We start from the raw sequence: 72089 nt of genomic DNA, 5'->3' as shown, positions 1-72089 counted from the left end.
ACTGGGAAGTTGAGAGGAAATGGGGGAAGTTTTGAGAGACACTGGGAGTATTTACATTTAAAAAAAAAAACTCACTTCTACCACATGTTTATAATAAATTTCTCCTTTTTGTCTAAGCTGGTATGAGTTGGCTCCTAATAGAGAGACTGGTAAAATTGAGGCAAGTACTTTGGCCTCTTAACTTGACAATCTACTAATGAGCCGATGGCACACGCTTGTAATCCCAGTACTTGGAAGACTGAAATAGAAGAATCACAGGTTGGCAGCCAGCCTCCACAACTTAGTGAGGCCCTGCTTCAAAATTACCAATAAGCCGGGCGTGGTGGTACACTTTTGTAATCCTCGCGCTTGGGAGGCTGAAACAGAAGGATCACGCAAGTTCAAAGCCAGCCTCAGCTACTTAGTGAGGCTCTCAGCAACTTAGTGAGACCCTGTTTCCAATTAAATATAAAATGGGTCTGGGAATATAGCCCGGAGGTAGAAAGCCCCTGGGTTCCACCCCCAGTGCCACCAAAAAAAAAAAAAAAAAAAAAAATTTGAGGGCAAAGCCAGGCATGGTGGATCACGCTTGTAATCCCAGCATTCAGGAGGCTGAGACAGGAGGATCCCGGTTCTTGGCCAGCCTCAGCTACTTAGTGAGGCCCTCCGCAACTTAGTGAGACCCTGTTTCAAAATAAAGAATAAAAAATAGGGCAGGGGGTGTATCTCAGAGGTCGAATGTCCCTGGGTTCCATCCCCAGACCCCCCCCCCCCAAATATTCCCAGTTTCTCTCAAAACTTCATTCCCCATTTCTTCTCACCCCACTCTTAAGGTTTTAGGTTTCCATGGTAGACAATGAAGATAAGGAGAAGAAATAACGAGAAATGAAAGACAGGAAAAAAGTGAGAACAATAAGACATAAATCCATTCATGCTGGAATGTTATTGAACACTAGGGCTGAGGGTGTAGCTCACGGGTGGAACACTTGCCTACCCACGGGGAGGCCCTGGATTCCATCCTAGGACTCTAAAAGAAGCAAATAAAAATAATAAAACATTGTAACCTTATTCTCATTTGTGGGGTATCTTGGCAGAAAACATAATAGGCAAGTAGAAATTATATAACTGTTGCTACTACAAAAATTCATGCCGCCTTTGAAGATAAAGTATGAAATATATAATATTTTCACTGTGCCCCGCCTCTGATTTGTATAGCAAGGGAAACCTTTTGCAATTAACTGTGACTTCTGCTGAAAGCTCTTTGCTCAAAGAGGGCCATCAGTCTTATCTTCAAGTTGTTAACCCGAAAGAGAGAAAAGCTAATATTGCTAATCAGAAACAGCTCCAGTTCCACGGCTCAGGCCCGAAAAATGTGGGCTGGAATGTGGACACGGGCGGGCTCATGAGGCAGTACTTCAAGTCATGTTTTCCACATGTGTCTCAGCGAATCTTTATTTGTGTTATGATGAATACAAATCGCAAAGGACTCGGTTGAAAACCCGACGAGTGTGTGGTATCCTAGGGAGAATAGCATGGGGGGGGGGGTGAGGGACGTGGGAAACCGCCACTCTCCATTCTAGTCCAGCGTCGTTTGTAGCAGGGTGCCTGAATCTTAATATCTCTCATCTATTTCCCCAAAGAACCTCAATTTCTTTCTGCAGAGACTCAGGCCTTCCTGCTTTCTCCTGCCATCTTTAGATCTCGGATTCAGAAGGAGGTGGACATAATATTCCCAGGGCATTATGGGTCAGGGTGAGCATATTTCCTTTTCAATTTCTTTTCTTTCTTTCTTTGTTTCTTTGTTTCTTTCTTTCTTTCTTTGTTTCTTTCTTTCTTTTTTTTTCTTTCTTTTTTTTTTTTTTTTGGTGGTACTGGGGTTCCTGGAAACCCTTCTACCTCCAGGCTACGCTCCCAGACCTATTTTTATACTTTTTTTTTATATGGAAACAGGGTCTCTTAAGCCAGCGCCGCTAGCTTCGAACCTGTGCGATCCTCCTGTCTTCGCCTCCCTGGCGCGGGGATTACAAGAGTGTGCCACCATGCCTGGCTCCTTTTCAATTTCAGTTAGAACTGATGGCGGTGTCAGTGTGGAACAGACAGATCAGGGTTCAAAACTTGGCTCTGGCATGTCCTGGCTTTGTGACCTTCAGTGAGTTAATTAATTCTTCTGACCCTAAATTGTCTCTAGTGTCAAATAGGGAGACCAGCACCTTTACAGGAATATTATTAAATGAAGTAATGTGGTAAAATGTCTAGTGCACATAGTAGGTCTCCAAAACATAGTACTTCTCTTCCCTGGGTCCTCTTTCACTCAAGTTTGTACCTCCAATTAGAGCCTGTGGTTTTACTAAGCCTTCTGAGATTTTTTTCTCGAGAAAAATACCTTCCTTTGGCTCTTGGGGAGAAGGGCAGATGCTGGTGTCTTACCAGTTTTTGCACTTGTGTCTCCCCAGGGGGCTGACACTCTACATTCTGGGGAGATTTCAGGGAAAAGTGTCAAGCTCAGAACATCTCTGACTCTCAAGTCCTTGAATATGACGTTATAGACAGATGGGCAGCCACGTTGATGTGCATCCCGCTTCTCATATAAGGAACTCATAAAATACCCACCATCAGATCATGGCTTACTACAGGGGATGGCACAATGATCAGAAGGTCATCTTTTTTTTTTTTTGGTGGTGGTACTGAGATTCCTGGAAGCCCTCCTACCTCCGGGCTACACTCCCAGACCTATTTTATATTTTTGAAACAGGGTCTCTTAAGCCAGCACGGCTGGCTTCCAACCAGCACGATCCTCCTGTCTCCGTCTCCCCAGTGCGCCGGCGAATTACAAGCATGCGCCACCACGCCCGGCAGAAGGTCATCTTTTAAATATCTCAGTAATTTAGACTTGTGTGTCAAGATGATTAGACTATACCAGCACACATTTTTAATAAAAAAGAGAAATTGGGTAAATGCAAATTGTGCATTGTCCAAAAAACACTTTAGATCATCCTTATATACAAGAAAAATTACTTTATTTAGTACTGGGAATTGATCCCAGGGACCCTCTATCACTGAGCTACATCCTCAACCCTTCCTATATTTTTGTTTTTAATTTTAGTTTTCGGTACTGAGAATTGAACCCAGAGGCATTCTACCTCTGAGATACACCCTCCTCGCAGGCCTTTTTAATTTACCTTTTTTAGTTTGAAGAAGAGTTTCACTAAATTGCTGAGGTCATCCTCAGACCTATGGTTCTCATGTCTCGGCCACCTGAATTGTTGGAATTACAGGCATGTGCCACTGAACCTGACTCTGAAAATTACTTTCTTGATGGATATATCTTATAACATCAGCTAAGATATAAGCTAAAAGTTCTTCTTCTTCTTTTTTTTTAACGGTATTGGCGATGGAACCCAGGGGCATTCTACCTCTGAGCTACACCCCTAGCCCTATTTTTTATTCTTTATTTTGAAACAGGATCTCACTGAGTTGCAAAGGGCCTCACTAAGTAGCTGAGGCTATCCTCAAATAGAGATCCTCCTGTTTCAGCCTCCCAAATGCTGGGGTTACAAGCATGTACCACCATGCCCAGCTTGTCCTATATATTTTAAAATCATATTATCTTCTCTTTCTCACATTAATAATGACATTGGAAAGGAAGTTATTTTTCTAAAAAATTTCCTTTCTTCCTTTCTCTCTCCTTCCCTTCCTTCTTCTTTCCTTTCTTCCTTCCCTCCCTCCTTCCTGCATGTTTGTCTGTCTGTCTTTTTGGGGTACTGGTAATCAAACCCAGGGCCTTTTTAACTTTTTACCTCTGAGCTACTTCTCCAACCCTATTGTAACTCTATTGTATTTCTTATTTTGAGACAGGGTCTCACTAGTTGCAGAGGGCCTCACTAAGTTGCTGAGGCTGGCTATAAACCTGAGATCCTCCTGTCTCAGCCTCCCAAATACTGGGATTACAAGTATGTGCCACCATGTCTGGCCTTCCTTCTTGATAGGTCGGGTCCCTCCCTTCCTCCAAGGGACCCTGCAGTGGGGGTAGGAAGCCAGAGAGGAGATGTCCTGAGACTCCAGACATCACAAGACAGACTTCAGGTGCCACAAGACTATGGATGTTGTGAGAGAATCAGCAATCCCACTCTGCTAGCCCCACTCAAAGACCCCCGCTATAAATATATACGTACTTCCTCTCTGGCATGTGACTCTGTTGACTGCGTGGCTCTGCTGCTCGGTCATCGATCCCTTCCCCCACGGTTGGCAGACCTCATGTGAAGGTGCTGTTTTGATTAAAGAGGCCTTTAATAATTTGGTTGGTGTTGTCTCCTTCACGACCCCCCAACTCAATTTTAACGTTATCCTTCCTTCTTTTCTCTTTTTTCTCTTTCTCTTTCTCTTTCTCTTTCTCTTTCTCTCTCTCTTTCTTTTTTGTGGTAGTAGGGATTCCCAGGGAATTCTATCTCTGAGCTACACCCCAGCCTTATTTTGTTTATTTATTTATTTTTATTTTGAAACAGAGTCTCACTAGGTTGCCAAGGGTCTCACTCAAGTTGCTGACACTGTCCTCGAACTTGCAATCCTCCTGTTTTCGTCGCTCAAATATTGTGATTACCACCATGCCTGGCTCTGCCTGGCTCCTTAAAGATACTTCCAATATTGATCTTAAAAACGTTGCATGCACAGCTACTATTATATGGAAATATAATACTTAAACAGGAATAAACATTGGCTTTTTCCTTATTTGCTTATATAGTACCTTATTTATCAATCTCATTTATATTAGGATGAGTAATAACATCCTGTTTCTCGGTTACCGATATATTTGTAATAATACATGTATGCGAACCCCATTGGGAATTTAGAGAAATACATTCTTCTCATTAATTATTTTTAAAATCCCCTTTGGAATCGTTATAAACATCGCATGAGAAAGTTTCTAGCAAAGTAGAATTAAAGCCAGATGTCAGTGTTTTGTTTTGCTGGGGAGTTTTGTACCAATATCATCCAGAGAAGAGGCAGCTGCGACTTTTACACAAATGGTAGAATTGCCAGGCAGATGGGGCGGGCTCGGGTTGTGGCTCCTTCTGAGGCTGTTGGAGAGCTGTGTTCTGAGCTCATATTTGCCTGTCTGGGTGAGATTTGCAAATCAGCTTCTCAGCAAGGAGCCTAGATTTGCACACTCAAATTAGATCAGCACAGATATGAAGGCCACCAAGCTGGTTTCCCTGGCAAATTGTCACCTTCTAGCAGGATTCATCTATCCACCTTGATTATTTATTATAACTCCCAGCTTTGAAAAGTTAACCTTAAGCTTTATAATATATTTCTCCTATTTCTTCATGATTTTCAAGGCATTAGTCACAGTCTAGAGAAAATTGAGTTCTTACTGTATTTTCTTATATGTAGAAAATACATAATCAAACTCTAGGGGAAACATTTTATTTTATTTTATTTTATTTTATTTTATTTTATTTTATTTTATTTTATTTTGTGGTACTGGGGATGGAACCCATGGGTTTACTACCTCCAGAAGGCTATATTCCCAGACCTATTTTATATTTTGTTTAGAAAGGGTCTTACAAAGTTGCTGAGAGCCTCACTAATTAGCTGAGGCTGGCTTCAAACCTGCTTGATCATCCTGTCTCAACCTCCCAAATACTCAGATTACTGGGATTCTTGGCTAGGAAACATTTTTATTTTATTTTATTTTATTTTATTTTATTGTGGTACTGGGGATGTAACCCAGGGGCATTCTACCTCTGAGTGACAACCCCAGCCTTATTTTTTATTCTTTATTTTGAAACAGGGTCTCACTGAGTTTCAAAGGGCCTTAATAAGTAGCCGAGGCTGGCTTTGAACCTGTGCAATCCTCCTATCTCAGCCTCCCAGATGCTGGGATTACAAGTGTGTGCCACCACACCTGGCTTGGGAAACATTTTAAAATAGATTTATTTCCCAAGTAAACATTTTGGTGTCTCTTTAGTTCTGTCTCAAAACTCTTGGGGTATATAGTGAAGTTGTAGTGCTAAATCACAATTATGCAAGAATTCCTCCTTTCTATGCACTATTTTATTCTTTTTTTTTTTTTTTGCAGTACTAGGGATGGAACCCAGGGGCATTGTACCCCAAGCTACACCCCCAGCCCTATTTTTTAATCTTTTTTTTTTTTTTTTTGAAACAGAGTCTCACTGAGTTGCAAAGGGCCTCGCTAAGTAGTTGAGGTGGAGGCTAAGGCTGGCCATGAACTGTGATCCTCCAGTCTCCGCCTCCCAAATGCTGAGATTACAAGCATGGGCCACCACGCCGGGCTCCATGCACTATTTTTAAAAATAAGGTCCAGAGAAGGGGCGTGGTGGCACACACTTGTAATCTCAGCATTTGGGAAGCTGAGACAGGAGGATCGCACAGGTTAGTGAGGCTCAGCAACTTAGTGAGACCCTTTTACTAAATAAAATATAAAATAGGTCTGGGAGTATAGCACGGAGGTAGAAAGCCCCTGGGTTCCACCCCTAATACCACACACAAATACACACACACACACACACACACACACACACATATCTATCTATCTATCTATTATAAAAAATAAAATAAGGTCCAAGCTGGGTGTGGTGGCACACGCTTGTAATCCCAGCATTTGGGAAGCTGAGACTGGAGGATGCTGGTTCACTGACAGACTCATCTACTTAGTAGGCCTTCCACAACTTAGTGAGACCCTGTTTCACAATAAAGAATAAAAAATGGGGCAAGGGGTATAGCTTGGAGGTCGAATGGAACCTGGATTCCATTCCCAGACCTGAAAAAAAAAAATATATATATATACATACATACATACATACATACATACATACATATATGGTCCAAAGACAGGCATGGTGGTGAATGCCTGTAAGTTTTTGTGAGGCTGAGGCAGGAGGTTGGCAGCTTTGAGGTCAGCCTGGGCAATTTAATAAGACCTGGTTTCAAAATAAAAAAATAAAAAGTATTGTTTGTTAGCTCAGTGGTAGAGTGCTTCTGGGTTCAATCCCCCGTACTATAAACAAACAACAAATAAACAAAGAAACAAACATTGCGGCAAGAATCATGATTATTGCCAGGCATACATGTAAGCCATGCACACATGTAATCCCAGTACTTGAGAGGCTGAGACAAAAGGATTGCAGGTTCAAGGCCAGCCTCAACAATTTAGCAAGATCCTGTTTCAAAATAAAAATTAAAATGGCTGAGGGTGTAGCTCAAAGGTAGAACACCCTTGGGTTCTATCCCTAGTAACACACACACACACACACACACACACACACACACACACACACACCCCAATCATGATGATTACTGAGTATAGGCATTCATTGCTGTTCTCATTTCCATAATTTTAAGTACTTTCCCTCAACTCTAAATTTGTGTCCATTCTTATATTGATCAAACGTTTCATTTATCATTACTACCCAGTAGTAACTGTCAAAAGCCCTGGCGATGTGTAGATGACCACGGCTTTATTCCTCTCTTTGTTTCTTGGGTGAACAGTCTTGGAATGACATCCCATGACATGTTCTCAGAAGGAAAGACTTCATGGTCTAATAATTACTTATACACTCTGAAGAGAAACGAGGGTACAGTTACCTTGCAAAAGAGTGCTCAATAACCATTTCAACATTTCCTGCCAAATACCCTAGCTTGTGGTAATTTCCAAACATTGTATAAAATGACACATTCCGCATATGAGGTGTGATTAACACATAAGACAAGTCACACGTGAAAATGGTCCTCACTGCGTTATGGTCACACCTCATACATAATCTCAGGCCATCAGTCATGGGATAGAGTTTTTAAAACCCTCGCCCCGTTGCCCACCTACCTCTAATCCACTTCCCCTCTGGCCACCCCGAGGTGAGAAAAAGTGGGTCGCCATCCAGAGACATCTGGTTTGGAATACGGGGGAGCAATCAAACATCCCTGGGTGGATGTCAGCAGGGGTCTGCCTCTGTGAAAACCACAGTGCTTATGTGGTCTTCAAATTATTTCTGGCTGCTTCGCGCAGGGCAGCTTCAGGCAAAATCACGCAGTGAGTGGGGTCTGGTTTCTGCACGTCCTCTCCGGTGGTTTCCAGAGCTGCCCTGCCCCCGTCTCATCTCAGTTCCTACCAATCCACATGTGGCCCTCAGATGTCCTATCCCATCATTCGGCTCGTTTCAATTCCTAAAAAGTTGTGCTGAGGCCAGGCAAGGAGGTGCAGGGCCTGCAAGCCCAGTTCTTGGGAAGCTGAGATGGGAGGATCTCAGGATTGAGGACCGCCTCCGCCATTTGGCAAGAGCCTCCGCAATTTAGCAATATCCCATTTCAAATAAAAAATAGAAAATAGGTCAGAGGTAGAATGCCCCTGGGATTAATCATCAGTACCCAAATAAAACAATCAAATGCTGAGGCCAAATATGGTGGTACTTACCCCATAATCCTAGCAACTCTAAGGCCAAGGCAGGAGGATCAGAAGTTTGAGGCCAGCCTCTGCTATTTAGCAAGATAGTCTCAAAGCAAAAGAAAGAAAGAAAGAAAGAAAGAAAGAAAGAAAGAAAGAAAGAAAGAAAGAAAGAGGGCTGTGGCTGTAGTTCCTTGGGTTCATGCTCCAGACCACAAATGAGAAAAAACAACAACAATAAAAAAAACACTTATGCTAAGCAGCTCTTATGTGTCAGGTCCAGCACTTGGCACTCAATGTCTCCTCTGGGTTCTGTAGGAAGGTGGCAGTTCAAGACACACGTCCCACAAAGATGGCATGTGAGCTGAGCCCGAAAAGGCTTGCTCAGGATAAGATGGCAGACAAGACATTCTGGCAAAGGGAAGAATATGAACAAGGCAAGGGGGATTTTAGTTTTATTTATTTATTTATTTATTTATTTATTTATTTATTTATTTATTTATTATTTAGCAGTGCTGGGGATGGAACCCAGGGGTGTTCTACCTCCGAGCTACACCCCCAGCCCTATTTTTTTATTCTTTATTTTGAAACAGGTTCTCACTGAGTTGCAAAGGGCCTCACTAAATAGCTGAGGCTGGCCGTGAACCGCAACCCTCCTGTCTCAGCCTCCCGAATGCTGGGATTACAAACGTGCGCCACTATGCCCGGCTGGTAGTTTCTTTTTATTGCTGAGTAGTTTTCCATTCTGCTAAAGATGGACATTTGAATTGTTTCAAGTCTCAATGCTAAGAATAAGGCTGCTACAGGGCTCCGTGGCACATGCCTATAATTCTCAGTGACTCAGGAGGATTGCAAGTTTGAGGTAAGCCTGGGCAACTCAGTGGGATCTGTCTCAAAATTAAAAGAAAAAAAAAATCCTGTAATCCCAGTACTTGGGGAAGCCGAGACGGGCAAATCACAGGTTCGAGGCCTGCCTCAGCAACTTAGCGATATCCTCTGCAACTTAAAGCGACCTTGTTTGAAAATAAAACATAAAGGCCAGGCATGGTGGTGCACATTTGTAATCCCAGTACTAGGGAGGCTGAAACAGGAGGATTGCAGGTTCGCGGCCAGCCTCAGCTATTTAGTGAGGCCCTCTGCAACTTAGTGGGACCCTGTTTCAAAACAAAAAATAAATAGGGATGGGGGTATAGCTCAGAGGTAGCATGCCCCTGGGTTTGATTCCCAGTGCTGCAAATAAAAAGTTGGGGTGTAGCTTAGGATAGAATGCCCCTGGATTCAATCCCCAGTATCCCTGCAAATACAAGGGCCAGGGGAGGGGTTCAGTAGTACAGCACCCCTGGGTTTCATCACCAGTATTGAAGAAAATAGAAAAGAAGGCAGCGACTATGAATTTATAGTAAGTGCTGGGCGTGGTGCCGCACGTTTGTAATCCCCGCGCTTGGGAGGCAGAGACAGGAGGATCGCGCAGGTTCGAAGCCAGCCACGTGCGCTGGCTTAGGAGACCCTGTTTCCAAATAAAAATGTAAAAATAGGTCTGGGAGTGTAGCCCAGAGTAGAAGGAAAAAAAAAAGAAAAGAAAAGAAAAGAAAAAAGAATTTATAGTAAAAGTGTGTGTGTGTGTGTGTGTGTGTGTGTGCATAGTTGTAAAAATCTAGGAACAAAATTACTCATAGATAAGGTAAAATGTATCTGTAGCTTTATAAGAGACTCAGCTTTTCAAAGTAGTTGTAGTATTTCTCTACATCTTTTTAAAAACATTTATTCGTGCATTGTAATCATACATCGTTGAGGTACAGAACAGTACCTCATGTAGAGGCACACACGTACACATCACTCATTTAGCCCTTCCCCAACACATCCTTGTGAATAGTCACTTATTGTCAGTTTTTCTAAAATCAGCCGCTTACAGAGCATCAAATTGAATGCCACTGTGGGTTTTTTTTTTTTTTTTTTTTTGGTGGTACTAGGGTTCCTGGAAGCCCGTCTATCTCCGGACTACACTCCCAGACCTATTTTATTTTTGGAAACAGGGTCTCCTAAGCCAGCACGGCTGGCTTCGAACCTGCGCGATCCTCCTGTCTCCGCCTCCCAAGCGCGGGGATTACAAGCGTGCGCCACCACGCCCGGCCCTGTGGGTTTTTTAATTTGCTTGTTTTTTGGTACTGGGGATTAATCCAGGGACATTCTACCTTTGACCTACATTCCCCCCACATTTCCTTTATTTTTTATATTTTGAAACAGGGTCTTGCTGAGGCTGGCTGTGAACCTGAGATCCTCCTGCCTCAGCCTCCCAAGTGCTGGGATCTCGGGCGTGCACCACCGTCCGGCTCATAGTTGCCCTCTGGAGCAATCTTCTTCCTGCAGTCTTGAGCTCTCATCTGGCATCATTTCCTTTAGCTTGAAGAACTTCTCTTAGTATTTCTTTTATTTCAGGTCACTGCGGGGTTCCGTGGGTTCCCCTGAACTGATTCTACTGCACTTTTCTGACACAGGTTTCACGTGTTTGTGGCCATTTAATGGTAAAATCTCACCTCCAAATTACTTTAGACTTGTGCTTGTAAGTGGTTTCGGAAGGATGCAAAAATCTTTAGAAGGGTTTTTTGCACCCATCACGAACTGCAAATGAACAGCTGTATTATTAAAGCAAATATTTTCTCAGTTTCACAGATTTTGAGTAAATGTTGTTATGGATTCAAATTTATTTCTACTTGAAAACATCAATTGTTGGTTTTTGTTTACACTTTCAAAACAAATTTAAAATCTGAAGTCATTTCCAAAGTAACAGCTATAGTGTTTTCAGAACTGTTAACACAAATGATTATCTTAAAAAATTTTTTTGTGTTAATTTTTTAATTTTTTTTTTTCTTACAGATGCCCTTAGTCTAAGGCCAAACATGTTTTTTGGGGAGGGATTACCAGAAATTGAACCCAGGGACATTCTACCTCTGAGTTATTCTCCTAGACTTTATCTATCTATCATCTATCTATCTATCATCTATCTATCTATCATTTTGTGGTATTGGGGAATGAAACTAGGGACATTTCTACCTCTGAGATACACCTATTTTATTATTATTGTTGTTGTTGTTGTTGTTGTTGTTGTTATTATTTATTTTGAAACTGGGTCCCGTTAAGTTGCAGAGGGCCTCACTAAGTTGCTGAGTTAAAACCTGTGATCCTCTTTCTCAGTCTCCCAAGTACTATGATTACAGGTGTTATTTTTAATTTTGAAGCAGGGTCTCACTGATTTCCTGCATGCTGGCCTTGAATCTGCTATCCTCCTATCTCAGCCTCTCAAGGACTAGAATGACAGGTGTGCACCACTGTGCCTGGGGTAGAGCCAAGAGCTTCTGTATTTCTTCTTCAGTGGACTCTGATTTCACACATTCATATTCATTCATTTATTCTCATATTCTCTCTCTCTCTCTCCATACCCTTCAATGTAGAGAAAATCTATATTATTTTATCATAATTCTGATAAATACAAAAAAAAGGGAAAAAACAACTTCTGAAAAAGTAGCCTGTGGCTTTGAATGTAGTTTATATACAGGGAATTATTTTAAAAGATGACCTATTTCTAATTTATTTATTTATTTATTTATTTATTTATTTATTTATTTATTTTGCAGTACTGGGGATGGAACCCAGGGTATTCTACCTCCAAGCTCCACTCCTAGCCCTATGTTTTTATTCTTTTTTATTTTTGGTGGTACTGGGGTTCCTGAAAGCTCTTCTACCTCCAGGCTACACTCCCAGACCTATTTTATATTTTTATTTGGAAACAGGGTCTCTTAAGCCAGCGAGGCTGGCTTTGAACCTGCACGATCCTCCTGTCTCCGCCTCCCAAGCGCGGGATTACAAGCGTGCGCCACCACGCCCGGCCTATTTTTTTATTCTTTATTTTGAAACAGAGTCTCACTGAGTTGCAAAGGGCCTTACTAAGTAGCTGAGGCTGTCTCAAACTGTGATCCTCCTGTCAAAGCCTCCCAAATGCTGGGATTACAAATGGGTGCCACCATGCCCGGCTCTATTTCTAGTTCTTTAGAAAAATAATTTGGGCCATTCTGTAGGCATAGGTTGTAGACAGCTTTTTAGTTGGGTCACTGTAAAAAAAAAAAAAAAAAAAAAAAAAAAAAAACACAACCTGGATCTAATTATGGTCTTTGAGAAAAAGCGTAAGTACTAGTGGTAAACTGAACTTTGTTAAAGTAATGGTCATGAAAGCCATGATAGCTAATGGTCATAATTAAGCTGTTTTCTCTGTGCTAAGCTCTGTGCTAAGCAGATACCATCCATCTCCCCATTCGCGGATGAAGAAACTGAGGTCTGCGGCTGGGCAAATGGCTACTAACCACTCTGCTTCAGAAAAAATTAAATTAAATGAGTTCTGAATGCAGAAAGGCAAATAAAGTCATTGAACCCAGTCGTAGCAGGTGGTGGGTCCTGACACTGAAAAAAAGGGTGTGGTGAGGGCCGGGGAGTGGGGAGCACCAGGAATCCTGACTCCCTGGGGTCTCTTTGGGGTCTGCTACTACTGTCAGGATAGAGTAATGAAGACACAGCCGGGCGTGGTGGCGCACGCTTGTAATCCCTGCTCGGGAGGCAGAGACAGGAGGATCGCGCAGGTTCCAAGCCAGTCGCGCGCTGGCTTAGGAGACCCTGTTTCCAAATAAAAATGTAAAAATGGGTCTGGGAGTGTAGCCCGGAGGTAGAAGGGCTTCCAGGAACCCCAGCACCCCCCCAAAAAAAAAGAATAAAGAAGAAAGAATGAACACACTGAAAACTAACAGGGTGGCATCTGGCATGAGCCTTGACAGTACTTGCTTGTGAATGCTATTTTCCACTTCAGAGTCTCATTTGGATTTAAGTTTCTGCCTACAGAAAGGGCAGAACAGATCATTCCGATTGTGATGAAAATAAGTGTTTTGAGCTGAGGGAAGGTGGGTGGGGGAGAGAAGAAATGTTATGTGTACTTCTTCTAAAATTAGGTCACCCTGAATACTGGGCATAAGCAAAGCACATGGCAAAGCCAACATTAAAAGACACTTTTAAAGCTGCGTATGGAAGGCCGAGGCAGGAGGATCATCAATTGGACGTCATCCTGGGCAATTTAGCAAGACCCCGTATCAATACGCAAAAAAAGGGTCCCCAGAACCAGAAGAAGAAGACAAAGATGAAGACAAAGACGAAGGAGAATAATAATGATAACAATAATGATAATAATAATTATGATAATAATAATGATAATAATAATAATAATGATAATAAGAAGAAAAGGCTGAGGCTGTGCTTAGTGGTAGAGTACATGCCTAGAAGGCATGAGGCCCTAGGGCCAATTACCAGTACTACAGAATACGAAACAAAAGAATACTTTAAAAATGTGATCACTGGGCGTGGTGACGCACGCTTCTAATCCCCGCGCTTGGGAGGTGGAGACAGGAGGATCCCGCAGGTTCGAAGCCAGCCTTGCTGGCTCAAGAGCCCGTTTCCAAATAAAAATATAAAATAGGTCTGGGAGTGTAGCCCGGAGGTAGAAGGGCTTCCATCCCCAGAACCATGGAGGGTGTGGGCTGTGTAGATCATTTCCTCCTCCCCTGTGTTGTACATAGAGATACAATATTTTACTAAAGTGCTGCATTACTTTGTATATAAGTTGGATACTATTAATGACTAACTAGTAATAACTTTTAAGAAGTAGAGTATTAACAATAAATAATAAAATAACTGATTTATATGGCAACCTTTGCAATTTTTTTTTCAGTACTAGGGGATGGAACCCAGGGGCATTCTATCTCTGAGCGACACCCCCAGCCCTATTTTTATTCTTTATTTGGAAACAGGGTCTCACTGAGCTGCAGAGGGCTTCACTAAGTAGCTGAGGTCAGCCATGAACCCCAATCTTCCTGTCTCAGCCTCCCAAATGCTGGGATTATACGCATGTGGCACCATACCCGGCCTCTGTAATTTTAAACGAGATTTTTGCTCCTGTATATGTGTGAGGGGGTTGGGGATTGAACCCAGGGGTGCTCTACCTGTGAACTAGACACCCACTCTTTTTTATTTTGAAGCAGGGTCTTGCTAAGTTGCTGAGGCTGGCCTCCAACTTAAGATCTTCATGCCCCCTAAATACAGGGATCAGAGGCATGTGCCAGTAGGCCCAGTTAAGCAACAAGATTTTCTGGATGTGAATTCAGAATGTTAAGAAACTAGCGCCCAAGAATAATGTGTCTAATGGGACTGGAATTAAACTCAGGCAGCCTGATGTGGAAATGTAATCAAGTTCATGTAATTCAACAAGTATTTAATTAATGTCTATTGCCTGCATAGTGGTGAGCCGGGCTTTTGTTCGCCTTTCCACATTTAGTTTAGTCACTCTCTGGGGATATATAATGACAGAATTTTTATCTTGTTTTGCTTTGGTCATTGCAGCTAATTTTCCTGCTGCCTCCAAAGGCGACAGTTTAAGCCTCTCGCATCGGTTCTGTAAAACCTGACGTGGCCTGTGTGAGCCAATAGCCCACCCCAGGTGTTTCCTATGTGAACCCAGGCTACCTGAGCCAGCCAAGGTGAATCCACCAGGCCCCGCACCTCAGAGCCGCTGCAGGTTTTGTTGAGCAGGATTCTAATGTACCACGAAGTGACCGAGAGCCTCTCCTGACCACACTCACGTCCCACTTGGGCTTTTCCTTGGGCGTGTCCTCAAGAGCCCCGTTGTAAGTGGCGTCTGATCACCTCATCCCGCTTCCAGAACCTCCTCATCCGTGTGCTTTCTCACGGTAGTTTCCCATTCGGCAACCTTCAGACCCTGCTTATTGGCTGCCAATTCCCACGTTTCCTTGTTCTACTCAGAGCTGAGCCCAATCTCTCTTCCCTGCAGCCTCTCCGCCTGCGGCAGCAGTTGAAAATAAAGTCTGCACCACAGTTCTAACAAGAGGGGGGGGGCATTTTTTCTTTAACAAGCCTCATGGCTTTTGTCTACACAAATCTACTGGACAGCATCTTTCTACTTCATTCTAAAGGTACAACCCCCACTCCTTGAATTTTGCTTTTACTTTTACAAAGTCAAGCCAAATAACTTACTTGAATTGGAATCATGCAGGTTTGGCCTGCCTGCCTTCCTTCCCTGCCTTCTTCCTTCCTCCCTTCCTTTTCTTTCTTTCTTTCTTTCTTCCTTTCTTTCTTCTTCCTTTCTTCTTTTTTCTTTCTTTCTCTTTTTCTCTCTCTCTCATTCTTTCTCCTTTCTTTCTCTTTCTTCTTTCTTTCTTTCTTTCACTGAGATTGAACTCAGGGCCATTCTCCTCCGAACTACATCCCAGCCCTATTTTATATTTTACGCGTGTGTGTGTGTGTGTGTGTGTGTGTGTGTGTGTGTGTGGTGCTGGCATAAGAAATAATAAAAAACCCTTTTCTATCAGAGTAGCAAATTACATAGCTGTGTACTTCTTTCTCTTGTGATTGTAGCTTAAGCGTTTGACTCAGCTACAGCCTGGGTGTCTTTATAACTCGTGTGGCCGTTTCTTCCAGGAGTGTACCTCCAGCTTTGCCCTAGCAGGAACCAGTCAATGCAGAGTCCACCCTAAACTGTGCTTCTAAACCTTGTCCACAGTAAGTCCATCAATGCAGAAGGTACCCTAGGACTTTGTTTCTTTGTCACACATTGTTTCTATCTGTATTAGAGAATGGCCAATTGTGCAGAGTTGTGAACTCTGCAAATCAGAGTAAGGGGCAGGATGCCATTAGGGATAAACGCTGTGTGGACTGCCCGCTCCATGTGCTTGCGACCAGACTCGCAGACAGTTGCTCGACTCTCTACAGAAGCCAATTGCCTTGCCAAGTTACTTTTGATTTTAGGAGTCTTACCTGTGGCTTCCCTAGAATCCTTTTCTAACACTGGGGATTGAACCCAGGGGCATTTTACCTCTGAATTATACTCCCAGGCCTATCTTATTTTTTATTTTGAAACAGGGTTTTGTGAATTGCTGAGGCTGGCCTCAAATTTATGAACCTCCAGGTCTCAGCCTCCCAAGTACTGGGATTACAGGCATGCATCACTGTGCCCTGTTTGTTTGTTTGTTTATTTATTTTACTTTTGAGACGGTCCCTACGTTGCTGTGCTCAGGCTGGCTTTGAACCTGGGATCTCTTATCCCAGCTTTTTAAGTGCTGGGATTAGAGGCATGTGCCACCATGACTGACTCCTTCCATCCTTTCTCTTTTTAAGGTACTGGGGACCTAGGGACAGTCTACATCCAAGCTACACAACCCAGTCCTCTTTATCTTTTGTTTTGAAACAGGGTCTCTTGCTAGGTTATAGAGAGTCTCACTAGGTTGCTGAGTCTGTCCTTGAACCTGAGGTCCTCCTGTCTCAGCCTCTCAGATCCTGGGATTACAGGCATGAGCTACCATGCTCAGCCTTATTTTTTTTAAAAAAAGATCTCATATTCACTTTATCTTTGTCTCCCACTGTGACTTGTAAAGCTGGCTCTTGAACAGCTTTTATTCAGAACACTGTATGCCAAAGGAGACATGTTCTAAAATTCAGTTCTGGTGTTATCTCCCCAGAGTTAGTTCGCATCAGATGCTATGGGTTTAGTGTCTCAGCCTTCCAAGACTGCACCCGCTTTCGATGCTGGTCAAAATGAGACCCCTAGGTTGCCCACACTTCTGTCTGATGAGGCTGTGAAGTTGGGGTTCCTGTCACTTTTCTTCTGGGTTCAATAATTTGCCAGAACAGGTCACAAAACTTAGGAAAAACTTGTGTTTACCAGTTGACTGTAAAGGATGCAGGTAAATAACCGGAATCTCATGTCCACAAGTTCCTGTCTTCATGGAGTTGAGGTGCAGTGTTCGTTCAGCATATGGATGGAAGCTCTTGGAACCCCATCGATTAGAAATTTTTCCGGAGATTTCATTAGACATGCTTGATTAAACCACTAGCAGCTGTTGATTGACTCAATTTTCAACCCCCAGCCACTGAGGGGTGGGATTGAAAGTTCCCACCCACTAGTCTGCCTTGGTCTGTTTTACTACCACCCCCCGCCCCAAAGCTAGTGAAGTGTCTAAGACGCCAGCCATCTCAGTAGAAAACATCACCAGAGATTCCAAAAGCTGTAGGAACTGTATGTAAAGAACTGGGGGCAAAGACCAAATACTGACTTTTAAAATTATATTATAGATCTCATTATTTGCTTAATCGAGCACAATTCTACTCCTTGGAAACAATTTTCAAAGTGGTTGTTTATGTTATGAAAAGATAAACTTCTCTTTCAGAATCTGGTTTTTAAAAAAGAATCTGATTGAACTGTTTATGCTATTTGTTGGAAACTAGGAATATTTATTAATGGAAATAGAGATACTGGAAAACTTTTTTTTTTTTTCTTTCTTTCTGGTGTTGAGGGTCAAACTCAGGGCTAGTTCTCTACCATTGAGCCATATCCTCACCCAGGAAACTATTATATTGGAAGTTTCGAATATACAAATTCCAGAGTGTTTACATAGTTGGAGGGGAAATAAATTCGTTTGAGGGAATAGAGAATAGTATATTCCATCTTTAAGAAAATTTCAAATGCCCAACTCTGATTCTGTATTTGGTATGTTTTGGGACAAATACTCAGTAAGTGAGAGAAAGCCCTGCCTTTTCCCCTTAGAATTTCCCTGTGGGATTTTCTCTAAGTCTTAGTTCTTATCAGACTTTGCCATTTCCTTTCTCTGGTGTGCCCGTTACAGAAGTAGCTTTTTCAAATCAAAATTTTATAAAAACATGTGGGTCTGTTCTATTCATTGTTTTATTTATTTTATTTTATTTTTTGCAGTGCTGGGGATGGAACTCAGGGACTTTTTTTTACTTCCAAGCTACACCCCCAGTCCTATTTTTTTATTCTTTATTTTGAAACAAGGTCTCACTGAGTTGCAAAGAGCCTCACTAATTAGCCGAGGCTGCCAATGAACCATTATCCTCCTGTCTTAGCCTCCCAAATTCTGGGATTACAAGTGTGCGCCACCACGCCTAGCTATTCTATTCATTTTAAATGATACTGCCCACGCTGGTTGACTGACTGAGTAAATTCACTTTTTATACTTTTTATACCCCACCTGTGGGTCTCAAGCCTATTTTATTTATTTATTTATTTATTTTTGCAGTACTGGGAGTGGAACCCAGGGGCTTTTCTACCACCGGGCTATACTCCCAGACCTATTTTATACTTTATTTGAAAACAGGGTCTCGCTAAGTTGCTGAGAGCCTCACTAAGTAGCTGAGGCTGGCTTAGAACCTGTGCGATCCTCCTGTCTCAGCCTCCCAAGTGTGGGGATTACAAGTGTGAGCCACCACGCCCTGCTTTAAGGCTGTTTTAAAACAATAAATTAAGCTGGGTGTGGTGGCACATGCTTGTGATACCAGTACTTGGGAGGCTGAGACAGGAGGATTGCAGTTCAGAGTCAGCCTCAGCTACTTAGTGAGACCCTGCTTCCAAATAAAAAATAAGAGCCAGGTGTGGTGGCGCACGCTTGTAATCCCAGCATTCCGGAGGCTGAGATTGAAGGATCATGGTTCATGGACAGCTTCAGCTACTTACTGAGGCCCTCTGCAACTCAGTGAGACCTGGTTTCAAAATAAAGAATAAAAAATAGGGCAGGGGGTATAGCTCGGATTCGAATGCCCCTGGGTTCCATCCCCAGACCCGCAATAAACAAACAAACAAACAAACAAATAAATAAAAATAGGGCTGGGAGTGTAGTTCAGAGGTAGAATGCTTCTGGGTTTCATCCCTAGCACTGCAAAACAAACAAGCAAGCAAGCAAACAAACACAAACAAACCAGTGGGTTAGGACTGGACACTGACTAGAGAGAATGAAAACTCAAAATGAAGTGAGAGCTGTTAGACATTTTCGTGCTTATTTTTCATCGTACACCTGGATTTTCTTCTTTCTTGTTCTAATAATTGGTTTTTCACGAAGATATTGATATGTTTCTCCTGTTGTCTCTGTCCCCAAATTGTAAATAAGATAAAAAAAACTGAATAAAATAACATTCTACATGACTTTATATTTTTCATGACTTCACGTTCAAGACAATCCTTATTGATGTGAAAAAGTTTTATCTCTCTGATTTTTACTTTTATTTATGAAAAATGCAAATTTAGATATTCGTGTGTGTGTGTGTGTGTGTGTGTTGATCTTTTTTTTTTTTTTTGGTGGTACTGGGGTTCTTGGAGGTCCTTCTACCTCTGGGCTACACTCCCAACCTATTTTATACTTTTTTTTTAAAATTTGGAAACAGGGTCTCTTAAACCAGCGTGGCTGGCTTCGAACCTGCTTGATCCCCCTGTCTCCGCCTCCCAAGCGCAGGGATTACAAGCGCGCGCCGCCTGGCGTGTGGTGAACTTTTACAAAGGACTATCCCACGCCCTGACTTATGCTGCTGTCCGAGGAGCTCTGGAGTCTCTGTGGAGTATGTATGTGGCATACGTCCGGGGCTTGTCTGTGACCTGGGGAGAGGCACGGCTTTGCTATCCTGACTGGAAATTCTGACATCTTATAACAGCTTTTACTCGCCCCTTCCAGATAACTAAATAGAGGATTGTAGGTTTTTCCGACTGGTTCTGTCTTACCCTGGATGCGGATGGGGGTGCCTGAAAAGCCCAAGACATTTAAATAACCACAGGCATTGAGTTATGGGCTCCTAAAAATGCATTGCGTGGGAAAATTACTTTGTTCCTCCACGCCTATGACGGCTCAGTAACTGTTGACTAAGTGAATTCTAAAAGAGGAGCTTCACGTTCCCTCAGCCATATGATAAGACGTAGGTCAAGAAATCGTTTCCCTGATAGCACTGGTTAGAGCCCGTGTCCAGTAGCCTGGAATTAAGTCAGAAATGTAGTGCATTTATTCAACAAGTATTTTTCTTCTAGCACCCATCATGTGCCAGACTAGTAGACATAGGTCATTACTATATTTATTTTGGGAGGTAAGGGACCAAGGTACCGGGAATCCAGCCCGACAGCTGGCGGGGCTTGGAGAGATGATGAGTACCGAAGACTCGAACACAAACCCACGAGCCGGGAGTCAAGTCAAGCAAGATCTCATTTATCTCTCTCCAAGCAATCATATATATATATATATATATATAGCACCAAACCATGAGGGGAATTCCCATGGGAAATAGCCTAGCCTATCTGGGATAAAGATCACTAGCACGTAGTTCACAGCCAATCCCAGGCCAGTATAGGAGCCATTCATGTGGGCGGAACCTCCTTTAAAGGGAAAACTGCTCAGTCTCCCCACCCATAATGAATGGGGAAACCACGCCTTCATAGCTTCCTCCAGGCTCCATCTTTGCCCCTTTTCTGCTGACTCACTTTACTTAAAGTTTTGCCTTAGGCTGCAGGCTGCTCAGGCAGGGAGGCTGTATCTCCTTAGGCACTGTATGGACACACCCCATCACCAAGGCTTCTTTATTCTTTCAGAGGAAGGACTTTATTGGATCTTGGTACATACTCAATTAAAATGATATAACATATTGCAAGTTGCACCTCAAATCTAGGTAATGAAATCAATATGTCTTCAATCTAAGTATGTTAGATACTTTTAAAATAATAATTCTCTACCATTTGGTCCAGTTCAACCATCCTCAAGCAAATAGTCTTAGAAGGGTCAGCCCAGATTCTTAAGTTAAGACTTGTTTGACTTATTGTGGTGCTAGGGATTTACCCCAGCAGCATTCTACCTCTGAGCTACACCCCCAGACTGATTTTATTTTATTTTTTTATTTGAAAACAGAGTCTTGCTAAGTTGCTAAGATCCTCACTGAGTTGCTGAGGCTGATTTTGAACCTGCGATCCTCTTGTCTCAGCCTCCCAAGTACTGGGATTACAGTCGTGAACTACCACACCTGGCTAATTTAGGCCTTAAATTGAACATATGAGGTCTTTTTGTGGTCAGCGTTGCCCATAAATTCACTAATGGAATGCAGTATTCTACTACATTCAGACTGTCCTGGGTTTGAATTCTGGCTTTTTAACTTTTGCTAACCACTTAACCTCCTCAAACCTTGGTTTTCTCATCTATGAAATAGTTAAACTAATACCACAAATAATACCTATAAATTGGTTGGAATCCATTAAAATTATAGGCAAGCCAGGCGTGGTGGTGCACGCTTGTAATCCCAGTACTTGGGAGGCTGAGATAGGAGGATCACAGGTTGTCAGCCAGCCTCAGCTACTTAATGAGGCCCTTCACAACTTAGTGAGATCCTGTTTCAAAATAAAGAATAAAAAATGGGACTGCGGCTATAGCTCAGAGGTAGAATGTCCCTGGGTTCAATCCCCAGTACTGGAAAAAAAAATATAGATAAATTTTTAACTAGATCTTAAAAGATACGTACGTTTCCCTAGGCAAAGAAGAATAAGGAAAAAGTAGAGGAAATGTCACATGTTACATGTTACATACACGAAGAGGATAATATTTCTTTGTTAAACTATACTTTAGAGGTCACCAGTTAACCTAATTTGGATTATGTGCACCTGAAAGGCATGCACACTGCCATTAATCAGAAGCCTAACCTCTAAAGGATGGATCAAGGGTGTCTTCTCTCATCACTGCGAGCAGACTGCAATAAATGCTGACTTTTTGGTGCTGGAAATGAAACCCAGGGTCTCACTCATGTTAATCTATGTCCTATTGATGAGCTACATCCGAGGTCTGTAATATTAACTTCCACTGGGGAAATAGTTAATTAGCATAAAAGATATTAGAAATGGGTACCTGGTGGTTAGATTAGTGGTATTCAAGGTATGTGGATTTGGCAAATATATTTTGAGATGCTCCTACCTTGTATGAATTGAGTATAGAGATTTAGCATGGTCTCTATCTCTTAAGAATGGCAACCCAGATATGAATCTCAATCAGCTCTGAGTCTAATGCCTTATTCTCAGATTCTTGGTACATAATTAGCTGATTCCTGTCACCAAGAATGTTGTACCATTTGCCCCAGGGTAAGGTGCTGTGGACAAAAAGCTCAAATTTCATGGAAGGTCAAGTTAAATATTTTATGTTTTATGTTTGTGTGCTAACAAATATTGTGGGAGATGTCCACTTATTATAGCTAAGTAGCCAGGTTTAGGGGAGCAGGTGACTCTCATGCATTTCCAGGGTTTTCTGGGGTCATCATTCAATCAATACCAAGGAGCACCTAAGAGTTGAGCATACCCAAAGCAGCTTGGCTCTAATGTAAATTAGCTTGGAGCTGATGTAAAGGCATAAAGTCATGACAGTCCAAGAGGCTCAGGGTCCAGCCAGAAGTTCCGTCCCTCTGGAGCAGGGGAGCATTGTGTTTGAGAATAGGAGTAAGAAATGAGTTTAGAGCCACCTGGTGGAAGAGAGAGGTTTCAGTCTAACAAGTGTGATCTTAAAGGAGTCATTGGAGATTTTTAAGAAGGAGAATTTTAAGCTGGGCCTGGTGGCTCATGCCAATAATCCCAGGATTTGGGAGGCTCAGACAGAGGACAGCCTCAGAGTCTTAGCGGGACCCTCAGGAACTTAGCCAAACACTGTTTCAAAATAAATAAATAAATAAATAAATAAATAAAATGGGACTGGGGTATAGTTTGGAGGGAGAATGCTCCTGGGTGTAATCTCTCATAACACACACACACACACACACACACACACACACACACACACACACACCAGTACATAGGATCAGATTTTCTCTCTGCCATGTAGAAATAAAGCAAGCAATCAGGACAGGGTTGCTGACAGACCAGCAATCTGTTCTGCTATAGGCTATGAATTAAGCACAGCTTTTGCACTTTTAAATGTGTCTGTGTGGTAGGCTTAAAATATAGATGCAGAAGTAAAAATTATATGAAATCTAGGTTCCGGTGTCCATACATGAAGTCTTACTGGGTCACAGCTCTGCCCACTCAGGCACTACAGTGAAGGGGTTGAGTAGTTGTCACAGGAGCAGTATAATCCTCGAACCCTAAAATGTTTGCCGGATGGCCTTTTACAGAAAATGTTGTCAAGCTTTTAAGTTAGATAATAATTCCCAGAGAGAGAGAGGGGGGGCTTTGTGGGGAGGGAGTGAAAAATGGGGCTTCCTGGGTGGAAATAATAAGCACTTACTTAGATTAAATTTTAGTGGTGAGATGGAGCCTAGTGACTCCTTGTCCTTCTTATTCACCTTTGATGCTATTCAGTGAGAACCAGAATTTGGGAGAAGAAATGACAGGTAAGACCAATAGGGTAGAGCTGACTTTGGGTTGGGATTTTTAAATTTTGGATACTTGTAGACAATGTAGGTAGGGGAATCTCTTCTGTATGTCTTGAAGAATGTTGGGGCTGGAGATTTGAGAATTATTTATTTAAGGCCCCATTTGAAATTCAAATAGTTTAAGGTTAGGCAGAGGAAGACAAGGCAGAGTAGGAAGAGAACTAAAGGAAGGCAATGTTAAGTAGAAATCAAAGGTGAAGAGCTTTGCTTCAAGGAAGGAAGGACTAAGCGTCAGATGGTGCAGAATTCAAATAGCTGAATATGGAAACAGATTTATTACATTCAGCAATTGGTGGGTTATTGGCAGCATTGAGTAGTTCTACTTAAGTTGAGGATTGCCTACTTAGCTTTTCTACTTGGCCTCTCATGGGTACCTCAAAGTCAACATATTCTAATTTGAACTCATCATTTTCCTGACTCTGGGACCACACCACTGAAATCAATGTCTTCTCTCTCAGCAATGACATCATCTATCCAACTGTCAGTCCAGAAACCTGGGTATCAGGCCAGACATGTATCCCTCAGCCCAGAGAGCCAAATAAAATAGAAAGTCATGATGGTTCTATCTTCGTATATTTCTCCAACATGCCCATGACCCTATTTCCATGGTTACTCCTATGACACTATTATTACAAGCCAATGTTGGATTCTTATCATGGTATTGTTTAGTATGTTTTCTTTCCCTAAATAAGGAGTTATCACTGCCCATCTCTGTACTGTACTCCCTGATCCTGGGACAGACAATGCCTTTTTGCTCAATGATTCTTTATGGTATGAACATACATGGTAGAAATGCAGAGATCATGAATTTCATGTTTGATTACAAAGGTTTTCCATATGGTCCCAAAAGTGAAGGAGGACAGCTTTGTAATAGCAAAAGTAGATTCAAAATGACACAAAGAAAATAGTATAAATTGCATAACACTGTTGGCAGGTTTATAAATTAGTACAACCCCTATAGAAATCAGTATTGAGGTTCCTCAGAAGACTAGAAATGGAACCACTATGTGACTCAGCTATATCACTCCTTGGTATCTTTCCAAAAGATACCAAGTCAGATTACTATAAAGTCAGATTACTATAGTAATACTTGCATGCCCATGTTTATAGCAGTACAATTTCACAGTAGCCAAACTATGAAACCAACCTAGACATCTGTCAATAGATGAATAAAGCAAATGTGGTATATACACAGAATGGAGTTTTACTCAGTCATAAAGAAGAAAAAAAGTTATGTTATTTGCAGGAAAATGGGTTGAACTGCTTAACATTATGCTAAGAGAAATCAGATAGTCTCAGAAAGTCAAGGGTCATATCTTAGTTGCCATTTTCACTGCAGTGACCCCAAATATCGGATGACCACAACCTAGAGGGAGGAAGACTTATTTGCTCACAGTTCTGGAGATTTCAGAGGTTTCATCCATGTCACATTTGTGGAGCTCAGGGCATCGTGGTGGGAGGCAGAGAGAGAGCATGAGTGCAGGGACTCTGCTCTCACATCATGGAGGTCAGAAGCAGAGAGAACAAGGAAAGGAAGAACATATAGGTGGTCTCCAAGGCCACACTCCCTCATCAGCGCCAAAGCCCTGCCTCCAAATGGCTGCCTTGCCTATAGTATGAGGTCTGCAGCACAGTCTAAATTCAGACTATTACAGGTCACATGTTTTCTCTCTTATGTAGAATCTAGAGAAAATAAAGAATATGTGGAATCTAGAGAAAATATAGGGAATGAAAGGGACTTCATGAAAACAAGGAGTGAGATCTGTATAATAGCAGAAAGGGCTTGGGAGAGGAAGAAGGGGTGGGGAAAAGGAGACTTGAGGAAGGAGACAACCCAAATAATAGTATGTCCATATACAAAGGTATTACTAAGAACCTCACTAGTGTGTATGGAGAAGGAAGAGGAGGTAACAGGATGGGTTAGGCGGAACCACACCAAGAGCTGTTATGTGCATATATTACTGTGTCACACTGAATCGCACTGCAATGTATAATGATGCTGCACCAATAAAATGCAAAAATAGGGAAAAGATTCAAAATAGTTAAAAAATTTAATAGTTGGAGAAGCCTTGAATATATTTACAGAGCAAAGTAAAGGAACTCAAAAGAAGGAGAGGTTCTGAAATAGAGATTGAAAGGGGATGATTGGGGAAGCAGGGAGGTCAGAGCAAGTAGAAGTTCCAGCCATGGCAGGGAGCCAGGCGTAGTGGTGCACGCTTGTAATCTCAGTACTTGGGATCCTCCTGAGACAGGAGGATCGCAGGTTCGCAGCCAGCCTCAGCTACTTAGTGAGGCCTTCTTCAACATAGTGAGGTCCTGTTTCAAAATAAACAATAAAATAGGACCAATGCTATAGCTCAGAGGTAGAATGTCCCTGGGTTCGATCCTCAGTACCACATACACAAAAAATGTTCCAGCCATGGCAAGATGAAAACTACTTTTCTTTCTATGCTGCAGGAAGTCTATAACAATTAGGGCCCCTATGGATAACTCTGTACATATTATGGAGACATTGAAAGCAATCAATGCTTGGGCTCAGTTTTTCCTTAAAACTGAAAAGTGGTTATGGGTTGAACCATGTTCTCCCAAAAGATTGGTTGAAGTGTGAACTCCTGGTGACTATGAATGTGCCTTTATTTGGAAATAGAGTCGCTATAGATGTAACCAAGTTAAGATATGGTCATTAAAGTGGGACCTAATCCAGTATAACTAGTGTTGCTGGCTGTGGTGGCACACACTTGGAATCCCAGTACTTGGGATGCTGAGACAGGAGAATCACAGGTTAGCGGTCAGCCTCAGCAACTTAGTGAGGCCGTCCACAACTTAATGAGACCTTGTCTCAAAAAATAAAAAATAAAGCCGGGCGTGGTGGCGCACGCTTGTAATCCCTGCGCTTGGGAGGTGGAGATGGGAGGATCGCGGAGGTTCGAAGCCAGCCGTGCTGGCTTAAGAGACCCTGTTTCCAAATAAAAATATTAAAAAATGGGTCTGGGAGTGTATCCCGGAGGTAGAAGGGCTTCCAAGAACCCCAGCCCCACACACAAAATAAATAAATAAAAATAAATAAAATAAAAAATAGGGCTATGGGTGTAGTTCAGAGGTAGAATCCCCCTGGATTCCATCCCCAGTACCACAAAAACAAAACAAAACAACAACAATAACAAAAACAATATGACTAGTGTCTTTTTTTTTTTTTTTTTTTTTAGTGGAACTAGGGATTGCATTCTACCTCCAAACTATACAAACTATACTCCCATTTCTATTTTATTTATTTTTTGTTTTGAAATAGGGTCTCCTTAGGTTGGTGAAAGTCTCTTTAAGTTGCTGAGGCTGGTCTCAAACCTGTGTTCCTCCTGTCTCAGTCTTCCAAGTACTGGGATTACAGGCACGCACCACCATGTCAGGCTGACCAGTGTCTTTTTAAGAAGAAGAAATTTGTGTGTGTGTATGTGTGTGTGTGTTACTGGGGCTTTCTATCTCCAGACTACACTCCCAGACCTATTTTATATTTTATTTGGAAACAGGGTCTCACTAAGTAGCTGAGGCTACCTTTGAACCTGCACGATCCTCCTGTCTCAGCCTCCCAAGGACTGGGATTACACGCGTCGCCACCACGCCCAGCTAAGAGGAAATTCTTACGGGATGACAGAGGAATGATGCAGCTTCAAGGCAAGGAATACCACGGGTTGATGCCACTACTGGAAGCCAGAGGAGGCAAGGGAGGGTTTTACAGAGTCTCCTAGGATCCTGGCGCTGCCGCCCCTGTGACCTCTGGACTTCTCGCCTTCAGAACCCTGAGAACGTAAATTCTTGTTGTTTTTAGCTACTCAGTTTCTGGTACCTTGTTATTGCAGCTTTAGGACTCATATAGATTTATGATAATTTTGGAGAGTGGTGGAGTACAGTGCTGGCCTGGGGACACTGAGGAAGGTTTGGGAGAGTCACTGTGGGAACAGACAAGAAGAGCTGACTAACATCTAGCAACAAGCTAGCTGCTGCACACTCCCTGAGCTTTCAAAGCCGTGGCAGACCATTAAATAAGAAATAGAAATGGAAACAACCATGTGGGAGAGTGGACAACATCTGGGCAAATATCATTTTATTTTTTATATTTTATTATTTTTTATTTAAAAAAATATATATATTATTGGTGCACTGTATTCATACATCATAATGGGATAAAAAGAAACACTTTCTGTAGACATACATGCACACATCGCCCAATTAGCCCCTACCTGATCCCCACCCCGTTCCCTCCCCATCCCTCCTTCCCATGCTTGGCTTAGTGGTTGACATCTAGTATTATAGCAATTTATCCAAAATTAACAATGATAATCTCACAGAACAGTTTCATTTGTCTGATACCAAGCTTTTGATGACTTAAAGATAACATTTCAATATTTCTTTTTGCTTTCTTTCTTACCAGAGAATATATATATATATATATATATATATATATATATATATATATATATATATTTTTTTTTTTTGGTGAAACTATCATACATTTATTTATTTATTTTTCAGAAAAAAATCTATCCTAATGTGGAATATGGACTCTAGATACCCAAAACGATCTCGAAAAAGAACAAAGCTAGAAGATGTATATTTTCTGATTTCAAACCATATAAAGCTACAATAATTGAAACAGTGTAGTACTGTTCTAAAGGCAGATATATAAACCATTGGAGTTAAATAAAAGCCTAGAGATAAATTCTTCCATATATTGTCAAGTTATTTTTGACAAGGTTTCCATGAACATTTGGTGGAGGAAATACTAATCTTTTAACTAAATATTGTTGAAAAATAATAATTACATGAAAAAGAATAAAATTGGACCCTTACCTAATACCATATACAAATATTAACTCAAAATAGATAAAAGACCTAAATATAAATCTTAAGACTATAAACTTTTAGAAGAAAATCTGGGTCATTAAACCTCACAACGTTGAAATTGGCAGTGATTTCTTGGATATAATTTCAATGGCACAGGCAACAGAAGAGTAAACAAACTCCTTAAAAATTAAAAAAATATTATATATCCAAAGACAATGTAAACAGAGTTAAAAGTTACTGATAGAATGGGATAAAATATTTCCAAATGTTATATCTGAAGGTATATTAATATTCCAACTAGAAATCCTAAAAATTAGCAACAATAAAAGCAAACAATACAATTTAGAGATAGGTAAAAGACTAACATAAATAATGAATCTCCACAGATAACCAATCTTAGTTGTCTGTTGGATGGAAAATCTTGTTTCTTTGGTTCTGGTATGTGTTACCTAATTCTTCTTTGTAGTTAATCTCTTTGAGTATTTTCTCTAGCGCTGGTTTTGAAGACATAAATTCCTTCAGCTTCTGTTTGTCATGGAAGCTTCTTATTTCCCCATCTAATTTGATAGAAAGCTTTGCTGGGTAGGAAATTTTTGGCTGGCTGGAAGTTGTTTTCTTTCAGAGTTTGGAATATGTTACTCCAAGCTCTTCTGGCTTTCATGACTTGGTTTGGGAAGTCTGGAGTGATTCTAATTGGTTTGCCTCTGAATGTCACTTGGCCCTTTGTTTTTGTTGCCTTTAAGATTCTCTGCTTGGCTTCCACATTGGTCATTTTGACAATTATGTGGTGTGGGGATCCTCTTCTTCGATCCTGTCTAAAGGGAGTTCTATAAGTTTCCTGGACGTGTGTATCAACCTCTTCTCTGTGTTTGGAAAATGTTCTGTTATTACTTCCTTGAAGAGATTGTTGATCCCTTTGGTTTCACCTTCTTTTCCCTCCTCTATTCCAATTATTCTTAGGTTAGCTCTCTTAAAATGGGCCCATATTTCTTCAATGTCAGATTCCTGCTGTCAGATTTTTTTTTCTAATTTAGAAACTATGCATTCATATTTGGACTGCTCATCTTCTAAGAGCGAGATTCTATTCTTCATGTGGTCTAATCGGTTGTTTGTACTTTGAATTGAGGCCTTTACTTCATTAATTGCATCCTTTATCTCTTTTTGGCTCTCTCTGAATTCTTTTCGAAACACCTCTATTATTTCTACAGTTATTTTTCTGATTTGATCTTCTAGAAATCTCTGAATTTCTGTTTTATCAGGTTCTGATGTTGTGGGGTTATGGGCATTCATTGCTCCATTGTTATTCCTCTTTCCCATGATTTCGGAAGTTTGTGCCTTCTCTGGGTTCTTCCCTTGGGTCACTAAGATTTCACTTAAGGTGCTCTGGTTCTCGAGTCTGTGGTATCTTAGTCCCCACTACTCCTTTACTAGGTTGTATGGCAGAGTCTCAGACCCAGGGAGTCAATCGAGGCTGCTTTAGACCATGGTGGGTACCAGGTTGGGCGTTCTCCTATGGTGTGATATCTCTGCCACCGCCACTCCCCCACTGGGTCAAGTCCCTGGGAGTGCAGTACTGGGATTTCTCCTCTAGGGGCCGCAATTTGACTCACTGTTGTTGAGTGCGCAGATGGAGCTGTAGTGGACTCGGTGAATTCGCTGCTGCTGCCCCCAGTGGCAATATGGCGCCGCTGCCATGCCCTCAGCTGTGTGTCTGGGGTATTTCTTCTCTGGTTTTGCGCTCCGCTCTGAGTCCCTGCAAGGTGCACTGAGCCCAGCCACTAGGAGCTTTAGATGCTCCCTGCGTGGAAAAATCTGCCAAATCCCACCCGGCTGTTCCGCAGTGGCTCACCTTGGCTCGCTGTCCGCCACTCCTCTCTGGAGCCTGGTGGGCTGTTGAGTGCGTTGGTCTGGTGCCGTCTGGTGAATTCGGCGCTGCCGCTGGCAGTAAGGTGCTGCTGCTGCATCCTCGGGTGTGAGGCCGGCGTTTCTCCTCTGTGACTCTGAGATCCGTTCTGAGTTCCCTCCTCTCTGGGGTCTGGTACAGCCTATTTTTTTTTATATTTTAATATTTTATTTTTTTCAGGTCTGGAGATGGAACCCACGGGCATTTGACCTCCAAGCTATACTTCCTGCCACATTTTTTAATTTTTATTTTGCAATGGGGTCTCACTGAGTTGCAGAGGGCCTCACTAAGTAGCTGAGGCTGGCTATGACCCCTATGCTAGGATTACAAGCGTGCATCACCACCCCCAGCTTAGGTAAATATCATTTTAAAGCATTCTATTTAGTTATAGCCTTCTGTCAGTCAAATGTAAAAGACACAAATTGGATATTTTTCCATAAAAATAAATACAATATATATATTTTAGTACTGCGGATTAAGCCCAGGGGTATTCTATCTCAAGCAACAACTCTTGTCCTTTTTTACTTAATTTTTAATTTTGAAACAGGGTCTCACTAGTTGTTGAGGCTGGCCTCAAACCTGTGATCCTCCTGTCAGATTTCCAAGTATGAGATTACAGATCGGTACCATTGTGCCTGGCTAACATAATGATTCTTTAAAAGGAGGAATATTGCTGGGCGTGGTGGCGCATGCTTGTAATCCTCGCGCTTGGGAGGCTGAGACAGGAGGATCGCACATGTTCAAAGCCAGCCTCAGCTATTTAGTGAGGCTCTCAGAAACTTAGTGGGACTCTGTTTTTAAATAAAATATAAAATAGATCTGGGAATATAGTCTGGAGGTAGAAAGCCCCTGGGTTCCACCCCCATTACCACCCCCCCCCCAAAAAAAAAGAGGAATATTAGTTGGTGCTGTGGTGCACGCCTGTAGTCCTAGTACTTGGGAGGCTGAGTCAGGGGTCTCATAGATTCTAGGCCTGCTTGTGGTAACTTAGTGAGATCCTGTTTCAAAACAAAATAAAAAGGGTTGGAGATTTAGCTCAGTGGTAGAGGACTTGCCTAGCACACCTATGAGATCCTGGGTTTAGACCTCAGAAGCACACACATCTGGAATATTTTCATACTTTAAGAACTGTGAGCCAGGCATGGTGGCACATGCTTGTAATCCCAGTACTTGGAGGCTGAGACAGGAGGATCACAGGCTTGCAGCCAGCCTTAGATACTTAGTAAGGCCCCCCATAACTTAGTGAGACCCTATTTCAAAATTAAGAGTAAAAAATAGGGCTGGGGATGTAGTTTGGAGGTAGAATCCCTCTGGATTAAACCCCAATGAAAGGTTGAAAATAGAGTTAGGGAGTTTAGGAGGGAGGTAAAAACACCAACCGGGTTATCAGAGACCGCTGCTTTATTGAGACCCGGCACCCTCTGGGGAGTCAGCCGGCCATGGGGGAAGGGACCAAGGGGCCAGGCGTCTGGAGAGTTGTGCATAGTGCTGATCGGCCAGCCGAGTCATGTGGTAGGTTGGAGGCACCGATGTTTTATAGGCATGCTGATTCTCTCGTGACAACTGTAGTCTCCTGATGTTTGGAGTCTTGAGGCACCTGGAGTCTTGCAATATCTCTGCTTCTGGGGTTCTGCCTCCTGTTCCCACTGGGAGATCATGTGGGGGAGGGGAGGGACCTGACTTATCACCCAGTTCTTAATAAATAATTTATAATTTGTAATAAATTATTATAAATAATTACTTAAATAAATGAATAAACAAACAGACAAACTTTGAACAACACAGTAGTCATTGGTTTCATACAAGGCATAGTTTCAGCCATCTGCATTTAACACCATGTAGTTTTAACGATCTGCTTTGTGTCAGACTTCTGTCTTTTCTCATTTTCTTTAATCATTACTAAATCTTTTTTAGCAGATCTTTTGTTCCTTATTACTCTGGAACACCCAGCTTTAGAGATATCACCCAGCTAGCATAGGACAGTGCTCAACCTAAAGTCAAGCTCTCTGAACTCTATTTTATTTTTTTCTAGAACAGGGGATGGAACCCAGGAGGTTCTACCTCTGAGATACACCCTCAGCCCTATTTTTATTCTTTATTTTGAAACAGGGTCTTACTGAGTTGCAAAGAGCCTCGCCAAGTAGCTGAGGCTGCCCGCAAACTGCGATCCCCTTGCCTCAGCCTCCCAAATGTGTGTGCCACCATGCCTGGCTGAACTCTTAACTTCTAATACCTTCAATTTCTCTTTCTATCATATCAGGTTGTAGAAATGTTTTTCAAGTAGGTGTTTCTTAAACTAACCTTTAATAATTGCCAACTGCAAAACTGTAAAATGTAAATTTAGTGAAGATAATTTTTCTTTTTTTTTTAAGATTTAAAGAAGTTTATTAGAAAGATAGAAATACAGAAAATAGAAATACAGCCCCATACCAGAGTGGCATGGAGGGGTGACTCGAATGAATACACCCTGAAGGTAATTTTTCAATGGTCTAAGTTTCTGTTTCAAGTAGATAACTTTCTGAAAACCTATTTTGATAAAGAAGACAGTTTAGAATACCTGAAGAGACGGATGGATAAACTAGCATGCTCATGTATCATTTCTCTTTGTCGTCTTTCAACAGAATCTGCAGACCAGTCTGCTCAAATTATATTCTGGCAAAAATCCTACAATGCAAATCTCTGACATTCTTTGAAAGAAGACTCACATGGTATGTGTATCAAAACACACTAGGCACGCTTCACATTGTATGGAAAGTTGAAAAGCCCGACTTGTGTTCTTGCTTGCATGGAGGGTCATTTCACCTCTAGGTCCTAATTAAAAATTTATTGAGTGAATAAGTTAATGTGAAAATCCTATATTAGCAATATTAACTCAGAAACCCTACAAAGAATGCTATATTGCAGCCATTTGGAGCAGCAGAAATGTTCCTCGCCTGGCAGCTATTAAGCATTCTAATTTCATTGCCTGATCTGAAGGTCAAGGGCATGAACTTGATGGAAAAAGAAACTTCTCCTTTGGGAAATCATTAGAGGAAGTGTGCCCCAGTCCACCACCAGATCACAGAGGAGGGGGTGCCAATGGGGCACACAGCATACTTGGTCTTCAGTGACCCCCAAAGCACCCTGTGGCTCCTTGTGTCTTTGACCAAGTTTATAGCCTTCCATTGCCCTTTGCAGCGGTTGTGAAGTACCCAGGGGAGAAAGATGATCTCAGGTAGCTAGGACTCCAACAGTGCAGAATTGTCAAGATCACAGTCAGCAGTGCTGATTATTTACATACAACACCAACCACTAGATCTTTATCTCTGGGCTCAGGAACCGCCTTGCCATGTATCACCCAGGGCTGCCTTTTGTATGGCATCTCCCAGGCATTAAGATGGGAAGTGATAAGAACTTCACAGGGCCCTGGGTTGTATAACAACATATCTCCTTCCCAGAAGCTCTGAATAGCACTGTTGTGTAAGCTTAACATTTGGTTAAACCAGAATATCTAATGAATTATTAAAATAAACATCACATGCAGGCTTTCTGGATGACTGTGGAACTCTCTCAGCTGGAATATAAATATCCTCCCCATACTTACATTACTCTAGTGGCCAAAATCACATTATTAACTACTCTTTCACTGTTCCTCTTTTATAATAGCAATAAGTTATACTTGAATTTTCAAAGAAAGAGCTTTGACGTTTATTTTACAAGTTCATATAACTTTTTTGGTTTTTCTCTTTTCTTGGTGCCGGCAGGGGGCACAGCTTAATGGGGAGGGACAGAAATGCCTGAGATATCTCCCTGATATGTTATCCTAAAATGCCAGAAGTATCTATGTCCTTGTAAACGAAACTGTTGAGATGGAACAAAGAGTGGGCATGCAACGTAAAAACAAGTGAGAGAATGTGACAAGCTTCTGTCTGAATCAAACAATTTGTCCGTGTAGGATGGGAGTTAAAGGAATAAAATAACACAGTGTCCGCGCTGTTCAATTGCCAAGCATCTTGTAAACAGTCATCAAGAGATGGGATTATCCAGCTGAGACTGTTGTTATTGAAATGACTAGAAACTTTTGTCAAGAAAACCAGACAATTTGGTGGAAACCAATTCCATTCCCTGTTAACAACATGAAGAACTGGTGAAGGAGAGAGAGATAAGCAACCATTTTGGTGTAGATCTGTTAGATTTTTTTTTTTACAGTAAGAAGAGAGAAAAATCTTTAAAGAAAAATATCAACGGTAGACATTTTTTTTGTGTGTGTGTGTAACCTATTGTGAAAAAAAAATTCAATTCAGAGTACATAGCCTTTTGACCTTTATTCCCCTGACTAGGTTAAAAAAATATGAGCAGGCTAGACAGTCCAGCTGATGACTCGGGGAAGGAATGCTGTTATTTTTAACTAGGCAAATGCTTACAGAGTCCTCTGTTTTGAACAAAGAAGATGGATAGTCCTGCGTTTTCCCTGCGTCTGGAGTCTGAACTTGGCTGACTCCAAATTAGGAAGAACCGCCCTTGACTTCAACACAGCTTTAGAGTCAGTTGAGAATCCTTGTTTGCTGAAACATTTTAGTTTTTTTTTTTTTTACTTACTGTTATTAAGACATTGACACATTTTCTAACAACAAATGAAGAAGTAAGACCTCAGAGAATGGTCTAATGAAAGGGACTCATACTTTTTGGTAAATCATTAAATGACATCACAAATTGTACTTCCAGAAGCCTCAAAATGAGCAAACACTATCTCTACAGAAAAAAACCCTAAATTACCTGCATCAAATGTTGGCTTTTTAAGCAGAGCATGGGGGTATACAACTGTAATCTCAGTAGTTGGGAGGCTGAGGCAGGAGGATTGCAGGTTCGAGGTTGGTCTCAGCAATTAAGTGAGGCTTTCTGCAACTTAGTGAACCTTTTTTAGAGAGTGAAAAAAATAGGGCAGAGGGTGTAACTAGGAGGTAGAACGCCCCTGGATTCAATCCCCAGTACACCTCCACACACAGAAAAGAAAGTTGGCATTAAAAAAAAAATGCTACAAACTGGAATCAGTTGTCATGAAAGCTTTTGCTCACTTCTGATCTCTTATGATTTATGTTCAGGATCTGTAGCTTGAGGTAGTAGGTTTGGCAAAGAAGAAAAATATTTTTGTGTAGATAGTTTCTAGTTGGACTGTAAACTTACACAGATATTGGCTACGACCTTTAGCTTAAAATCATTAGGGAATTCTATTTTACTTCTCCACCTGTGGGTATGGTGAGGCTGGGTCACAGTTTGCTAGGACTCAGGCTCCCTCGGAATGCCCCCCTTTTGGGGCGTGGCCCCTTGTGCTGGAGTGCAGTGCGTGGCAAGTGCTCATTCCCCAGTGGGGGGAGGCCGTGGGAAAGCCCTGCTTGCCAGAGACGGTAGACACAGGTGCTCGGTTTCTTGCTTCACACCATCTCAGATTAGTGAAGCCTTGGGTGGTAAGCTGGGTATGTATTATGCCTTTCACTGCCAGCCAGTCGCCATTTTCTCTGCTTCCCAAGTATAGACCATGCTCGGGCCAAACCCCAAAAATCTGTCTCTAGTTCCACTCAGAACTGGTAAACACCCTCCAGAAAGAAGAGGGCAGGTTCTCAGGCCACTCTGAAAAGCTCTCCTCTCTCTAGAATTTTACTCCTTTAATTCTTTGTATTTCTACAACTCTTGGATGTTTTAAAACTATCGAATTTATATTTTATCTCGCTTTTCTAGTTGTAGGAGCATTGATCGGCCTGCCTCAAACTAACTATCCTACTCCATCCATGGGGTCCCTTTTCAATCTTATTTCATCAAGGGGTCAAGGCTTGTCGCCAGCAAGGTCATCAGACACAGCTGGAGTTGGAGAAAGAAAGAGGAAGGAAGGAAGAAAGGAAGGAAGGGAGGGAGGGAGGGAGGGAGGGAGAGAGGGAGGCAGGAAGAGAAGGAGGGAAGGAGCCGAGTCCGCAGCCAGGCTGGAGTTGGGGACCACAGATAAATGTTGTGCATGGCTGGGGGGCCCAGCTCTGGGCTCCTTACTTGCTCCCTGGCTCATCTTGTGAAATTGCAACATTTACTTAACTTCCCCCACCCTCTATTTCCATATTATAGAATATGAACAATAATAGGATTTTTATGGAGATTAAATGCAATTTAACGCATAGTATTTGTGTCAGTAAACAGTAGCTGTTGTTAATGCTAGCTTGAAACAGGTACATAGTCTTACTAAGTAGACTATCTCACGAACAACAAAATAAATACCTGCCTTGTTGGGCGAATATAGGATTAAATGAAAATGAAGGCTCATTTCACACATGGCCTTCTGTACCCTGACAGCGTGTTTTCCTGTAGTATCCTGGTCACGTTGGATACTCAATATTTAATGTACATTTTATTTTGTAAACTTTCCCTCAGATCAAATGAGACAGTTTCCTTTTTTTTTTTTTTCCTTTTTGGTACTGGGGATGGAACCCAGGGGCATTCTACCTCTGAATTATACCCCCAGCCCTATTTTTTATTCTTTATTTTGAAACAGGGTATCACTGAGTTGCAAAGGGCCTCACTAAGTAGCTGAGGCTGTCTACAAACCCAGATCCTCCTGTCTTAGCTTCCCAGATGCTGGGATTACAAGCGTGCGCCGTTGCACCAGGCTTGAGATGGTTTACAATTTAAATCCTACTGTTCCTTTCCTATGGCTTTGAATCTTGGAGCACTGATGATAAATTTGTTTCTCTCCGTGTTCCTTGCCCTGACCCAGGGCCCATCATGATAATGCCTACTTGTTGAAAGAATGGCTCGGTGACTCCTAACTTAGAATTCTAGAGTTCATTATTCAGCCCAGCTCTTAGCACATCCCTCATTCAGAGTAAGAGCCGAATAAATATTTGTTGAATAAAATAGTTATTCGGAATCATAAAAATGCTTGATAGTTTATTTAGGGGTAATATCAATCTTTCAGTCTGATTTAGGAGTTTTCATTTGGATAATGAGCTACATGGTTCTGATAAATGTGGTCTAGGGGTTATAGAGGAAGTGGGCCAAGAATATTTATCTATTCTATATCAGATCTCGACTCTATTTATTAGTTTTGGTCATGAAATACATTTTCTTATTCTCCTTGATTATGGAATGATACAGCAAGAATGCAAATTAAGATGATGCGTGTGTAGCTGGCTTAGAGACTGGGAAATAGATGCCTTTAGTCCTAAATTACTAAACACTAAAACAACAACAATTAAACACTTTAAAAAGATACCATCTGGACATGATGGTGAATGTCTGTAATCCCAGTATTTGGGAGGCCAAGACAGGAGGGTCATAGGTGCAAGGTCAGCCTCAGCAACTTAGGGAGACCCTTGGCAACTTAGTGAGACCCTGTTTCAAAATAAAAAATGAAAAGGATGGGGTGTGTGACTTGGAGATAGACTCTCCTTGAGTTGAGTCCCAAACACTCCCATACCCCCTGCAAAAAATGCATATACCATATACACTCTAAATCATAGTATGAGAGATTAACATTCAGAAGATAGATGTTGCCAGGCGTGGTGGCGCACGCTTGTAATCCCCGCGCTTGGGAGGCGGAGACAGGAGGATCGCGCTGGTTCGGAGCCAGCCTGGCTGGCTTAAGAGACCCTGTTTCCAAATAAAAAAATAGGTCTGGGAGTGTAGCCCGGAGATAGAAGGGCTTCCAGGAACCCCAGTACCACAATAAATAAATAAATAAATAAATAAATAAATAAATAAATAATAGATGTTTTGTCTAATTAGGAAAATCATATCTAAGCTATTTATCAATAGCTATTTTAGCTGGAAAAATAATAAAATAAAAATGATTTTTATATGTTCTTGGTATTATGGTGCACAGCTTTTGCACTATCCTCACAGAAACAATATTCCCATGAGATAAGTGCTACAGTGTTCAATTATGCAGACAAAGCCGCTGGAGTGCCAAGAGCCCCTGTGAGGACTTGTCTGGGGTCACAGACGGCAGGTAAAGGCAGGTGATTCCCAGGTCTGGCTGCCTCTCACTTCCTCTTAGCACCTGCTGAGGTGGTTCTCCCCCATAAGAACCAAGGCCCTCTTTAAAAACTTATCAGAAGCCGGGCGTGGTGGCCCATGCTTGTCATCCCAGCATTTGGGAGGCTGAGACAGGAGGATTGTGGTTTGCGGACAGCCTCAGCTATTTAGTGAGGCCCTTTGCAACTCAGTGAGACCCTGTTTCAAAAGAAAGAGTGAAAAATAGGGATGGGGGTGTAGCTCACAGGTAGAATGTCCCTGGGTTCTATCCCCAGTACCACACACACACACATTAAAAATTATATCACTTCCCCACACATGCAATTAACTTTTTTTCCCCCTTGACTTTAACATAATGGGAAAATTCAAAGAAAGGAATTTTTTGCTGTGTGTGGTACTGGGGATGGAAGCCAGGGGCATTCTACCTCTGAGCTACACCCTCAGCCCTAGTTTTTATTCTTTATTTTGAAACAGGGTCTCACTGAGTTGCAAAGGGCCTCACTAAGTAGAAGACTGAGGCTGTCTTGTAACCAAGATCCTCCTGTCTCAGCCTCCCAAATGCTGGGATTATAAGTGTGCACCACCACGCCCAGTGCAGGAATTTTTAATGAAATATTATTTCCATAGTAGATAGTTTGTCTGATTACAATAGAAGATACCCTGAAGGGGTCAGATGCTCATACCCATTTATAGATTCTTTCTATAGTGGCAGAATGGGCCAGGCCTGGTGGTGCATGCCTGTAATTCCAGTACTTGGGAGGCTGAGACAGAGGACTACAGGTTGGAGGCCAGCCTCAGCAACTTAGTAAGTTCCTGCTTCAAAGTGAAAAATAAAATAGAGCTGTGGGTATAGCTTGAGGTAGACAGCCCCTGGGTCAACCCCAGTACCACACACAAAGACGGAGAAGCAAAGAGGCAGATTGGTACAGGTGTGCCATGCTGGTGACCCAAATTCTGGGTGGAAGAATTTTCCAAGATTGCTAGCAATTTTTGGTCAGGTTTTTGCTTTTGCTTTTTCGGTACTGGAGAGTGAACCTGGAGCCTTATACCTGCGAGGAACGTGCTCTGTCAATTAGCAAAATCCCCAGCCCACTTTTGGTCACGTTTCAAGTCAACAATATTCAGTCCTTCTAGTTAGGCGGTCGTTGAATTTCTGTAAAATTTGGTTTGCGTAAAAATCATGCAAAGAACTATGCTTCTGTGTAAAACATGAGCTCATTACAAGCAGGTTATTTACATGGGCTGGTGGCCAGGGGACACGGAACGGCGTTTAGGGGTGAGGAGTCAGTTTTCCCTGTGCAGGATGGTTCCACACCTGGCTCAATGCCTACAACGCCTGGCCCTCATCCATTAATGCCAGGAACACCTTCCAAATTACTGTGAAATCCACAGCAACACCTCCACAAATTCTAAATTGCCCACTAGGGTGGTCCTGCCTCATGTGGCGCTATTGAGTTCGCAAAAGAAACCAGATCGCAACACCAAGGGAAATGATGTGGTGCCGTGTGAGCTAACGGAACACCGGGCAGGACTTGAAGAGCGTCATTAATTATTGAGTGGTATTTAAGAGTAGAAATAGGGTCTAGAAAGAATGACATATTAGGAACAAAGAATAAGCACTTCAAGAGACCTTGGGGCAACCTCCCACCCTGCCACCAGGGCTGGGTCAGGTTCTGCCTTCATAACCTTTCACAGCATTCTGAGCCTCTGCTGCAACACTTGGGACAGCCAAGTAGGTGATTGCTGGTGACTTTTAAATATTAGTCTGTGGGCAGGGCGTGGTGGTGCACGCTTGTAATCCCGGCATTTGGGAGGCTGAAACAGGAGGATCATGGTTCGAGGACAACCTCATCTACTTAGTGAGGCCCTTTGCAACTCAGTGAGACCGTTTCAAAATAAAGAATAAAAAATAGGGCTGGGGGTGTAGCTTGGAGGTAGAATGACCCTGAGTTTCATACCCAGTACCATAAAAAAAAGTCTCTGGTTATACAATAAGTTTCCATATCTGTATTGTTTACTGATTCTCACTCATACATAGAGTCTTCTGCCTAGCAGGGACTAGTATTTGTAGGATCAATATTTGCCACACTTATTTGAGAATTTTAGCGGAAGGTTCTAAGCGGTTTGATATGAAAAATGTCTATAAAAGTCTACGAACTACATATATTATGAATCCCATTCTAGCCAGCTATTTGAAGGCTAGCTAATTAAAAGGATTCCTTAGACATTGAGAAGTGGTTTTGTAAGCATGACTCTAGCGCCACCTCCTGCCCAGGCAGAGAAACACGCTCAGACAATTTGCACTGAGATTTTGATGCTTGAACAATTTTACATGATGTAGAATTTGAGGTAATTTTTAAAATGCTGAAATAGTGGGTGCCTATAAATTCCCATTCAAAACTGTAAATTTTGAAAAATCTGTAAACAATACTGACTGGAGAGAACAAAATCCCCATTTTCAGTCGTTGTAACAGGAATTAGAAAAGAGAGATTTAGAATTTTTATTTTACCAATTCGACATCATTGTGTATAGATTTAAAAGTTAATTTTTACGAAGACACCCCAGTTACTATAAAAGAACATACACAGGTACTTACAGCAAGAAAGTGGCTCTGCATAGAGAACTCTCATTGAAGTTAATTAGAATAGATACCACAGCTTGAACACTAGTGTGAGAATATTTGATCAGAACTTTTTCAAATAAATGAAGTCTTTCACTTATCAAAAAATAAAAGTAGAGCCAGGCGTGGTGGCGCACGCTTCTAATCCCAGCATTCGGGAGGCTGAGACTGGAGGATCGTGGTTCGCGGACAGCCTCAGCTACATAGGGAGGCCCCCCACAACTTAGTGAGATCCTGTTTCAAAATAAGGAATAAAAAATAGGGCAGGAGGTGTAGCTTGGAGGTCGAATGCCCCTGGGTTCCATCCCCAGACCTGCAAAAAACAAAAACAAAAACAAAAAAACAACCTAATGATGTTTCATGTATGTTTGTGTGTGTATGTGTGTGTGTGGGAGGGGGTACGAGGGATTGAACCCAGGGGCATTCTACCTTTGAGCCACACCTCCAGTCCTATTTTATTTTTTATTTTATTTTAATTTTTTTGCAGCACTGGGAATGGAATTTAGGGGCATTCTACCTCCGAGCTATACCCCCGGCCCTTTTTTTTTTAGTATTTATATTTTTTGAAACAGGGTCTTACTGAGTTGTGAAGGGCCTCACTAAGTAGCTGAGGCTGTCTGTGAACCGTGATCCTCTGGTCTCCGCCTCCCGAATGCTGGGGTTACAAGCGTGTACCATCACACCCGGCTTATTTTTTATTTTGAAACAAGGTCTCACTAAAAGTTCCTGGGGGTCTTGCTAAATTGCTGAGGCTGGCCTCAAACTTGTGATGATCCTCCTGTCTCTGCCTCTTCAGATCTGGAATTACAGGTGTGCACCACCATACTCAGCTTAAAATGAAAGTTTCTTTATACATATTCATGGAGAACCAGGTAACCTGAAATATGCATTTTCATTGATATAAAACAATATCATCTTTTTGCATAACACTCTTTGGTAATCTGTACGCTGCTGTACATTGTATGAATAAATGATATGCTAGGTCCCTAATGGGATTGGTGATACGGCAAGTGTCTGTGTTACAATCATGGAGGATAAGTTTTCAATTTTGATTTACAACAAGAAGGAAAAGTCTCTTCCAATGGCAAAGGTATCAAAACCCTCTAAAGAGCCACAGAGATAGAGCAAAAGTCAGAAAATTATTTTCTTCAAAATACTACATAGTAGCTGGGCCTGGTGACACATGCTTGCAATCCCGGTACTTGGGAGGCTGAGACAGGAGGATCTCAGGTTCGTGGCCAGCTTCAGGTACTTAGTAAAGCTCTTTGTAACTTAATGAGACTCTGTTTCAAAATAAAGAATAAAAAACAGGGCAGGGGTGTAGCTCGGAGGTCAAATGCCCCTGGGTTCCATCCGGAGATCTCCCCCCCCCAAAAAAAAAAGATTTAAAAATAGGGCTGGGTACGTAGCTTGGAGGCAGAATGCCCCTGAGTGGTTCCATCCTCAGAAACACACACACACACACACACACACACACACACACACACACACACACCAAAAAACAGCAAAACAAAACAAAACAAAAAAACCCCAAACAAAAACACCCCACAGAATAAATATTTTGGACTTTGCCAGCCATAAAGTATCTATCACAACTACTCAGCTCTAAAATTGTAGCTTGCAAGAAGACATGAAGACATGGAGAATCTGTAAATAAATGAACATGACTGTGTTTCAATAAAACTTTACTGAAAAAAGGAGCGAGTGTGCTGGATTTGGCCCGTGGGCTACCGTGTTAGCTTTCAATCACTGAGACAAAAGACCCTACAGCAATCAACATAAAAAGAGGGAAGGTTTATTTTGGCCACAGCTTTCTAGGTTTCAGTCTGTGGTTGGCCGGTCCTGTTGCTTCTGGGCCTGTGGTGAGGCAGCAGATCATGGTGGAGCAAACTATTTACTCCGTGGCTGGGATAGGAAGAGAGAAAGAAAGAGATGGGGATCCCACGTCCCCATTAGAGGATTCCTCCAATGATATAAAACCTCCTGCTAGGGTCCATTACCTTCCAATAACACCAAGCTGAGGACCAAGCCTTCAACCATGGGCCTGGGGAGACATCCCGGGTCCACCCTAAGGCGGCTGCTGTGGCTAACTCCTGGCACAGAGCCTTGGAATGCAGCTTCAGAATGAACAGCTGCTCTCGCAGGGAGAGCCAGAGGGCGTACCCCCCTAAGAAAGGCAGAGCCCGGGGTTTTCAGAGAGTCCGAACAAGCGTGCTGAGATAGAGCAGAGACCACTGCTTGACAACCACAAGCGACACAGATGCTCGAGGATGGAAGGCAGTGCCCAGGGAGTCACCAGAGAGCTGTTATTAAAATAAAATGGAACTTGTCAGGAAGCGCTGAGATGGAGGAGCAGCAGGCCTCCCTGTGGTCTTATCATTGGTCCCTAGACTTGCCTCTTGCTTCCAGAGACAACGGCACTCCCAGGCTTCAGGTCACATCTTCCTCAGAATAGGTGCTTTGCTTTTTGATTGAGAAAAATGTGGTCGTCATCCATGTATTCATCCACACATGCTGTGGGCTGCTATGTGTCCCACTGTTAGATTGTTCTAGGCCCTGGGCAGTGAGCGCACACTCGGCCTCCTGTCTGGAGCGTGGGACAGACATTGAACCAACCAGCGGGCGAAGGGGAGTTTCGGGCCTCAGGGAATCGGTGTGTAAAGATGTCTACATCTTTAGCTCCTGGGCTTCAGCAGGTCGGGAAAGTGTAGATATGGCCGATCCAAGAATGATTGTTAATACTCTGTTTTCCTGGGCATCTTCCTCCCTATCAACTACACATACCCACTTAGCAAATCAGTAGTCGTAGATAGAAGAGACCCAGGGTTTTCTTCTTCTTTTTTCTACTTTAAAGAAAATTATCCATTTGATTGATTGCATTCATGCATGTTTAACTTTATCAAATTGGGCCTCTGTATTAGGTTCCAATTACTGCTGCTTCAAATTAACACGGACTAAATACCTCAAGGCACCACGTTATTTATTTTCATACTGTTCTGGATATCAGACAACCAGGGTGGCTCAGCAGGGCTGTGTTCCTTCTGGAAGGCCTAGGGACTCTCCTGGCCTTTACCAGCTTCTACCAGTGGCCTGTGCTCCTTGGCTAACGGCCCCTCCCTCCATCTTCAAAGCCAGAAGCTTGAGAGACTCAAATCAGTCTTTCTCTAATAGCTCCCCCTCTGCCTCTCTTACTTTCTTCTTAGAAGAACCCTTGGGGAACTGGAGGACATTATGCTAAGTGAGATTAGTCAGTCACAAAAAAATAAGAAATCAGATGCTTTCCGTAATATGTGAAAGCTAAGGAGAAATGGGTCATAGGAGGAACTCTAGATGAAAAAGGAGATCCTATAGAGCAGCAAACAAGACAACCTAAAGGAGGGGATGGGAGGGGGGAAAGAAGGAAATTCTCTAAAACACACAATGTACTTAAACATATCGAAGTCAACCACTAAGCCAAGCAAGGGAAGGAGGGATGGGGAGGGAATGGGGTGGGAATTAAGTAGGGGTTAAATCGGTGATGTGTACATGTATGTACGCACAAGTATTTTACTCCAATATGATGTATGAATATAATGCACCAATAAAAAATTAAAAAAAGAACCCTTGGGAGTATACTGGGCTCATGTGAATAACCTCGGATAATCTTCTTTATCCTTTGATACTGGGAATTGAACCTAGGGCTCTTCTACTTGTGACCTACACACCCTATTTCTACTTTTTACTTTTTATTTTTGTTATTTGTATTTTTTGGCGGTACTAGGGATTGAGCCCAGGGGCATTCTACCTACAAGCTACACCCCCAGCCCTATTTATTTTTATTTTGAAACTGAGTCTAATTAGGTTGGTGAGAGTCACTACTTGAGGAGGCCGCCCTTGAACCTGTGATCCTCCTGTCTCAGCCACCCAAGTACTAGAATGACAAGCATATGCCACCATACCTGGCTTTATTTTTATTTTAAAACAGGGTTTAGCTGGGTGTGGTGGCGCATGCTTATAATCCCGCGCTTGGGAGGCGGAGACAGGAGGATCGCACAGGTTTGAACCCAGCCGCGTGCGCTGGCTTAAGAGACCCTGTTTTCAAATAAAAAAGTATAAAAATAGGTCTGGGAGTGTAGCCCTGAGGTAGAAGGGTTTGCAGTAACCCCAGTGCCACCAAAAAAACAAAAACAAAAACAACCCCCCCCCAAAAAAAAAACAGGGTTTGACTAAGTTTTGAGGGCCTTTCTAAGTTGCTGAGGCTGGCCTCCAACCTGTAATCCTTCTGTCTTAGCCTCCCAAGTACTGGGATTACAGGTGTGCACCACCACACCTGTTTTATAATCTCTCTCTTTCTCTCTCTCTCTCTCTCTATCTATATCTATATCTATATATAAATTTTTTTTATTTTGGTCGTTCTGGGGTTCCTGGAAACCCTTCTACATCCGGGCTACACTCCCAGACCTATTTTTATACTTTTTAATTTGGAAATAGGGTCTCCTGTCTCCGCCACCACGCCTGGCATTATGACCCTAAATTTGATCAATTTGTCAAGTTTCTTTTACCATATAAAGGAACATATAAACAAATTCCAAAGATTGTGATGTGGTTAACTTTAAGGATATTATTAATACTGTTGCAGTCTACATGTCTTATTACATTAAAAAAAATGTGATACTGGGGATTAAACCCAGGTACATTCTGCCTCTGAGCTACAGCCCAGCCCTATTTTGTTTTTTATTTCTGAAACAGAGTCTCACTAAGTTGCTGAGTCTGTTCTTGGACCTGTGATCCTCCTGTCTCAGCCTCCTAAGTACTAGGACTATAGGCATGTGCCACCATGCCTGGCTTATCACACATTTTTATGACACAAAATACTAATATGGTATGTGCATGAGTAGTTTTTCCTATCTAAAAAAAGTGACTTTTCAGTCAAACTTTCTTGAAAAATATAGGTGGTTAAGCTTAGATTACTCTACTTAAAAGTAATTACTTTCTTTCCCTTTCATAAATTTTTAAAGCTCGTGAGACAAACATAATAAATTTCTGTTAAATAACTGTCATAAACCAAAATGGGATTTAATTTCCTAAAGGTAGGCTCTGTAGATTTAATTTAAATAGAAGTTGTAAATTAATTTTAATCCATGTTTTCAACATGAAAATTTATTGATGCTGTTGAATAGTAAAACTACTAATACCATAACCCAAAACAATATGAATAAATATGCAGTCTGAGATAGTATAGTCAGGATTTTAAAGGAATAATTTGTTTACTGCTTGATATTATCCTGCTTAAAAATGCTTTCAAAATTATAATAAGGCATCTAGAGTTTTAAAATTATTGTATATATGAAGATTTCTTGGTTTCTTTTATAGGCCTATGTATACAAAGCATTATTTTTAAAAGCAAAAATAATAGATATTGTACCCTTTTAACATGATACTTGTGAAAGTGTTGAAAGTGTTAATACTTGTGCCTTTTGCTGCATAATCCATTCTGTTATTTGATAAGCACAAATTTTATTTTAAATTGAAATGACTTCTGTCCTTGTTTTTTAGCATTTGTTTTTTTCTTTCCTTTTCTTTCCCTCCTCCCTTTCTCCCTTTCTTTCCTTCCTTCCTCTCTCCATCCCTTATTGTCAAAGGACATTACAATGACTCAGAAGATCACACTCAATTAATCTTACGAGCACTGCCCCCATGGCTAGATCTAGACGACTCCTTTTACATCTCTCATGCATCCTCAGGCCTTGGCCACATCAGTCCATCAGCCGTGCTTATAAAGCAAAGGAAGAACAGAAATAGAAAGCAGAAGGTCACAATAAACAAATAAACGAGGAACTGATGAAACGGGGGTTTCTTCTGAGCCCCCCAAGATGAAACGGGGGGTTTCCTGAGAAGAAACCTGGTGTTTCAACAAAGATGAAACGGAGTTTCTTGAGGAGAAGCTCGGCGTTTTCTTACCGGGTTCTTGTCTACGGTGAGCGAAGAATGACACCCGCAGACTGCAGGAAGGGGAGTAAATGGTTTATTGGAAGCAGCAGGGAATGGGGAAATGTGGCTGAACACCCCAATGGGGAAGTCGGAACTTTGGGGGTCCAGCAGCTGCCTTCAGCTTGGGATACTTGGGAGTATCCCAAGCCGAATGCCTTCAACTGCAGGCTGCTTTCTTCCAGAGTCCACATGATCTGCCAGAAAGGAATAGGGAAAGTGGCAGAACATGCGATCTGCCAGAAAAGAGGAGCAGGTCACCCCTAGGGGCCCTGGTCAGCCTTGATGTCCAGCAGAGGCCTTCAGGTCACTACCTGAGAGCAGCCCGAGCCACGTGCCCTCAATTGCACTCTGCCTTCTCTCAGGGCGAGAGAGAGAAAAGCTCCTCAAAAGGGGAGGGGGTCCCTGAGAGGGAAAAACCCCATTTGGTGGCTGCGCTAGGGGCTTTGCCCCATTGTCTGCGTGTCCTCTTTTGGTTATGGTGAGTTTGGGATCCCAGAAATTCTGGGAATCAGCTCTCAGAATTTGCATAGGGTATTTGCAAGTCCTTTGAAGAATCTCCTTTCAGTAAAGTGTAAGACTTGCTCCAGTGATGTCTCCTGGGTTTGCTGATTAGTAAACCGATGGCTTTGTGAAGCTTTGGTCCTTCTTATCTCTGAACCTTGGTCCCTTGCCCCTCAGGAAATTAACTCTTTTCTACCGAGGCCTTTTCCCTATCTGCCTATTTCCTTTCTATCTCCTCACTGAGACTCTGGAAACGCCCAATGCAGCCCACCTCTGGTCCACACCGTCTTTGCAACGTTCACAGCAACTGCAGACTGCCAAGAGGGGAGTGGCATCCTCATGTGCAAAAATTCCTTCTTCAGAATGAGATCTCCCCGTTTTCTGCTGCGCTGGTGGAGTTTGTTTTCTTCCTTGGGTCGCTTTGTGTGTGTAAGGGGTGGCTGCCGGGGGCGGGGGTGTAATTTGGAAGATGCTCTGTGTAATTCTGTGCTCTACAATGATCAATATTTTTGTATTTCGTATAAAAAAAAACTAAAAAAGAACCTAATCAAATGAAATAATCCTACTCCACACTGCCATGTGGGGTGGAATGAGTCCTAATAAAATTTCTAACAAGGCAGGTTGGTCATTATCCATTGCTATGAATGCAAGAATTGCCCATTGGGCAAAATTCAAAAATCAATGTTTTAGCCGCACGTGGTTTGTAATCTCAGTACTTGGGAGGCTGAGATAAGAAGATCACACAGCTTCAAAGCCAGCCTCGGCTACTTGGTGAGGTTCTCAGCGACTTAGTGAGACCGTGTTTCGAAATAAAATATAAAATAGGTCGGGAGTATAGCTTGGAGGTAGAACCCCTGGGTTCCATTCCAAGGAACACACACACACACACACACACACACACACACACACATCAATGTTTTGTTATTTATGTTCCTCTCAGATCCTTAGCAATGTGCTAGAGAATCCTAGGATTCTGTGAAATCTCAGTTAAGAAACTGATAAATGATGAAAATTTAATAAGAGAAAGGAAATAGATCATGCCGGGGTTGTAGGAGTTGCTGTTGACATCTAGATAAAAAATAACTCACAAAGAAACAAATGGCAAGCAAAGAGAGTAAGTGTGCCATATTTCTTTTTTCTAAAAACACCATTACATTCGGAGAAGAACATCTTGCTTGCAAATTATATTGGATCACTTTTTTTTTAAACACTGGGGATTGAACCCAGGGGCATTCTCTCTACTTTTGAGTTATAGCCCAGATCTGTTTTATTTATTTATTTTTGTTTCAAAACAGGGTCTTGCTAGGTTGTTGAAAGTCACACTAAATTGCTGAGGCTGGTCTTGAACCTGTGATCCTCCTGTCTCAGCCTTCCTAGTGCAGGGATTACAGGTGTGCATCACCACGCCTGGCTGAACTGATCATTTGAGTGGTATATTTAAATATACACACTCTTAGGATCACTCTTTCCTGAAATCCCTATACAATGGTAGTTAAGGCATAAAAGGTCAAAAATAGTGGAAGAGGATGTGACCCCAGTTGAAAATCGCCAGATAAACTCTGGAGGATGGAACTCTGGAGTTGACTTAGTGGAGCACGGGAAGTTAAGACCTGAGAGCATGAGAAGAGAGAAGCCAACAAGAAGAAAAGTGACCACTTCACAGATTTCCAGGAATTGGAGGCCAGATACTGCTGAATAAGGGGAAGGAGGGGCTGAAAACAAGGACCAGTTGGAAACATGTAGGAAGAGCTGTGTTTTATATGGCTACTGTGGTATAACAAACCCTCCCCAAATGCTGTGTCTTTTTTTCTTTTTCTTTTCTTTTCTTTTTTTTTTTTTTTTGTGGTCCTGGGGATGGAGCCCAGGGGCATTCTACCTCTGGGTGACACCCTCAGCCCTACTTTTTATTCTTTATTTTGAAACAGGGTCTCACTGAGTTGCAAAGGGCCTCACTAAGTAGTAGCGGAGGCTGTTTGCGAACCACGATCATCCTCCAGTCTCTGCTTCCCAAATGCTGGGATTACAAGCGTGCACCACCGTGCTTGGCCATATGCTGTGTCTTAAAATAAGCATTTAATTAGCTCACATATGTGCTGGTCATCAATGGTCCAATCGAAGGACAACATTGCTTATGTTTCTGCAGTCTTCTCATGGGTTGGCACAGAACTGCCAATCATGCCTGGCTTCCCCACATTTCTGGAACTCTGCTTGGTGCAACCAGGCTGACTCAGCTCTGGTCTGTGTGTTTCCTTCTCCAACAGACCAAATCAATAGAAGCTTGAAACATTTTTTGATGCCTGGGATTTAACTCGTAGGCCATCATTTTACCACAGTCTAGTGGCCAACGCAGGCAGTAAGATCAGATCAGATTCAAGGGAAAGCAAGTCTGTGTTTTCTTGGAAGGAGTTACAAAATCACATTGCAAAGTTATGGATACAGGGACTGTGGCAATTTTGTTATCTTTGTGGATAAAAAAGCGTGCGGCAATTTTGTTATCTATAACATTATAAAGAAGCCTGTGGCAATTTCAACAAAGGACCTCATAGAGGTAAGATTATGATAGAGCTGAAAAGTTGCTTTTTCCTAGTGCTGTCATGTCATAAAGTTGTAGTGAATGCGTTACTAGTGTTTGTGGGTGTGCTGGTGTACACCAACTCCATTGCCAGTCGTATAAAAGTATAACACATGCAATTATGTCTAGGACATGAGACTTGATAATGGGAATAAATGACGGTGCTATCAGTTTACATATTTACTATGCTATACTTTTACTATTATTTCAGGGTACTCTTTTTTACTTATAAAAAAACGTCTACTGTAAAATGGTGCGCCAGAGATAGCCTTGTCCATCTCGTGTCTACTGAGTCTCTTGATTGTATGGAGAGGCCATGTTGAATGACCCCACCCCATTCTAGTTTGTGAGAAGTGGTAAAGTACAGTCCATGATGTCCATACAATGATGAAATTGTCCAGTGATACATTTTTCAGAATGTATTTCCATTTTTAAAGTACATGCGACTGTATAAAGAAGCACTCAGGTTATTTTCTCTATTCTTTCTCCATCACTACAGCTGGATATTATTGATATTTATAAGTCTTCAGAGAACAATGATATTTATTAAAAATTAAGTATATGCTAAATATTCAAATGTTCTTTGTATGTGATACTGGGGATTGAAACTAGGGCCTTGTGAATGCTAGGCAATTTACTCTCTTGTTGAGCTATCCTCCCAACCCCTAAAACTTAAACTTTTTTTTTGTGGTACTGGGGATTGAACCCAGTGGCATTCTGCCTCTGAGCTATACCCCACCCTTGCTCTATTTTATTCTTTTTTTTTTTTTGGTGGTACTGGGGTTCCTGGAAACCCTTCCACCTCAGAGTTACACTCCCAGATTTATTTTCGTGTTTTTTTATTTGGAAACAGGGTCTCTTAAACCAGCAAGGACTGGCTTCCAACCAGCGAGATCCTCCTGTCTCCGCCTCCCAAACACGAGGATTACAAGCATGCGCCACCATGCCCGGCTTATTCTTTATTTTAAAACAGGGTGGTGGTGCACGCTTGTAATCCCCGCGCTTGGGAAGCAGAGACAGGAGGATCGCGCAGGTTCGAAGCCAGCCGTGCGCGCTGGTTTAGGAGACCCTGTTTCCAAATAAAAATGTAAAAATGGGTCTGGGAGTGTAGCCCGGAGGTAGAGGGCTTCCAGGAACCCCAGTACCACCAAAAATAAATAAATGAATAAATAAATAAATAAATAAATAAATAAAAAAACCAGGGTCTCATTAAGTTGAGGAGGGCCTCATAAGTTGCTGAAGCTGGGAAAACCTGTGATCTTCCTGTCTCAGCCTCTTAAGTATTGGGATTACGTGTACCACCAAGCCCTGCTAACTTAAGCTTTTAATAATTAAAAAAATAAAAAGTCAGGTATGGTGGCACATGCTTGTAATCCCAACATTTGGGAGGCTAAGACATGGGGATCATGGTTCGAGGGCAGTCTCAGCTGCTTAGTGAGGTCCTTTGCAACTCAGTGAGACCCTATTTCAAAATAAAGAATAAAAAACAGGACTGGGGGTGTAGCTTGGAGGTAGAAAACCGCTGAGTTCCATCCCAGGACTGTAAAAACAAAGAACAAACAAACAAAAAAACCCCACAAAAAACAAAACAAAAAAACCAGGAAATAAAGTTGAGGACACAATTCATTGCACTTGTTCTTTTTATTGGTGCTGAACAACTTACCACACATGTAATGAACTAAACAGCATACATGTTGTTAGTTCGGTGTGATGGGCGTCAAGACAAAGCTTAGCTAGGTTCTTTGCTTCGTGGTCACCCCGGTTCCAGGTGCGCCTGTGGTCTCCGGTCTCATCAGAGACTCGACTTGGGGAAGATCTGATTCCAAGTATGTTGGAGGAGTTGGCAGGACTCATTTCCTTGTGGTTTTGTGACTGTGGCTCTACCTTTTTGCTGGCTGTTGCCGGCGGCTTCCTGGGGTGAGAGGCTGCTGGCAGTCCCTGGGACCACTTGCCCTTCTCTCAACACTTGGGCTTCTTTCTATGGCTTCCCACACCACTGAGCCAGGAGACAGGATCTCTCAATTCCAGTCTGCTGAGACTGGGTCTTACGGAACATCACGGAGCCACAGGACTGACATCACAACAACTTGGCCATGCAAAGTTAATAATTAAGGAAGAGAGATTTGTATCTTTCATTGAAGGAAATTAATATCAAGAAGTATGCTGAACATATTGTTGTGTGTGTGTGTGTGTGTATGCCTCATGTGCATGTGTATGCATGCTACATATTTATTATAAGTAATTGGCTTACACAATGATAGAGTCTAAGGGGTCCCAAGATGTGCAGCCAGCAAACTGGAGAACCAGGAGATCTGATGGTGTAAGTTCTAGTCCTAGAGCCGGCAGGCCGGAGACTCAAGAAGTGAGGTCAGTTTGAAACTAAAGGTAGGAAAAGACCAATGTCCCAGGTCAAGCGTTAGGTAGGAAGGGTCCCTTTACTTCATGTCTTCCGTTGATTGGACAAGCCCCACTGATATCAGGGCAGGAAATTTGCTTTATTTGGCCTTCCAATTCACATGTTAATCTCATCCAGAAACACCCTCATGGATCGCACTGAGTTGCAAAGGACCTCACTAAGTAGTCATTTATCTTAATGGGGTACAAGATGGTAGAGGCATACATGCACACATCACTCATTTAGCCCTTCCTTACGTCCCACCCCATTCCCTCCTCCTATTTCCTTCTCCTGTTTGGCTTAGTGATTGACTTTGATATGTTTGTAAATGTACATCATGTACATTAGGGAATTTTCCTTTTCCCCATCCCATCAACCTCAGTTAAATTGCCTTATAAGCAAATAAGGAATAAAATTTTGTTCTGATAAATTATCAGGTTTCAGGTATTTTGTTACAGCAGCGCTAAAGGATCAAGATATCATCTTAATTGTTTATAAGTTTATAAGTTCAGTAATGTTAAGTATATTCACATTGTTGTATTAATGAACCTCAAGAACTCTTTCATCTTGCAAAATTGAAACTCTAGCCCCATTAAGCAACTCCCACTTCCCCCTTCTTCAGCCCCTGACAATCAGCATTCTAATTCCTGTTTCTATGAATATGACGACCTTAGATACCTCGTATAGGTGGAATCATGCAGTGTTTCTCTTTTTGTGGCTAGCTTATATTTTTCTCAAGATTCATCCATATTGTAGCATGTCAGAATTTTTCCTTTTGTTTCTCCTAATTTTTATTGGTGTATTGTAATTGTACATAATAGTGAGGTCCATAGTGATCCATTCATATATGTATAGAACATTATTTGATGTTTCCTCCCGCAACCTCCTCCTCCCTCCTTTTCTCTCTCCCCCGATCCCCTTTTGCTATTTTACTGGTCGCTTTCCCAAGTTTCATAAGATGTTTTTTCTTTCCCTTTTTCTCGCTAGCTTCTACATATAAGAGAAAACATGCAGCGGTTTTTTTTTTTTTTTTTGTACTGGGGTTCCTGGAAGCCCTTCTACCTCCGGGCTACACTCCCAGACCTATTTTATAGTTTTTTTTTTTTTTAAATATTTGGAAACAGGATCTCTTAAGCCAGCGTGGCTGGCTTTGAACCTGCGCGATCCTCCTGTCTCCGCCTCCCAAGCATGGGGATTACAAGCCCGCGCTGCCATGCCCGGCTACATGCAGCGTTTGATTTTCTGAATCTGGCTGATCTCACGTAGCATACTAGAACTTTCTTTTCTTTTTTTTTGTGGTACTGGGGATGGAACTCAGAGGTGTTCTACCTCCGTGCTACACCCCCAGCACTATTTTCTATTATTTATTTGGAAACAGGGTCTCACTGAGTTGCGAAGGGGCTAAGTAGCTGAGGCTGTCTGCGAACTGCGATCCTCCTGTCTCAGCCTCCCAAATGCTGGGATTACAAGCGTGCGCCACCACACCCTGGCTAGAACTTTGTTTTTAAAGGCTGGATAATATTTCATTATATGTTTATACCACATTTTGCTTATGTATCTATCTGTTCTTGGACATTTGGGCTGCTGCTAGTTCTTGATGAATAAGACTTAGGCAGAACAACTAAAACCCAAAAACCTACGTTTAAAAAGCTTAAGCTGAGCCAGGCGTGGTGGGGGTACACTTGTAATCCCCGCGCTTGGGAGGCTGAGACAGGAGGATCGCGCAGGTTCGAAGCCAGCCTCAGCTACTAAGTGAGGCTCTCAGCAACTTAGTGAGACCCTGTTTCCAAATAAAATATAAAATGGGTCTGAGAGTATAGCCCGGAGATAGAAAGCCTCTGGGTTCCACCCCCAGTACCACCAAAAAAAAAAAAAAAAAAAAAAAAGCTTAAGCTGATGTGGTCAGTATGGACCAATCCCCTTGCACCAGACCAACCTTGCACAGATGTACCTAGTTCCCTCACCTCTACCCTAACCACCATAAAAGCTTCGTCTCTACTGCAGAAGGGGCTCTCCGTATGGGTCCACTGTGTCTGTAAAGTCTGAGAGTCTGAGCTTAAGCCCAAATAAAGGCTCTTTGCTTTTGCATACAGTGTTAGTCTCCTGGTGGTCTTTGGGGACTCCTTGAACTTGGTGTAACATTTGGGGGCTCATCAGGGATCCCAAGACCCCCATAGGACCCCCGACTCGTGGAGCCTATTGCCGGCCAGTATATTTGTTTAGTTGTCTGTCGTAATTGTCTTAAATTGTCTTGTCTTCTCTCTTGTTGGGCCCTCTTGGAAGTTGCCTGTAGGTGGTCTAGGCGACATGTCGGAGGACCCCAGGCTGTGGGATCGGGGAGACATACCGACCCACTTGGTAGGGACCAGGTCCCTTTTGGTTTGGTAGGAGATGAAGCGGGTCACTCCCATGGTGCGGCAAGGGGCTGACGTCTCATTTTGGATGTTTCTTCCGGGTGCGAGGAGGATTGGTTGGTTTGTGTCGATGTGTGTGTGTGTGTGTGTGTGTGTGTGTGTGTGTGTGTATGTGTAACCCTGTCTTTTGGTCTCCATTGTTAGGTCTCTATTTGTTACTTGTCCTTCTTTATAAAATTATTTTTGGTTTCATTTTCTGGACGTTGTCAGTCGACCTTACTGGGGGGGACACTTAAAAAGAAAACTGTGCTTAAAATGTACTTTTGTTTTAATCTCTTGTTAACATTTAATTTTGCTTCAGCTGGAAAATGTCCTTAAAGTTAAATGAGATAAGGCTTTTGTAACAGTTTGAGATGATGACATGGGTTCTTGTTAATAGTTTTTCTTTTTCCAAATGCAGCTCAGTACCCACAATTAGTGATAAAAACGTGTTACTTGGCTGGCAGGGTCAGGGGTTACATGGTACATTCCTGCTTTGAAGTTTGGGGTATGTACTATCCACTTGTGTCACTGGTGAGCTGGCACTTTTGATCGGCCCACTGTCTGCAAGATAAAGGAAGTTGTGTTTGGAAAACCAGGGCACCCGACCCAGGTTATCTGGCAGGACTTGGTCGAGGATCCCCCTTCCTGGCTTAAACAGTCCTTGTCTCTTATCCTGTTTTGCAGGTCGGCACTGAAGCAGACCCCCCCTCCCCGCCAGCCACTGGGGATCCAGAACCCCAACAGGGGACCTAAAGAGAAGCACAGGGAGTCCTGCACGGGAGCCCTCTCCCACCAGAAGGAGGCAGGGAGGGAGCAGCCGAGACAGCCCACTGTGGCCGACTCCACTGTTCTTCCCCTGTGGGCTGTGGGGCCCCCAAGATGAGGCGGGGAACCAGCCAATGCAAACTTGGCCCTTCTCTATAATTGCAGACCCCTGCCAGCTGCGTCATCCTGCCTCCCCCTCACTCAGCTGCGCACACTCTTCCAGACCAGGCAGGCTGGCCGGGCACGGAGGCCACTGTCTGGCCCACTTCAGGCACTGTTGAGGGTGATCAGGGCTGCTGGGTTTTCCTCTCTTGTACCTTTGGCCTGGTGGTACGTGCCATCATTGCTTTGAGCTTGTTTTTGTTTGAAGGCCTTTTGAGCAGGGGTCACACCATTCTTTAGGGACCCAAAAGCCCCTTGCTTTGTCCCCTGGTGCGTGGTGTTGGGGCCAGCTGCAGTGTGGGTGGTTTCCTGGTCATTCTGGCGAGAGTCTCATGCCACACAGCAGGCTCTGGTGAGGCCCCGCTGGCACACTGGGAAGTGCTTTACTGTGGTTTGTCCAGGAAAGCTCACCGCTCTACGAGGGCCAGGCTGTTGGAGGGCGGTATTCCCGGCCCTGAGACTCCCATAGTATCGATTCTAACCTGACATTGTGTGCGGAGGCCGCGCGCTGGGGATGTGGGTGGTTGTTTGGGTTCAGGAGTTGTAGCCCTCCCAGGACAGCTGCCATGCCACCTGTGTTCAGAGCGCCCGTGTGCTGCCCCCTGGCTGGCTTGGCTGTCACTGCCCACTCAGGTTCAGTTGGGCACAGGTATATTTAATGAGTTTAATAAGTTCGTAGCGATTTCTCAAGTAGTCGGGAGTGTTGGGCTTTTAAAACCCCAAACCGGCGTGTTGTTTCTAGAAAGCAGGCACGGGAGCATTTTAAAGGAGGCAAATCCTGTTTAGACACCATCTTTGAAGACCTTTCACGGCAAAGAGATGAAGGCTTTCCCTTGATTAGACCAAACCGGACCATAATACGGCAGAAGGTAAGGAGAGGGTCTGGGTCTACCGCCAGACTCTAATGGGGGGCCTCAGGGCCGCAGCTAGGTGACCCACTAATTTGGCTAAGGTAAATAATATACAACAGGAAAAGACAGAGTCTCCTGCAGCATTTTTAGAGAGAATTATGGAGGCTTTCCAAATCTACGTTCCTTTGGATTCAGAGCTCCAGAACATAAGTCTGCGGTTATTATGGCCTTTGTAAACCAGGCCACTCCAGATATTAGGAGAATATTACAGAGAATAGACAGATTGCTCGATAAAACCCTACATAAATTGCTTGCTGTGGCTGAAAAAGTGTATAACAACAGAGAGAGCCTGGAAGACAGGCAAGTCAGGGCAAATTGTCTAATAAGTCTTGGGCACAGGGAGCTACTGGTACAAACCAACATTCATGGACTACCCGAAGAACAGTGGACGTAGGAGTGGGCTGGGTATTCCTCTCTTTCATGGTAATGCCAGAATGCCCATGCCCACTCCTGGGAGGAGATTTGACCAAAAGTGGGGCACAAATATCCTTCATAAATGAAGAACCTCAGGTGATTGATCAAACAGGGAGCCCCATACAGGTGCTGGCGATTCAATTAGAGGATGAATGCCTGCTGCTCCAAGGGCTGATTGGTACCCGCCCCCCCCGGAAAAAATAAGACTGGCTAATTAAATTCCCAACCACCTGGGCCGAGACTGGGGGCGTGGGGCTAGCTGTTCATCAGGCACCAGTCTTGGTGAAACTCAAACCTGGTGTGAGTCCAGCCAGAGTAAGACAGTACCCTATGTCCAGAGAGGCGAGGCAAGGGATGAGCCCTCACATTAGACGTCTCGTGGCCCTGGGTATATTGGTCCATTGTCAGTCCCTGTGGAGTGACAGGAGAGTGATGGACATCATCCCTCAATTCCTGGCCCTTGCTTTGAGTTCTCTGACGCCCTCCCATGTGTGGTATATTGTTTTGGGCCTTAAACAGGCCCTCTTGTTGGCCCGGCATTGGGACTTCTGGACTTGGCAGAGCCTTTTCATCTATGTATTGCTGGGAGGAGAGGAGTGGCCAGGGGGGTCCTGACTCAGGCCCTGGGGCCTTGGAACAGACCTGTGGCCTGTCTCTCAGGGAAGCTGGACCCAGTGGCAGCTGGGTGGCCCCCTTGTGCGGATCATCGCGGCCACTGTCTTGCTGGTCAAGGACGTTGATGGGTTTGCTTTGGGCTGCGAACTTGTTGTTGCCACCCCCCCCCCATGCTATAGAGGGGGTGCTTGATCAGCCCCCTGACCGGTGGATGGGTGGTGCCCACATTACTCATTATCAAAGCCTGCTCCTTGTCCCCCCGGATATCCGGTTCTTGCCAGGCTCCGCCGTGGGTCCGGCTGCTCTGCTGCCAGGTCCAGGCTTGGATGTTCCCCCTACACGATGAACCTGGCCGTGGCCCTGGGATGACTGTGCAGGGATTCTGGACCAAGTAAGACTTGAGTGATTGGCTGTTGCCTGATGCAGGGGCTGTGTGGTTCACTGATGGCAGCAGCTTCATCGGACAGGGTGAGAGGTGCGCGAGGGCAGGAGTGGTGATGGAGGCAAAAACTTTGTTGGCCACGGCTCTGCCAAGGGGCACCTCAGATGCCTTCACCACTGCAAAGGGCAGATGTGGCTAAAGAAGCTCCTCTAAGAAAGTCTGTGGTAGTGATGGCACCGATGTTGCCTGACCCAGATGCCCCTGCTCTGCCAGACTAGCCTGAATACAGCCCAGAGGCTAGACTCACAAATGCAGATAATGGACCCAAGGAACAAGGGGTCCAGATGAAGGGCTCTAAGCCTGGAGCCCATTGGGAGATGGATTTCACCGAAATTAAGCCTGGCAAGTTTGGATATACTTTCTCAGGATGGACCAAGGCTTTTCCTACTAAACATGAGACAGCCCAGACAATGACAAAAAATTACTAGAAAACATCCTCCCAAGGTATGGTATGCCCACACTCTTGAGCTCAGACAATGGACCAGCGTTTGCCTCCAGGTGATTCAAGAATTAGTCTGATTTTGAGGGCAAATTGGATACAGGCCCCAGAGTTCAGGACAGGTAGAACGTATGAACAGAACTCTAAAAGAGACCCTTACTAAATTAACCATGGAGACTGGCGGGGACTGGGTGGCTCTTCTCCCCCATACCTTGTATGGGGTTCGTAATACCCCTTACTAGGGTTAACTCCCTATGAAATTATGTTTGGGAGGCCACCCCTCATTTTGCCTAGCCTAGAGGTTAAGTTGATTGCTGAGTTTGATGATCGGCGGCTGTTTTGTTCTCTCAGGGTGGTGGCTCGTGCTGGGGAGAATTTTTGACCACGTCTTAAAGTTGTGTATGGGGCAGCTAGAATAGGGAGTATCTATCAGGGTATTTTGTTTTATCAGGGTAACTTCTGTTGACTACCTCTTAGATTTTGATGTTTGTTTTTTTTTGTATCAGCACAATTATATCGTTGGTTTGCAGTTTTCTATATTCTTGTAGTGTCTGGTTGCTTGTGACTTTTAGTGAAATGAAGTAGACTTTGAAAATATTTTAGCATGCTATTTAAATATTATGGTGTCTTGGTATAGTATAGTCATGAAGGCATCTGCTCACTTCAGACTGTGGGTTCAAGACCAGCCTAGCAACTTAGTGAGGCTTTGAGCAACCTAGCAAGATCCTGTTTCAAAATAAAAAGTTATAAATGAAAGGACTGGGGGTATGGCTTGGAGGTAGAATGCTCCTGGATTTAATCCCCAGTAACACACACACACACACACACACACACACACACACACACACACACACACAGAGTTACAATTTCATCACTGTGAAAATAACAAATGAATGAAGATAGATTATAAAGGTAGTTAAAGGGATCAAATACTGTTCTAGTTAATAAAAGTTATTTTATAATCGATTAATGGTTTCCCCCTGTATAATTATAATTCTCAAATAAAAAGATGGGATAAGAAATTGGAGAAGTGGAGGAGGAGGAAGGAGGAATGGGATGAGATATTTTGCACACAGGAGTCCTCACATTCCCTCTACTTTGAAGAATTGAGTTCTTTTTCTTAAGTGATTTTCCAGAGAGGATCTCTTAAATATTGTTTAAAAATTGTTTGCAAAAGGAACTCTGATTTTCCTGCATGTAATTTCCCTTTAGAAAGCCAATGTAATGTATGTTTTAGGCCAAAGTAAAAGAAAATTGGTATTGTTTCCACTATGTTGGTGGCAGAACTCAGGAGCTTGAAAATAAATCTTTTTTTTTAATGCAAAATTTTATTGCAAACTTTTATGCCTAAAACATAGACAATAATACTCTAAGAATTCTACTAATGAATACCACATGTTAGATTCAATAACTGCAGCTTCAGGCTGGAGAATACTGTGTTAACGCTTTTCCGATAATAAATAGCTATCTAGGTCCATTTCGAGTGCAGCAAGTCAGCTGCACTGAATGTGAGTGAAACATGAATTCTTTATAAGAACATATGCGATTGGCAGACACTTTGACATGTAATATACATTAGCCCACTCTTCTGCCCCCACGGAATTATTTGAGCCTCTGCTCGAACTGCACTCACCAGCGCGCCTATCTCCATCCTCCTGAGTCTGTCTTTGAGGTATTACTCGCACGCACTTATAGAGCATACGTTTTTAAGCACACGCGTGAATGAGAACACTTCTTCTTTTTTTTGAAAGTGTTAATTCGCCATTATTTCTGTTTTGCCAATATCACAGGGCTTTCTTCCTTCCTCTGGGACCGTGCCTGGGTCCGCCGCTGTCCTGGCAGCCATATCTTTGTCTTTCTTTTCTAAAGTCTTACAGAAACAAAGGGAAGAAAGTATTATATATTAGGATCGGAGACACAGGACACCTGGGGCTTTGGCTCCAGACACACACACTCACGCACGAAGGAAGAGGCAGAGGGTCTCCGTGCTGTAGAGGTTATTCTCTTGGGACAGAGTCTTGCCTTTGAACGCCAGCCCTGGGAAGCAGCCACAGGAAATGTGCAAAGGAATAGATCTGTCAAGAGTTCCCTTCTGCTTTACAGTGGAGTTGTTTTTGTTTTCTCTCTGGGTCTGGGATGGAAGCCAACATTTCTTGGGACGGGTTTGCATCCCTTAACCAGCGCCTGGGCTGGGCAGGGCTGGGGTCTGGGCCGCCCTCTTCAGGTGGAGCTGAAGACACTAACTTTTCTGCAGCCCTAGGGTGAAGGGTGAAGGGTGTGGGTACCTCCCTATACAGTATTTCTGTCATACTTTTGGTCACGTTATCTTAAAATCTTAAATGAGTTTCATTTTGTTCTAATTTTGAAACACACACACACACACAGACACACACACACACACAGACACACACACACACACACACACAGAGTTTTTGTGGCCTCCACGGGGCTCCCAGGGCTGCGAGGGCCGTGTTAGGGCTCAGCTCACCAGCTTCTTCACTCTCCTCTCCAGAGCAGCATAAGGCTTACCTATTTTATCTGTAAACGCTTCTGCTTGACTTTGTGGTGGGCAATGGCTTCCAAATCCTCTACCTGTCCCTGTTTCTAAGTTCTATCACGCTCAACAATAATTCAGGTGGTTCAGCCTGACCTACATCTCTGCCTTTCCCAGGCGTCCGTGCTTTGACGCGTCTGTCTTTCATTTGTTAGCGACCCTGTGGTCACTTGAAATTTTTCCGAAGCATATATTTGAATTTCAAATGCCGAGCACTTGTTTGGGATCTGGAGAGCCTGGTTTATTTATAGGACTTACTTTTATCGGTGTGTTATAACCATATATCATAGTGAGATTCAAAGTAATACTTTCATACATGTACACTGCACTTGGTGTTGATTTATTTTCAGAGGTGGGAGTCTCATGATGTTGCCCAGGATGGCCTTGAACTCATAGGCTCCTGCGATCAATCCTTCTGCCTCAGCCTCTCGAGGAGCTGGGACAGCAGGTGTGAATTACTGTGCATGGCTCGCAGAGCCTACTTTAAAATCTAGATTCGGCGTCCTTTCTTGGCTTTTTTGTTGTTGTGTTGTTGCGGGTCTGGGGATGGAACCCAGGGACATTCTACTTCCAAGCTATACCCCCTGCTCTATTTTAGTCTTTATTTTGAAACAGGGTCTCACTAAGTTGTGGAGGGCCTCACTAAATAGCTGAGGCTGGCCATAAACTTGTTATCCTCCTGTCTCAGCCTCCCAAATACTGGGATCACAAGTGTGTGCCACCATGCCCAGCTAGATAGTAAATATTTTAGTTTTTGCAGGTTACATGTGATCTCTGCTGAATAATCTTTTTCCTCTTTTTGGGGATGACCTTAAAAAATATAAACTATTCTTATCTAAAGGGTTTTAAAGAACCCTTTAAATAAGTTTAGGTAGTTTTAAAGTTTAAGTTTAGTTAGTTTTAGAGAAAAACTCTTTAAAGAACAGTCTAGGGAGCTGTATTGGATCTGTGGCCGTGGCCTGTCAACTCTTGTTTTAGGTAATATCATCCTAACTTTTAAGATTAAACATCATTGCTCAGAGAGGGGAAGTCATTAATCCAGATCACACAGCTCACAATGAGTCAAACTTTGGCTTGTTTGGTTCTAAGTCCATTTGTTTTCCATTATACTCTCTAGTTCTTAGAGGATTACCTTCCACATTCTTCAGAAGAGTAAAGACATCAGTCTGGTCTCTACTATTATTTTTTCAATCATTTTCCTTGAACTTTTTACTACAAGAAACATATCCTAGAGAATAGCCCCATTTCTCAGAAATGTGATGAAAAAACTAATGTGAAACAGATATAGAATCTAGACTAGGCACTAAAGATTATTTAAGTATTTTTGTTTTGAAACTGTGTATGGCTAGGATGCCCAGAGTACCACTAAGCTGCTGAGGCTGCTTAGTGACCGATTCTCCGGTCTCAACCTCCCAAGTACTGGGATTCCAGGTGTGCACGACCACACCGGGCTCCAAAATTTTTGTCTTGCCGTGTAAGCCAACAAAGAATATTTTTAATAAACCTCTGATACTAGAGAATAAAGTCATTTTAAGTAAATTGCATCAATCAACACATATTGGGGTTTACCAATTAAAACAAAATCAACAATGTTAAACAAAAGCTCCCAATAAGCAGGTTGGAGAGACCTGAGGCGATGCTTGGTAGCGCTCTGAAGTGCAGGACTCTCACCTGAGGTTCAGAGACGGTGCAGCTCACCCACCTGGAAGTGGGCGAGGAGGTGACGAGGGGATTGAGGGTCTTTTCTGAATCTACTTGTTCTGTTTTCTGAAAGTCAGGGACAGTTTTGCTCATTGGTTCCCAGCCTGCCTGGCCTGGGCTTGTTTCCTGGCTCTGGGACCTAACACTTGTGTGTCACTGCGCAAGCGGCTTAGGCTAAATATCTATGTCTTCCCCTGTGTGAACCGGGAAAACTGTAGCAGGACCCTCACTCGTCCTGTGGAGTAGAGAAAGTGTGCACGCACTGAGGAGCAATAGTGCAAAAATGTCAGTTAGTGATTGTGTTATCGTCCTCTCTTCACAAGTTGCTTGCGGTCCAGCAGGCCGCAGACAGGATTTTTGGCCGCATTGTTTGTTTTGCTTATGAAATAGCTTCACCCTTTATTATTATTTTTTGTCATTGTTTGGGGATTTTTCTTAGACCATAATGACCCCCTTTATGCCTATTCCCTGTTTCTGCACTTTCAGAAGGGAAGAGAATCCAAATAAGATAATGAGTTAAATGACCAAAGATTATGGTAGTCATCAGAGAATGGTAACAAGGTTAGAGGAATGGGAAGATCGTTTATACAAATAATATGGCTGGATCAAACTGTAAAACTAGAATTAGGGGCCTTTTTTTTTGGTACTGGGGATTGAGCCCAGGGGCATTTTACCTCTGAGCTATACCCCTGGCCCTATTTTATTTTTTATTTTGAAAAAGGTTCTCACGAAATTGCTGAGGGTCTCACTAAATTGATGAGGCTGGTCTCAAACCCCGGAACCTCCTAAGTACTGGGATTACAGGCATATACCACCAAGTCTGGTTAGTAAGGGCCATTTTTAATAATTTTGATTCTTGAAGAGCATTTCCCAAACATGGCAGGTGGTTAGTCTCTCCTGCAGTGCCGACAACCTCCATTAAATGGATTCCTAGGCTGTCATATAGGTCTACTGAGCAGAATAAGTCTCCCTGCTGATGTTTATAATTTTGGAAATACTGTATAAAAGCAAATGGTAACATAATTAGAGGCGTAGGGTTGAAAACTGCTCCCACTAATATTTAGATGTAACAGTTGCTACTTCAGCAGGTGAAGGGATGCTAGGCGGCCATTCTGAGTGTCTGGGAACTTCTGAGTCCTGTAAGAGGCGTCTTTGTGTCTCTGCTCTTGGGTATACGTGATCTCTCTTCCTTGGCAGATTTGCGACACTGTGACTATCAGTCTCCATTGCACATCAAATTTGCCTAGGGGACTTGAAAAAACACCAATTCCTGGAAACCTTTTCAGTTAGATTCCTGATCTTTTAAAACGTTTCCTGGTCATTCCAATGTGGGTCTAGGTTTGAGAATACTTGCACTGAGCACTTTGTGCCTTCTTCTGATATTCCAGTTATTTATACTTATTCATTTTTTTGCAGTATTGAGGATGAAACACAGGGGCATTCTACCTCCAAGCGACATCCCGAGCCTTATGTTTTATTCTTTATTTTTTGAAACAGGGTCTCACTGAGTTGCAAAGGTCCTTACCTAAGTAGCTGAAGCTGTCTGTGAACCACGATCCTCCTGTCTCAGCCTCCCAGATGCTGGGATTACAAGTGTGCACCACCACGCCTGGCTTTTATTTTTATCTTCAATACAAACTTTATTAAGCAATTTTACTTATAATCTTCCCTAGTTGCTTTTGTATGCCAATAATCTTTCCGGGGTTAAAACTATATGTCACTGGTACCCAGTGGCTTGAAGGATGGATGTAACTGAGAGTCATTGGGGCTTGTTTATCTTTCCATTGTGATTAGATATTAAGGCCTAAGATAATGGCTTTTTAAAACTATAGGACCACCGGGCATGGTGGCGCACGCTTATAATCCCAGCATTTGGGAGGCTGAGATAGGAGGATCGAGGTTCACAGATACCTCAGCTACTTGGTGAGGCCCTTTGCAACTCAGTGAGACCCTGTTTAAAAATAAAGAATTAAAAATAAATAGGGCTGGGAATGTCGCTCAGAGGTAGAATGCCCCTGGGGTCCATCCCCAGTATTGCAAAAAAAAAAAAAAGAAAAAAGAAAACAAAACAAAACAAAAAAAATCCCAAACCATAGGACCCGGGCCAAGGGTATAGCTCAGTCGTAGGGCACTTGCGGAGCATGTGTGAGGTCTTGGGTTCAAACTCCAGCCCCCACACACAAAACGGGGTGTCAGGGGTAGAATCATAGAATCTTTTTTCAGAATCACTGGAAGCGAAATATATACGCATTTGTCCTTCTGGGTCTCACAAGGCCACAGAGGCACCGCAGGAGACAAGACCAGAATCTTTCTCTGTGAAGAGTCGCAGGCCGTGGGAAGTGGCGTTCTCTGTATCTTCCCTTCCAATGCAGTCTGGCCAGGTTTCTGGAATCATCCTGAGCATAATGAATTATGGGCCATCGCTGTTGCTCTATTTTCTACTTTGTGGCTGCAAGGAGCCCTGCGAAGCATTCAGGGTTTTGTTGAAGATGTCATAACAATCAAACCACAAGGGCTTTTATGAAATCCAAACCCTGAAAATGGTCATGGGACTTAAAAATGATATAACTTTTGAAATATCTAGATGGCTGGAGATTGCACTTTTTTTCTCCTGATACATTGATTTTTTTTTAAACTTTTATCTCATACATTTGGACTGACTTATTGATTTTCTAGGACACTGGGCACTTTATAGCAAAGAGTATAATTGTTCTCTGGGGTTAGGTGGCACCTATAATCATGTCTTTGGGAAGGCTGGAAATATTAGCACCAAATCCACATTAACTGAGGAAGCAAGAGCCCGTGGGTTAGTAAAAACAATGTCAAAGAGGTTAATACTGCCTCGCCCAGCAGATTCACACACAAGCCTGTCTCCTTAATGGGCCAGGGCTAGCAGCGGTCACACTGAGAGAAAACAGAAACAGCATGTATGTTTCAGCTTGGATGTTTTGATCATAAAACTTATAGCTGAAGCAACTTTCTATTAACTATCATTGACAGGGTAGCTTCTCACCTAAAAGGACTCTGCTACGAGAAGGCAATTTTCTGTCAATAATTTTCTTTTACAATGATTGTGTATTAGCCGCCAGTAGTAGCTGCTTTAACACCCTTTATACTATGTTTTGTACTTTAATATCAGGGAGAGAACGCAACTGATTAGGTCTATATCGATTTGGGGAAAAATTAGAAAACACATTTCTCTGATTATTAAGTACCAACCAAAATAGAAATATGTAAAATGGGAAGCTACAGGTTTCAGATGCTGGATCAGGCAACTGAATGACCAACGTTATGAAACAAATTCAGATTATGTTCTTATTTCCTTTTTAACTCTCTCTCACTTTCTAGATCTTAAACATTTGAAATGAAAATTCAAAAAGTATTTTTTTCTCACAGTAGATTTTCATAATCAGTCCTGACATGACAATGTATTCTGTTTCCTTATCTCTGGTCTTTACATCCAGGAATGATACTAATGATGATACTTGTGCTTATGTGCCAAGTTCTACTTTAAGTATTTCACATATGGAGTTGTTAGGCCCTGTGATAATGACAGTATTTTCAATATCTGAAAATGATTTATATTTATTTGTCCCTTAAATATTATTCCTTTAACCTTCAATACTGAGTGTAGGCTAAACTATGAGGCTTATTGCTTCAGGGAAGAAAAAAAGATATATACAACAAAGAGGTAATTATTATTTTTTGACTGTTTTAGGTAACATGTGTGTCTTGAAAGTCAAGCTTTCTGGACAGTGATGAGAACTGTAATTCCAAATTTCAGCTTTTACATACATAGAACTAGGATTAAGCTCGTTCTGGTGGCACATGCCGAATCCCTACTATTAGGGAGACCGAGGCAGGAAGATCACAAGTTCAAGGCCAGCCTTGACAATTTAGTGAGACCCTGTATCAAAAACAAAACAAAACAAAACAAAAACAAACAGAAAGGGCTTGGAATGTAGTTCAGTAGAAGAGCATTTGCTTAGCAGGTGCAAGGTGCTGGGTTCAATCCCAGTGCCCCCAAAGGGAAAAATGAAAGATCTAGTGGAAGAGACTAGTCCTAACATCATGATTAGTCCCAATGGCTGAGCAGGGAGGCTGAATGGCCCCCAGAACAACTGCAGGTAATACAAGGAAATCTAGGGTAGAGAGGAAGAGAGTGTGTGTGTCCTTTTACTTGTGGTAGCTAGACAACAGAAGAGAGAGAAGGAGGGAGGGAGGCAGGGGCAGACATTCCGTATGTCATGGCTTCCCTGTTAAAATCCCAGTGTGTGTGTGTGTGTGTGTGTGTGTGTGTGTGTGTGTGCGCGCGCGCGTGTGTATGTGAATAGTGCAAAGACTGAAGCCAAATACATAGAGGTTCTCATCTCCATTCCCATTTGGCATCCCAAGTGCAGCCACACCCTGGTCAAATCCAGGCCATAGCTTGGTTAGGCAGAGGAAGAGCTGGTGTCGCTCCATGGAGACCCCTTCATCAGCCTCTGTCATGGGGTGGAAGGCAGTGAGGGGCGCCGGTCCTGGGGAGGGCGAGGAGGGCTGCGGTTTCCCCAGCAGTAGCGGCAATGGGGAGAGGTGATCCTGAATCCGAAGGCTACAGGCAGGCCATTTGGATGGGAATCAAAGCCTGATCTTAGGGGGAACGCTCAGCTCAGGAAAAAGCTGGGGTTTATGTGGCTGAACCAGCAGAGAGGACCCCAGGACCCCAAGAGGATGGAGAGAGAATGGATGTTAGTTATGAGTGTCCGTGGTTGAGTCCGAGCAGAAGCCTAATACCTCTGAGAACAGAACACCCCAAAGTCTCCAGGAAGGGCCAAGTTTCCTTCCCCCTACTCCACGTGTCCCCATGAGGAGCACATGGGTAGAGGAGGAGATTCTGAAAGGCTGAGCTTTTACATAAAAAGAAGCATTATAAACCAGAAATAGTCTGCTTAATGCGAGGTGACTAGGTGTTATTTCTCAGCAAGTTTGAAGTTTTCCCTCACCCAGAAGGAGGCAGAGGTTGGTATGCAAGATTATCTAGGTAATAGGCAATTGAGATGTTATGTTCTTATAATGTCTCAATGGAGTGGTTATTAAATTGGGCCTCACCATGGCCATAGAACAAAGGGCAAGAAACAACAGAAATGTGTTCCAAGGACAGATTAAGACTGGTATTACTCAGTGTTAATGACTTTAAAAGTCAAGAGAGCTGGTTGTGGTAAGCCCAGTACTTGGGAGGCTGAGACAGGAAGAGATGGGTTCGCGGCCAACCTCAGCTACTTAGGACCTCCACAACTTATTGAGGCATTCTGCAACTTAGTGCAACCCTGTTTCAAAATAAAGAATAAAAATGGAGCTTGGAGGTAGACCACCCCTGGGTTCAATCCCTAGCACCAAAATAAAAGTCAATAGAGGTGGTAATGCCTTAAGATGTATTTGGTGGTGCTGAGAATTGAACCCAGGGCCTCTGCATGCCAGGAAAGTGCTTTTTCTTTGACCCTCCCCATCAGCAAGATACTATGTTTTGTATATTTAATTTGCATATTCATTTGAGAAGTTGTTATGGATGTTAAGACATGGAACGTATTACCTGTCTCCTTCCTTTTCCGTCTCCTAATCGCTCTCTAAGTGTTCTTCATCTTTGCCCTTTGCTCAGACAGTGGTATGCCATTAAGCATGGGAAACAGGTTTTTTACTGCAGTGACCACATTGTGAGCCCTCAAAGGAAAAAAGTTCCTTTTGAACACGCTTAATAAATGACTCTCTGAGGCAGGACATCAGGAAAGATCCCACATATGTAACAGCAGATGATAAATTCTGGTAATTTACATCCATAGGTCACTCTAAGGACATTTTTGATTGATGACTTTGAACTGAGAAAAGTCTAACTCAATTCAGAATCTTGGTAAGGCAGCAGAGAAAAGAAGCTGCGCTCGTGCCTGCCATCTGGTGTAAGTGAGAGGCAATACAGACACAAGTTAGGACTGAAGCCAACTGCTTCTTCATCTGGGAAATACCTTCCTAGTGCCTCTGTTAGTATTTTTAAACTCACAGGAAAACAGTGATCTGTAATGCAAGTTTTTAATGCATGGATTGCCATTATATATTTCATTTTTCATTCAGGCTTTAAAAATTCATATTTAGTAGCAGACACTTTAAAACAGCAGGGGCCGGACTTTATAAAACGAGGAATAGGAAAAAAGAGAAATGAACCGCTCGTGCAAATATTTTTCTTCTTACAATTAGATTCTTGATTGGAACAATGTGGGAGTAGAGGAAGAAGCAAAATGAAAGAAACAGAAATGTCTTGGAGGGTTGGAGTGAGGTTTGGGTTTACAGTGCAACAGAATTCAGGGTCAAATTGAATGACCCCTGTTCTGGCTCTCTGGAGACCAAGAGGTTTCCCAGAATGCTAAATGGAGGAAATCCTGGACAAAGCTAGATGAGTTGGACACCCTAGGACAGAGTCTCAAATGAGGTACACTTAAAATAATTAAAAAACATTGCCTCCACCATCTTGTACCCCATTAAGATACATGACTACAATGCACCAATAAAAAATAAAAAATGAAAACACAGTCTAGTTAGAACAGCCATCATTGAGAATGCAGACAATAATAAATGCTGGGAGGATGCGGTGAACTAGGAACTCTTGTAAACTATTGGTGGGACTTCAAATTAATACAATAACTGTGGACATCAGTATGGAGGTTCCTCAAAAGACCAGGAATGGAGCCACCATATGACCCAACTATACCAGCCCCTAATAGCTTTCCAAAATAATTATAGTCAGGATACTACAGTGATACATGCATATTTGTGTTTTTATCAGTACAATTCATGGTAGCCAAATTATGGAATCAAACTAGGTGTCTGTTGACAGATGAATGAATAATGAAAATGTGGTATACAACCACAGTGGAATTTTACTCAGCCATAAAGAAGAACAAAATTGTGTTATTTGCAGCAAAATGGCTGGACCTAGAGACCTGCTAAGTGTGATCAGAAAGTCTCAGAAAGTCAAGGGTCAAATAATTACTCTCCTATGTGGGAGCTAGAGAAAAAAAATAGAAAACAGGGACTTCAGATAAGTGAGAGGGTGACCAGTAGGTTAGAGGAAGGGGGTCGGGGGAAGAAGGTGGGAGGGGGAAGGAGGAGCTGATGAAAGGAGCAGTTCAAATTATGCTGTGCCCGTGCATGACAGGCATCGGGCATCAATACCAACCTCACTGTTAATATGGGAGGGGTGGGTAGCAAGGTGGGACCTGGAAAAACACACCAAGACCCACGGGCATGTTTATTTGTATGGCTTTGAGCCTCATTTAGATGTATAATTACAATGCACCACTAAAAGTATTAATTGAAACATGCCAAAGAAGCCATTTGTAAGTGGTGGTTTCAAACTGATCAGGCCAGTGGGCAGAGGAGAGATGCAGGTATCTTCTCTTTTCATTCACCCTCAGCACAGTCCTTCAGTGAGAGTGTGAGAGCAACATTTTCTGAAACACCGGGGAACTGGAGGCCGACTGTCCAGGGACATCTGGTGCAGACGCCACATTCTTCTGCTGGGTAAAGATGAGAACCTTGCTGAATCTGGTTCCCAAACGAATAGATCCTGATTTCTGCTCAACTTTCCTAAGTGGAAACACATGATGATTAGTATAAATTCTTCAAGAATGGTAATGTTAGCGTGTTAGCTTTCTATTGCTGTGACAAAATACCTGAGATAATTATGAAGAGAGAGGTTTATTTTGGCTCACCATTTTAGAGGTTCCAGCCCATGGCGTGGTGGACCCATTGTTTTTAGGTCTTTAGTTGGGGGGGGTACCAGAGGGCAGTGGCAGGAAGCATGTGACTGAGCAAACTGCACACTTTATGGGCCCCAAGTAGGAGAGGAAGACGGAGGGGCCAGGGTTCTATAAGCCCTTTCAATGACATACCCCTAAGACCTAAAGACCTTCCACTAGGCCCCACCTCCTAAAGCTCTTCTACCACTTCACAGCGGTAACCCACTGGGGCCCAGGCCTTTGCACACATAAACCTTTGAACACATGGTGTTCCTAACAAGAACAGTAAGTATAAAGTAATCAGTGTTTAGGAGGAATTTAGCCATTTCACAGGACTAGTAAAACTCTGCTAGGGAAGTGAATTTATCAACCTGGGATAAACGAAAGTGAGGAGCCAGGAAAAAGTAAGATATGCCGTATCTGTACTGTCCCTAGTAACCATTCCTGCTGTTGTTGGTTTCGAGTTTAGTATCTTCAGTTAAAACATAACCATAACTTCTCATGTTCATGAATGTGCGTATTTGTTTCTCTGTGCACAACGTGTTAACATCTTCATCATCTTTCCCCACGCTGAACAGTCAGCATGATAGAAGTTACAGGCACTCATCTGCTTTGGCAACTTAGTCATTTTTGTTTCTATCATCTAAAATAACTACTTTTCTCAAATGGAAAGGTTATAAAATGAAAAGTAAAAACCCCCTTTTTACCCAGTCCATCCTCAGTTGAGATAATCCCTATAAAATTTTGCATATACTCAAATTTTTGATGTATATAAAAGCAGATCTTTAGAAGGAACACGCATACTATACAAACCATTCTACAACATGTTTTCTTTTTCTCTAACAGTATATCTTGAGAATCTTTACTTTTTTTGTGGTACTAGAGATTGGATTCAGGAGGAGCAACCTCTGAGCTACACTTCCAGCACTATATTCTAAAATTCAGAACAGGGTATCACTAAGCTACCACATGCTGGCCTTGAACCTATGATCCTCCTGTCTCAGCCTCCCAAGTACTGGGATTACAGATGTGTGCCACACACCTGACTTTATATTATTTTTAAACATTACAGTGTATTTATCCCACCATCTGAGTATTCTCTAATTTTTCCCTGTGGTCTCCTACTGGCAGACTTTAAGATTGTTTCCAACATTATATACTTACAAATAAAACCACAATGAATAGCATTGTACATAGGTCATTATTCAATGACCTGTTATTTTTTCTATATGTGGAAGAATATTTTTAAGATAAATACTTAGAAATGAAGTCACTAGGTCAAAACATATTTGTGTTTACAAATTCAATAAGCTTTGCCAAATACTTTCCACAGAGATTTTATAAACTTATACTTTCACTGCCATGGTGAAAGGATCTGAAAAGGACAATTCTTCTACACTTCTGCCCACATGGTTTCATTAAATTTTTGATATTTGGAAATCTTATAGGAAAAAAATCAAATTTATGAAACGTCA

This window comes from Muscardinus avellanarius (assembly GCF_963383645.1).
Source record: "Muscardinus avellanarius genome assembly, chromosome: 6".
NCBI lineage: Eukaryota > Metazoa > Chordata > Mammalia > Rodentia > Gliridae > Muscardinus > Muscardinus avellanarius.
The sequence above is the reverse complement of the archived record's forward strand: the minus strand, read 5'-3'. Positions refer to the sequence as shown.